Source organism: Symphalangus syndactylus, chromosome 11 (assembly GCF_028878055.3).
Source record: "Symphalangus syndactylus isolate Jambi chromosome 11, NHGRI_mSymSyn1-v2.1_pri, whole genome shotgun sequence".
NCBI classification, from domain to species: Eukaryota; Metazoa; Chordata; class Mammalia; order Primates; family Hylobatidae; genus Symphalangus; species Symphalangus syndactylus.
Window position 1 is genome coordinate 71179140 of NC_072433.2, and position 72089 is coordinate 71251228.

At 36.2% G+C, this 72089-nt stretch overlaps 1 protein-coding gene across 1 annotated transcript; it reads right to left on the reverse strand.

Annotated features, from left to right (window-relative positions):
* Window positions 1-7527: 7527 nt before the first annotated feature.
* On the reverse strand, window positions 7528-43458 carry HAPLN1 (hyaluronan and proteoglycan link protein 1). Its single transcript, XM_055298141.2, has 4 exons — window positions 43154-43458; window positions 21940-22311; window positions 14078-14380; window positions 7528-11494 (listed from the first exon to the last, which is right to left on the reverse strand). The coding sequence occupies exons 1-4, from the start codon at window positions 43251-43253 to the stop codon at window positions 11205-11207; spliced, it is 1065 nt and encodes a 354-aa protein (XP_055154116.1). The 5' UTR covers window positions 43254-43458; the 3' UTR covers window positions 7528-11204.
* Between the last annotated feature and the right edge of the window lie 28631 nt (window positions 43459-72089).

Consider the following 72089-nt stretch of genomic DNA (forward strand, 5'->3'; position numbering starts at 1 on the left):
TTGAAATTTACATTATATTTTGTTTTGCGACTCAATAAATGTTTGTGAACTTTTACCGTGGCTCAAATTTTGACTGTTGAGCAGGAACTATATAAGTTGGTCACCTTATTGAAGAAGAAATACCTTGCTTTGTGCGGAGCGTCATATAGTTATTATAAGCTTCCAGGCTCGGGCAAAATTGCTATGTGATATACTGTGTACAAAATTGCTATCTGATGTACTGTGATTGCAAAGGCAATCACAAATAATGAAGGTGATAATGATGAAGAAGATGATGATAATAATTGATGATTGCTGATGAAAATAACATTATCAAACACTTACTATGTGCCAAGCACTGTTAGAAGCACTGACACACGCTAATGAGTTTAATCAGCAAATAATCTTAACCAATGAGGTAAATGCTGAGATGAGCTAGTTTCTCTCCGAGTCTCCGGCACTGGTAAAAGAATTGCTAATAAATAAGACATTAGGGTTAGCTAAAATACCTAGGCACGTCCTGGAGAAGCTCAACCTTGATGGAGCCCGCAGTGGGTGGCTGGTTTAGGAAGGAGCATGCCCATCTGGCTCTGGTGACATTAAGGCCGGAGCTTTTTTGTGGCCACCTCATGTCGGATGTAATAAAGCTCCACTGGGGTGCATCATAGCTTCTTTAGTCCCCTTCTATTTCATCATTCACTTTATAATAAAAAACTCAGGCAGTTCTCTAGAAAAGTACTATTTCATATCTTGGGGATGTAGGGAAATGTGTGTCCTGTGTTTTGAGTTGTCAGAATGATTGGAATTCGATTATCCCTGGCAATGAGCTACTGGAGGAGTGAGGGATGTTAAAGTGTCTTGAAAGCTAAGATAGCCTCAGATGGTAAAGAATCATTTTATCCAAAATGTCCATGGCTCTCCTTTGAGAAACAGTGTTGATGATTCAGGTCCTCATCAAGTGGTATCTAGGCTGGCTTTTACAGTGGTAGAACTGGAATAGAAAATGATATGGTAGGGAAAGGCCGGGCGCAGTGGCTCACGCCTGTAATCCCAGCACTTTGGAAGGCTGAGGAGGGTGGATCACAAGGTCAGGAGATCGAGACCATCCTGGCTAACACAGTGAAACCCCGTCTCTACTAAAAATATAAAAAGTTAGCCGGGCGTGGTGGCAGGCGCCTGTAGTCCCAGCTACTCGGGAGCCTGAGGCAGGAGAATGGTGTGAACCTGGGAGGCGGAGCTTGCAGTGAGCCGAGATAGCGCCACTGCAGTCCGGCCTGGGCGAAAGAGCGAGACTCTGCCTAAAAAAAAAAAAAAAAGAAAGAAAGAAAGAAAGAAAGAAAGAAAGAAAGAAAGAAAGAAAGAAAGAAAATGATATGGTAGGGAAGAAATTATAGAGTCAAATCTGGAATATTTCCCCCCAAGTTTTTAAAAAATTGTTAGGCTGCAGTGAGAATGTTCTAGTATTGCAGTACATTCATTTGTTAAATAATTGTTGTAGAATACATCTTTGCAGTGGAAAGTTTAGAAGTAGGAGGGAAATATATTTGATGGATATATTGAATGAATTTCCCTCCAGGCATATTATTATTATTATTATTATTTTGAGACAGAGTCTCACTCTATCACCCAGACTGAGGTGCAGTGGTGCAATATCGGCTCACTACAGCCTCCACCTCCTGGGTTCAAGCGTTTCTCATGCCTCAGCCTCCTGAGTAGCTGGGATTATAGGCGCACACCACCACACCTGGCTAATATTTTGTATTTTTGGTAGAGATGGGGTTTTGCCATGTTGCCTAGGCTTGTCTTGAACTCCTGAGCTCAGGCAACCTGTCCACATTGGCCTCCCGAAGTGCTAGAATTACAGGTGTGAGCCACCGTGCCTGGCCTTCAGGCATATTAACTGATTATGCATGGCGGAGATCATACAGACAATGCATATTTTATTTATTTATCTATTTATTTACTTATTTATTATACTTTAAGTTCTGGGATACATGTGCAGAACGTGCAGGTTTGTTACATAGGTATACACATGTCATGGTGGTTTGCTGCACCCATCAACCCATCATCTACATCAGGTATTTCTCCTAATGCTATCCCTCCCCTAGCCCCCCACCCCGCAACAGGCCCCAGTGTGTGATATTCCCCTCCTTGTGTCCATGTGTTCTCACTGTTCAACTCCCACTTATGAGTGAGAACATGGGGTGCTTGGTTTTCTTTTCTTGTGTTAGTTTGCTGAGAATGATGGTTTCCAGCGTCATCCAAGTCCCTGCAAAGGACATGAACTCATCCTTTTTTATGCTTCATAGTATTCCATGGGACAACGCGTATTTTATAATTGCTATTTTGATTATTTGCATTAGAATGGAGTCATTCAGAGCCTCAAATCAATAGTTTAGTGTATATTTATAAATTCTGGACTTCTTTAAGGCTTCCGTATGTAAAGCACCATTAAATATTTACCTCTCTTTAAATATTTAAAGGAATAAGTTTTAATTATATTTCCAGTGTTCTATTTATCTTTGCATTATTCCAAACAAAATGGGAGGGAATTTATTTATACTACATGTCAAAACTGTCTTGTGAAGTAATGCTTTAGCTAATATTACAGAAAATGATAAGCCAAAGTATGACTCTTTGGTATGCTAAGTACTTTGAACTAAAGGAGATTAGAAGGCCTCAGAAACAGCCTCAGAAGCAGTCTCTCTCTGACCTCCTGCCCTCCTGTCTCCTGTCCCTCTTTCTCACTTGAAGTGAGTAATAGAAACTGGAGTTTGTCTTCCTCTTCCCTAAAGCAAACCATAAAACCTCAAAAGGTCACTCTGTGCCTTCTCCCTCAACAGTCTCATCCCAGAGGGGTCCTGCTCCATACCCAGGAGGAAGGAAAGCTGTGAAAGCCAGAAGAAGCTGCACAGACAGGCCTTGTGGGTTTCCAGCCTCGATCTATTACCATTAGATCATACTCTCTGTCCAATCACATTTCTATATGGTTATCCGTTTTTTATCAAACCTAAGCATATGATAAGTTTCCCTTGGGTCTTTGGATCTTTATTTCTGAAAGCTCCCATGTCACATAAAACTTCGATGAAATAAATTTGTTATGCTATTCCCTTGTTAAACTGCCTTTTGTTATAGGAGTGTCAGCCGTGATCCTTATGATGGGTAAGGAAAGCTATTACACCTTTTTGCCCTTACATTAATACGATGTAGGCATTTCCGTAAACCAGCTGTCATAGAGATAGCTTTTCTCCATGGACTTTCTACAGCATTAGGCGGCGGTCTCTAGGCACTGTTAGGCTGCTTACCTGCCCAAGAGTTTTCAAGTTTCCAGAATACATCCTGAACAGTGCTCTCCCACCAAAACGTCAAAACCCTGATGTCTGAAATTTCTTCTCTGACCCTTAGAATGAAGTCAGCTCTCAATGAATTTGTCATACTTCATCAGTTTTCTGTATTTTTTGGTGACAACTAAGTGTTATTATATTTTTAGTGCAACTCTCTAATTAATATTTATCCTTTTTAATTTGGTAAGATACTTGCTTATTACCCTTTTCTTTAGAATTAGTCTTCCCAGTGGAAAAGATACAAAATAGGACTTTCTTTCTTTTGCACAGAAGTATGCTTGTCCGAAGGCTCTGTGTCTTTAGCTACGTGTCTTTTCTTTGTGTACTCTAAAACTAGAGTAGGAAGAAGGCAGGCCCTAGTCCCCTGGCACCAATGCTGGGCCTTAACCTGTGCTCTGTGCTCTCTAGGAGACCCATAGAGTTCAGGAATCTAGATCATGGCTGAAGGAGTTATCAGGCTATCCCTCCTAGTGGGATCATCCAACATTTAAAGAAGTTGAATTTTACAGTTCATATATTTCACCTGTATCAGGGTGAGTTATAGCAGACTCCAATAGCCATACCATATCCACAGGTCAGTTTAATTAAACACTCTCTAAATTCATTCATCAATCTTGGAAAATATGAAATGTATGAAACTATGTCTTTAAGAAAACTATAAGTGATATTCCTAAAACTTTGGGTATGATGATCTAATTTTGATTAAAAACTATGATTTATTCACATAGATAATGGTAAATATGATATTTTAAAACAAAATTTGTGTCATTTTGTCCCCTGAATATTTGGATTATGAATTATAATAAATTTTCATTTTTTTGTGCTTATCTGATTTTTTCAATATTTTTTCTATAAATATATATTCAGTTATAAGAAAACACAAATTTTCAAACTACATTGATAGCACTATGCTAGCCCTTGCAGTGAGATTGAAGGATTATTAAAATAACATTATGTAGTCTATGCTTTTAGAAGCTTATAATTTGGTTTATTGACCAAGGACATGTGCAAACAAAAATTTAAGTAATTATATATTAAAGATTTAAATAGTAAAAAAAAAACCCAACATATTTTGAGGTAGTACGTAATGATAAGTGATAATGAAGTTTCTATCTTTAAATAATCTTATTTAATTATTAGAAAATAAACCTTATAGTGTATTTTGATCCTCTTTGTTAGGGTGAGAAAACTGAGGACTGTTTTTTGATCTGACTTGTAAATCTATATATAGATTATGACATAATAACAGCTAATATTTACAGGGTGCTTATTATGTGCCAGTAACTGTTCCATGGTTTTCCATGAGGTTAAGTGTGGTACAGTGGTTAGGAGGGAAAGTCCTTGAAACTTCTGCTTGACTTAAGTCTTTCCTTTGCTGTTAAGAGAAGCCATGTGAGCTTGGGCAAGTCATTTATCCTGATTGGGCCTTCATTCTTCATTTTGAAAACTAAGGCAATAATATCTGTCTTACAGGGTATTAAGGGGATTAAATAAATGGTATACATAAAATACTTAGCACAAATGTAGTATTGTGTTAGCTATTACCACAATATATTAACTCATTCAAATTTTATAACAGTATCAGGCAAGCATTAAGGATATCATTAATATTAATATGTCTACTCTTAGACGGAGAAATCAAAACCAAGAAATGTTAAATGATTTACCCAGAGACAGTAGGTGGCAGGGCTAGATTTGAACTATGGTACTATCACTCTAGAGTCTGTGCTTGGAACCACTCTATTGAACTGTGTCTTCCAATTATAAACAGTCCAGTATCTTTAACATTATGAATAAGTTGCTGACAAGTAATAAGTAATGCATGTTTTCATGACGCCATAAAATAAATATGCTTTTGGAAAACAATAGTGATTATGTAAGTAACATATAGTATTAGAGTTTTAAGAAGTAAACAGTTGTCTCTGGTATTTGGTAAACTAATTTAATCAAATCATATATCCTTACTGAGGACAAGGGTAGAATTCTCTCTCCTCTCTCCTCCTTCTACCCTCTCTCTCTGTCTTCCTCTCTATTCCACACTCCCACCCTATCTTCCACCTAGCTAGCATTGTGTTGCTTTTGTTTTTTGTCTGAGGGTCAGTGTTGGTAATGGAAACCTCACAGTGAATTCAAGTCTTTTTCTCTGAGATATAATTGAAATCTCAGAAGTCATTGACTTCAATGTGGAGTTCAAATTCTTGTCCCAAAATATTTTACATGATTATTGTCACAGCCTTTACATTTCAGTACTTTAGATGAGAAAGGGTTTGATAATATAAATGGTTTAAAGTAGTTTTTATTGAAGGAGTAATAATAACAGGGTAGGCACATAATTTATTAGATATATATTTGCTAATGTAATCGGAACTATCACTAGAAAAGAAAGCAAATCAAAGCAATTAAATATTTATGCTTGAAGAATATTCTAAGTTCAATAAAATTTAAACCAATTATACAGTTTTTAAATTACTTTAAATTGTGAGTCGTAAATATCAACCTAATTATATATCTGTGGAATAGCTTTGTTTTTTGCCCCTAAAATAGTTAAACCCAGTGGTTCTCACCCCTGGCTGCACGTTAGAATCACGTTAGAATGTGGCATGGGGGTTAAAAATCCTGATGTCCACGTTACACACTTGACTATAATCTGTGGGGGAGGAACTCAGACCTCATTTTTCTGCAGACTCCCAAGTGATTCCAATATGCTGACTACAATTGCTTTAACAGATTACTGAATGTTCATGTACACTGAACTGAAAGTTTGGCTTTTCAAAGGCATTCTATTAGAATAGCAGAATTTGCTTCTCAGCCACTTGAAGTTTGGCTCTCATCACAGGAGCAAGCATCTTCCCATAGAGAAAGGATGTTCAATTTGGCAGAACTCTGAGCACAGGAAGAACCATGAAGGACATTATTTATCTTTTCCCTGAGCTTGCGGCAATCATTACACACGAACATGTTTGTTTATTACGATAATAAATGGTTTTGTTTTTAGATTCACATGCAAGAATCTCAGCATCTTCAAAGAAGGACCTTTCATAGTCTCTAAAATCTCAAACTCACTTGTTTTTTATCTTTCTTTGCTCTCTGCATATATATGAATTTTGGCAGGCAGAATTTTCATTGATTAAAATCAAAGAAACATTTTTTTCAAATAATGTTTTAAAAATCCCAGATATTTCCAACAGATGAAAAGCTGGCAATTGGGCCCCTTGCTTTGAAAGAAAAATATAAGGCTACAATATTCTTAGAAGTCTATTTCTATCCAAGAATCTTACATTTGTTGTTAAAGCCAATAGCTTCATTGTCAGGTAATAGAAAATCAGAGCTTTCTCTCCGCCCTGGGGGTACTCTCCTGAATAAATGGAGCTCAGGCTGCTGTCAGACACCAACTAAATTAAAGAGCCATCTTTTAATAGCTGAGGCATGAAGCTATTATCTTCCTGAATATACCACCTACTGAGAAGCAAAGACTACAGAACCATCTTAAGACATGCCTCTGAATAATCCTAAATGGAGGGCCCAAGAAGTAGAGATAGGAAAGGAAATATCTTCTTCTTACATTTCTAGTGTCAGTTTCTTCTTAGTTCATTTTCTCCCTCATATTCTCCAATAATCTTGGCTTTTATGACTCCTCTTACACATCTACCATCATAGACAGGGTCCATTCTGCACAAGAATAGTCGTATTATAATATTAAGCTCTGTCACTCTGTAGGAAAGTAAGGACATCACATCTTAATAGTTTACTTGTTTTATTTTAACATTATGAAACTCTGTAAGATCCTTCAATATTAGTATCAAGCAAGTTTTGTATATGACCAGGCCACAATATACAAAAATTGCTGGCAAGGTGAAGATATCGTCTATCTGTGTAAGAACTGAAACACTAAAAGTAGATGATTTAATTTCATATTATCCTTGGACTTTTTTCTTCTCCAAGGCAATTAATGTACTGCAAGTAAGTATGGGAAAAATTTTAAGGTACATTTTTATTTGAATATCAATGACAAACTCATTTAGGTGTGTTTCTGTTCAAGTCATTGCACCAGCAATAGATCCTTGCATTCAAGAATTCATTTCTGTATATCAGAAAAATCCAGAAACTATTTTTTATGTTGAAAATCCAGAGTAGGGATGGAAATATTGCAAAATATATTCCTTGTTATTGGGAGTGTAAAGTGCTAAAGAGAAGAACTTAAGTATGAAAAGGAAAATCTTTCTTTTAATTCAGCACTCATGATTAAGTTACAAAGCATTTAAAATGTGTTAATCTAATCAACAACACGATAGATTTCTGGGATTGCTGAACTGGTGGGCAAAATAAATTATGCTTTGAGTCATATACAAAGAGAAAAAAGTCAATATATTTTGGGATAATACTATAGTTGATTTGGCGACACCATATATATGCTCTTTTTCTTTGACTTTGCAAGAGTACCAGGAAATGAAAATTGTATGTATTTACAATTTGAAGTCAAATGTATCAGAACAAGAATGAATTAAATGCTTCTCTTGGAAATAATGTATTGACAGAGTTTGACACAAAGAAAAATAGCTAAGATTCTACAACTCAGAAGAATTAAAAGATACTGCAGTAACACAAAATTGACTTTTAATGTACCAGTTCATTGTATCTTACAGAAAATGAAAACATATTTTTTTGGTAATACAGTTTGATTCTTCTCCTCAAAGTTATACTTGATATCTATTAAATGCCTTTAAATATTGGTTTTCTTTTAATCAGGTGGCTTAATGACTTTTGTATTTTTCATCTCTTTTGTTGTACATCCATTGCCGCTCTGGCAGTAGTGAGCTATGATACAGTTAACTTCTTAACAAAACGATGTCAGTTATCCATTGATATTTCTTAACGCATCCTATGCTAAAAACTGATAAGTGATTCCCTTTTAATCCTCCCCTCCTTAGTGGTCAGCTACTCCATGAGACCACCATATTCTTTGGAGTACTAGAATCAAGAAACCCAGAATGGCTGCCAGCAACCAAATTGGAATCTCCTTTGAGTCTACTTCTAATTGCCAAAATAAAAAGTGACTATATTATTGCATAAAATAACACTTTGACAGGTACCGGCCCCCTTTCCATGAGAGAAAGTTTAAATTTACAAATGCCAGATTTGGCTAAAAATTACTGTGACACAATATGACAGCACTCATTTAAAGATGGCTTCCAGTGTTAATGTGACCAACTTATTTTCGTTCTTATATTGTCTTTTTATTTGAATTGCTTCTTTTTGTTTGGGCTTTCCAATGTGGATGTCTCAGTGAAATGTGCAGATATACTTTGTTCCTTATATGGTCACCAGTGTTAATTATGGACAAATACATTAAAACAAGGGTTCCTAGCCCAGCCTCCCATCTAATCTCTTTGATACTCTTGGAATCTACGTCTGAGGAGCGATTTCTGAATTAGCCAGTGTTGTACCAACTTTCTGTTAGGAATTGTATTAGAATAACCTTTCTTTTTCAGACCTGCTCAGTGAGACATCTTGGGGAATGAAGTAGGAAAATAGACATTTGGTGGAAAAACAGCAAAATGAGAACATTAAAAAGACTCATTCAAGTAGGAGTATAAAGGGCATGGACATTCTGATCCTTTGAGCAAAATGAGAAGACAAAAATTCTGCTCAGCAGTATTCACTGTGTTAAGATTTTTTGTTTTTTACACGAATGGAAAAATGATGTGTAAGTGGTATAGATTTTACTCAGCTAACAGTCACTCCAGAGATTTTGATCAGCACCAATTCCTATACTAGTAAGTATTTAAAAGTTAAGAAATACTACTACATTTAACATTATAAAGGTAGAGTTCTGGACATAACTGAAAATTAGATGCTTGCTTCAATAGAAATTTGTTCCCACTTGTATTTCCAACAAAATTATTGGAACATACATAATAATAGTTCAAGTATGGACTTCTTCCAATGAGCTAGCCCCCATATTTGAGGTGTTAAAGTTGTTATTTGGGAGATAGTCCCCTCTTCAAATAATATGTCATATCATCCTAGACCATTTAGGTATCTTCCTTAATTTAGAAGTGCAACTTCTATTTATACCACCAGTGTTTGAGTTTAAACTTTACAAACTCTTTGGATTTATAGTTTTGTACAGTTTGCATATCCAACCTAACTTAAAAATGTGCAGGCATAACATTGTCATCTTTTAATATTAAAGCATCTGAACATTTTCAGATATGTTTTTGATGAAAGAAAGGACCTACTTTTATTACAATATTTTGTCTGAATAATATATGATTATAGTTATGGTTTCATGGACTTCCAATTGTTCTATACCTTCCACACACATAACTCTATAGAGTAAATTTATTAGAATTATTACAGAGCTTTAAATCCAACCACAGTCCATTCAGGAAACAGATTTATTTACTCATGTTCATGGGAGGAAAATCTACATAAAAACATTCATGAAAGCATACCAGCTATGTCATACTTGGATTATTATAGTAAATCCCATTTATTAGAACTCATTGTGAAACAATGGGAAACCATGAAATGTAATTTGAATACAAATATTGGTCCCTGTGGGATCTCAGCAGTCATAAAAATATAGGAAAACAGAGCTTCATTTAAGATTGGAGCTGCTAATGTGGAAAATTGTGTTTTGAAGCTGGACTTAACCTTTTATTTAAAGCCCTGAAGATTTTAGTGTAAACTCTTTGATGACAGCTTCAGCATTTAATTTAAGCCTAATGATGACCAGCAAGGAAAGTGACATCATTAACCACATTTTCTATTTGGGATAAGGTTTAGAACTACACTGTTGACTCTTCCCCCCAAACACAGGCACTAGTTGGGTTCTCTAGTGTATATACAAATAGGAATAATAAGAATTGTGAAAGTTGCATCTTTGTTTCTGCATTAGGGATTCCTTTTATAATGTAATTGATTTTCATATAATGTAAATATGAAATATTAAATAAGTTTAAAGTTATTTTTATAGGACAATAACATTTCATAGGCTAACAGAAAATCAAGCTGCTAAATTTTACAATTTTTCTGTCCAGCAGTTTATCTATATAACTGCCCTGAGTAGATGCTAAATGCTGCTTAGCAAATGGCCCTTAGAATTTAAATACAACTCGGTAAAGCTACTCAAAAGATAAAACAATTCCTCTTAGACATGTGTAATTTTAATTATAAGAAGGTAGAAGTCTTTCATTGGTTAAATATTATCTGCTTATTTATGTGTCATACTTCATATAAATGGGATTATTAAGGAGTTTTAACTGTGCTTGTTACTATGGATTGGAGTCCATATGATTTTTTTTTTTTTTTGGTCAAAAAGGCAGGATTTTAAAGAGTAAAATATTCTGTCTATTGAGGACTTGAAATATTAACTTTTAGAAAGGTATAGATTGTACCCTTGTGAAACTGAGTTTTGTATAACCTCTCAGTTTATGTAAAGAAGCCTGTATTTCAAATGTGTTGCTCTAATTTGTTTATTGTAGTGCATTTCAAAATTGTACAAATGTGTAAAGTTTGTGCTTGTGGAACCTGCTGTTCTGAGTAGCTTTACTTTCCTTAATTTAATCCTAGCAATTCTCAAGCTATTGCATGCCCCGTTCATGAAAGGATACTTTGTTGGGATGATACAGCTTAAACAGTTTGGCTCTAAGTCTCCTTACGTAGAGCTTCCCTTAAATTTATATTAATTTATAATATATACTGAATGATAGCTTTACAAAAAACAAATCAATGAATTGGACTTTATGAAAATGACTCTTTACAGTAAGTAAAAAAGGGTTATCACAGTTTTGGTAACTTGCATGAGTTCATATTGGAAAAAAAAAACCTTTCACATGTTCTTAATGACTTTAAAACTGATGCGCTCTAAGGGCACATTCAGTTGTATGCTCTGAAGCAGTAGACACCATACAGCTTATGCTTTTTATCTGGAAAACCCACGAAGCGCACTGCAGCCTCAGTAGGACTGCAGCGCCTTCTTGGCCTAGAGATAGGGTAGCGGACACTGCCATCCGCCAACCAGCCCGCATCACAGCGGTCATATCCGAGAATTTTCCAGGCAGCAAATATCTGGCCCACTTTTGCAATCTGAGCACCATCATTGAGACAAGCTTGCACCGCTTCATCATAGGTCAGTTTGGTGGGGTGGATCAGATAGTAAAAACGGCCTGTAGAGAAAAGGAGACAGAGTCAATGGGCTGGTCTTCAACTGAGCCACACAGAGATAGAAGGAGCCAAAAATAGAAGTGTTTCTCAATGAAGGGGGATATAGAGCAATGTTTGTAAAATTTGGGGAACGTAGAAATGTCAATTAAATGTAGTGTCCCTAGGTCACTTCCATTAAATTAGTTTTTTCCCTTGCCCCTTAATATGTGTCCAGACATGCCCCTTTTATAGCTTTAAAAAGAAAAGGGAAATGGCAGATGCAGTTTCTGTTAGCTAATTAGTGACTAAAAGAGCCCTTCTGTGGCACTAGAGAAGACAGAATTCCATGTTAAAAGCAAGGGCTATTTAAATTCTAGCTGTAGCAAGACTGAACCCCAGCACAAGTTTCTGGAGAGGCAGAATTTGAATGTGAAAGGATCAAAACACATTCCTGACATAAAAGTCCATTTAAAAAAAAATCAAAAGCGCTCAAGTCCTTTTCATTACAGGTGTCAATTAGACATTATTCTCATTCAAAGACTACATATGAAAATGCGTAAAATACAGGAAGTCACTTGCCACAGATAATACGTACTCAGAATGTAAACCTAGTCTGTGTTGGTTCACTAGCAAAGAAGACAAATTTGTTTATTTTTTTCAACTTCCATTTGTTGAAACCCTGATACTTATTTCTCAATTTCACTAGAAAGACAAATTAGTCTCGATCACTTATTGAATGGTGTTAATTACTGAGATTCCTTCAATATGTATTAAATATGTGTAAAATGTATAAAATATGACTTCAACTGACTGAAAGTGATAAATACACACAGACTGAAGATTTTCTTATGCGTCTTAGTTTTAGGTCGAATCTAATCAGACTCTCTTACCTGATTAGACATTGTAATATGATGTTCCCCTGCCCCTCATTAGATATAGGTTACTGAAGTATAAATTAATGCTTGCCATTTCTTTCTAGACTGAGATGATGTGATTTGGAGAAAGGGTAGTGGCCACCGGAATATTAACTAGAGGTTAAGTACAATCATCTACACCAGAGTTCAGCAAACTATAGCTCATGGGTCAAAATTGGCCTCTTATCTGTTTTTGTAAATGAAGTTTTATTGGAATGCTGCCATCTCCATCTGGGTTTAGTATTTTGATGGCTGTTTTTGTGCTACAACATACACATTTACAATGAGCCATTGTAGCAGACACCATATGGCCAGTAAAGCCAAAAATATTTACTATATGGCCCTTTACAGAAAAAGATTGTCGGCCAGGCACAGCGGCTCACGTCTGTAATCCCAGCACTTTAGGAGGCTGAGGCAGGCTGATCATGTGAGGTCAGGAGTTGGAGACCAGCCTGGCCAACATAGTGAAACCCCATGTCTACATTGAACAACAAAAAAAGAAAACACAAAACCAAAAAACGAAAATTAAGTAGGCGTGGTGGCGCGCACCGTGGTCCCAGCTACTCAGGAGGCTGAGGAGGGAGAGTCACTTGGGAACCAGGGAGGTTGAAGTTGCAGTGAGCCCAGGTCGTGCTACTGTACTCCAGCCTGGGTGACAGACAGGGTGATATCCTGTCTTAAAAAAAAAAAAAAAAAAAAAAAAAAGATTATTGACCCCTGACCCATAATCTCTTTCTATTTTTCCCAAAGCATATCACTAGGGACCTAAAATATAAATAATGGGGCCAGGGCTTGCTTCATGGGTGTGTGACCTGTGCCACCACACAGGGCCCCACATGGAGAAGGGCTCTGCATTTAGTTTAATGCTCTGCTGTCACCATCTTAAAATTTTTAACAGTTTTGAACAAGGAGCTCCACATTTTCTTTTCTTTCCTTTTTTTTTTTTCTTTTTATTTATTTATTTTTTCTTTTAGAGATGGGGTCTCACTATGATGCCATGTCTGGTCTCCAACTCCTGGGCCTAAGCAGTCCCCTACCTAGGCCTCCCAAAGTGCTGGGATTATAGGCGTGAGCCACAGCACCTAGGTCACATTTTCATTTTACACTGGGCCGCACAAATTATGTGGCTGGTTCCGAAGACAGCAAGAGAAGGGCTGAGAGGTGTATGAATAAAATGAATCAGTCATCAACACTGCTGCAACCTTTCCTTCTGCTTTCACCTTGAGAGTTAGTTCTACTTTCTTTTTCTTGCTTACTCCCCACTTTGTCCTGAGCTCTGTTGATCACCTATGAATAAGTGTTTATGTGATTGAGAGAGGGAGAACATGGGTAATAATGAAGGCACGCTTACTTTGATTGAGAGAACCATATCCTACGGAGGGCACACACTGGCAGCATCATCTTTGACAATAGGTAACAGACCTCAAGCCACATAACAGTTTCAATTGTTTCATATAAAATGGGATGAAATAAAATGTAGGAGTACTGGGAATATGTACTTTTGCTTGACTTGTGTGGATATTTAAAAATTATGATACTCAAGAACTTTTTATATCTTTTTAAACTAGAGCAAAACTTCAAAGCTTGTTTTTGTTTGTTTTTCTAAGAAGATAAGATTAAAAGCCAAGTGTAGTGTTACAGTATGGAATAGTCTCTGAGATAGGAAAGAAGGCAGTACAGTTATTATCTTACCATTGAAATTGGACGTAAAACAGAAAACATCATATCTGCTTTTATCTTTATCCCAAAATCCGTAGTTCCTGACTCCAGGCACTGTGTTCTGGCCCCCACAGGGCTCTCTGGGCTTTGTGATGGGATATTGCACAGAGCCATCACTGAGCCAGCCGGCATTGCACCAGTCCAGCCCACCCCGCCAGGCATCGTACAGCTGGTCGAAGGAGGCGATCACAGCATCCTGGTCCAGACACGCCTGCTGCGCCTCGTGAAAATTGAGATTGTAGCGCCCCAGTCGTGGAAAGTAAGGGAATACCACACCTGTCCAAAGGAGAAAGCAAGGAGTCATTAGAAGCCCCAAAACTAACAACCCCACCTAGTTGGTGAAAAACATAACAGACCCTCCATCAGATGAGACAGTAGTTTTTCGTCAACTAGCAACTGTTTCTCATGATCCTTTTCCCCTTAAAGCAGCCTCTCAGTTCTGAGCATCTCATGATCAGCTTTTTTATTTTATAACTTCAATGATTTGCTGCTTTAGCTAAGGGTTCAACTCAAGTCTTAAAATTCTCCTTTCTGAAGAGATCTGTCCACAGATTACAGTTTCTAAATAGCCCTCCCTGAGAACTTACCGTTTGCTGCCAGTTACTAACCATATAATGGGTTACTACTGAGCTCTGTCACCTAGGGAAAAAGTCAGTATTGAATACTAAGAGTTGGTGGCAGATATAGAAATAGTCATTGCTGAATACTAAGAGCGGAGGGGATGTAGTGCTCCAAGAGAAGGTATTTATCAAAATTCACAATGCTTTTCTTGGTAATTTTTCCTATATAATTAGTAATTAGTTTTATGTAGTCTTTTAAGTGTATAAAGAAGCATATTAACAAATGATTCAAATGTAGATATATAACTTTTTACATGTTCGTCTAATAACTTGCAGATAAGTAACCTTCACTTAGGGGAGATACTTGTTTGGAGAAACGTGAAAACAAGCTTGTCCAACCCATGGCCCGTGAGCCACATGTGGTCCAGAACAGCTGTAAATGCAGCCCAACAAAAATGTGTAAACTCTCTTAAAACATTGTGAGTTTTTTTGTGATTTTCTTTTTTCTTTTTCTTTTTTTTTTTTTTTTAGCTCATCTGCTATCATTAATGTTAGTATATTTTATGTGTGGCCCAAGACAGTTTTTCTTCTTCCATTGTGGCTGAGGAAAGCCAAAATATTGGATACCCCTGCTAAAGTGGACTCCTTTGCATATCTAACAAGAAAATAATTAAACAACCTTATTTCAGATTAATAAGACAGATCTGTACAGTGAGGCATGCCTCCATAGAAGGCATCATGGTACTCTTGTATGTTTACTTTTAATGTAGCCCTTAATCTTATTTTTTTTCCTGCCCTTAAATAGCACGACTAAAACAAGGGCTTTCATTTAAAAGTATTTCCATTACTATTTTTCAACTTCCACATGTATATATTGCAAACTGAAAGTAAGGGGTTTGAAACATTTTTATTATAAACAGGAAAAAAAAAGCTCTCCTAAGCTTGTCCTATAAAAGGTAGGTACAGAATAGACATCCATTGATTGACTAATGCCAAATAATTAAGTTAAATATTTTGAGGACAATAGTTCCTTAGCAAATGTAAACAGTGTGACTTTGCATTTGATTTTGCCTAGGAAGATGTATGGCTTTCCAAAACATTTCTTTTGGTCAAATAATTATGGGAGGTGACCGAGCTGTCTCACAACACTCTCTCCAGTTTCTTTAAAGGCTAAGGATTACCAAATAAGAACGCAAAGTTGCATCACTTGCTGGACTTTGAAAAGGACCACTGTGTCAAAGTATTTCTCCCATGGTTATTAAAAGATAAGTAATTTTGAATCATTATTCAAGGGCTTGCCTTGAATTTTTGAATATAATTAGAAATAATTAGTATTTTGGCATGTGGAATGCAAACATTTGTCCCACTGACACAGTAATTTGGTGAGTTATAGCACATGTGCTATTTTATGAGACTGCAGACGCTATTCAAGATGATGTACAAACTCACTAATAGCATAACCAGTACACAGGAAATATTTCTTTAATAAATTGTCCTAGAAGACTCTACAAGAAGAAATTTCAATGGCCTTAAATCAAGTCACATCCACTGAAGGCCTCTGTAGGACACATTCGTCTCTCTAGGGCAATCCAGCTGGCACCATCCATGAAAGGCAGAGATCCAAGAAGGCTTCCTGATCTCATTCTGCCTTCGCAGGTTCTTGGCTGAAGGATCTATAAGCTGAATCAGAGCCAAAAGGAAGGAGTAAAAGCCTCTCTTGGTTGCCACTAACTCCTGTGGTGAGGGGGGAGGGAAGGCCTGGAGATGGTTCTATCTAAGGAGGGCTCTGCCCAGGCACTGAGCTGGGAACCCAGTGAGTGCTGGGAAATAACTATTATGGTGCCCTGGTCCCTCATATCTTTTATCTTCTTTCCTCAGCAACCCTGGGAGTGCTGATGAAAAGGAAAATATTCAATTTATTCAGTAGAGATTCCTTTTAGCTAGATCTTAAATGACAGAAAATCTCAAAGTATCTCAACCTGAAGAGAGAAAGAAACCAGGGGGGTTGACTTCCACTTCCAAAATGGCTGAAGATGGTAACACTGGAGAATGCAGTATATTTTAATTTATACTAATTTTAAAGACCTGGAAAATCTTTCAGGTTTAAATTCACTGTAGTGTATTTTGGTGGACTCTCATAAACATCGGGACAAGTTTTTCTCTAGTAATTTGTCCTTGATTAACCACTGAACATTACTTAACTATGATTTAGTTCCACATCCAGTGCTATATATTTTTATTTGTTTTCAAATTTAACATAATTTCATACAACCATTTTTTAGAGTCAAAGTGAAACTTATGTTAAAATTCTTGTATTTTTCAATTGTAAGAATTGTCAATTAAGTGTTGTATCAGCTCAAAAGATTTACTTAACAAATTTGAATTACTGTTTGATATGCTGGAAAGAACATATTCCAAGTAAATCAAGGTAAAGCTCTATGCTTTACTCAAAGTTTTAAAACTTTCCTTGTATTCTACAAATTTCACATACACATTTCAACAGTAAGATGTATCTTACAAGCAGGGCCATTTTCGGAACTTCATGATTGTTAGTATTTTATTTGTTTACTTATTATACTTCTGGCTAGTTAAGATTTTAACATCCAATTTCGGAAACCTTGGCTCTGTAGAAAAAATGTGCAATTCTTACAGCTGAATTCTGGAGCAAATGGTTGCTTTTATCCAATGTTGCAAAAATAAGAAAAGTTAAACTTTTATGGATGGGAAAGAAGGTGGTATGATTATCCAAGGAATATCTGACTAATTTATCCTTCATACTTATATGTCAAAATATAATCAAAAGGGACACATAAAAGTTAAAGTAAGCTTTAATAATTACATAAAGTAAATATTTTTAGTCGTAAAAAGGCAGAGAACATCTAGCATAAATAATATCACCTTCCTTAGTGCCTGTCGTAGTGCTTATCAGTGCTATGCACGTATCTGAAATTGTGTTTCTATTTCTGATAATTCTCACACTATAATTTTGTATATTTAGCCCCATTTTCACCAGTGGAAGACAAATACAATGGAAGTTTGGAAGCATAAATGTCATGTTTTTCATATCATTATTTGTGTATTTATTGATTGCTGCACTCAACTGAATTGCTGATTCTGTAGTCCACGCTTCTTCCTAAATTCCTAGTGACACTCTTTTGTTACATCTGTATTAAGCTTGTTGCTTGTTGCCTGCTATTTCTAGGTAGGTAATTGGTGGCAGTCAGAGGGCTCTGCCGTATCCAAGATTCTGTATGAAAATACTGTGTTTCCATATCTAATTCCAACACACATGGAGGTCAGTCTTTGTTAAGGATTTACAATTTTTATTTATTTGTTTATTTTTGTCAGTGTGATTATAAGGACAGTTCTTAAACAACAACTAACAGCAAGGCACTGTGCTTGGTACTCTAGGATATAGGTACAGATGTGGCCTCTTCCTGTATTTGACAGGAGATATATATATATATATATATATATATATATATATATATATATATGGTTTGAATCCAAGACAGAATAAATATATGTAGTTTGGATATATATATGGTTTGAATCCAAGGCAGAATAAAAGCTTGTAATACAAATAGGAGCTATATAATTTAGGCTACATGAAGAATTTTTTTTTCTAATTGGTAAAATTCTTTAGTGTAAATAGCATTTAAGCTGGTATTAAAGGACCAACACAATTAAAGATAATGTGCAATTACAGTTGGAAAAGCAGCTCAATCAAGGCATTTAAAATGAGATGCTTCCCTGGACCTTTGGTGCATGTTAGAAGACTGACAGGGAGCTTGAGTACCATTGCCTGATTGGTAGATAGTCACATGTAAGAATGTAACTGATAATGAAAAAGGTTAAAAATGAGAACAAGAGCTAATAAATGATAACCAGAAGGTATGTCTTTTGCCATGTGTGGTTCAGCACAGATTTCAAACTCTTATGCATATAAATCTGCTGCATCTTGAGTTTCTATCCCAGAATACATGGAGAGTGTCCTTAGCTTATGTCAAGTTTTCTCAAATTTTATTTTTATGGCTTTTATTTTATTCTTGTGGCTATCTTAATTTGTTGTAATTTTACTTTGAAATATCAATCCTCATCTTACTCTGAAGTATATTTAGATAAAATAATATCCCATCTGAGTTTTTCTTGAAAATTATTCAGTGGTAGTGGGAGTAAGAAAGCAAAATAAAATAAGATTGGCTATATCATGATACTTTTTGAAGCTGGATGATGATATACGGATTCATTACACTATTCCTTTTACTTTTCCAAAAGTTTGAAATTAGCGACAATGAAAAGTTAAACATTTTTATCCCACCGTGTCACCAATGTGAGACTTAATGCAGGCAAGCTGGAATGCTGTCGGTGGTATCTGTTATTCACATTTTTGCTTTCAGTAATTTCTCTTTCTTATCTATGATGCCCTTTCTCCTCCTTTTTCATGCTCATTACCTTTTGAAAGGCTTACATTCGTAGTCCAAATCAAGTATCTCTTTTTTTTTGAGACTGAGTCTCGCTCTGTCACCCAGGCTGGAGTGCAATGGCGCGATCTCGGCTCACTGCAACCTCCGCCTCCTGGATTCAAGCGATTCTCCTGCCTCAGCCTCTAGACTAGCTGGGATTACAGGCATGCACCACCATGCCAGGCTAATTTTTGTATTTTTAGTAGAGATGGAGTTTCACCATGTTGACCAGGCTGGTCGCAAACTCCTGACTCCAGGTGATCAACCCGCCTTGGCTTCCCAAAGTGCTGGGATTACAGGCGTGAGCCGCCGTGCCCGGCCAAGTGTCTCTTTCTTAAGAATGGTTTCCATGACTCCCACATTGCATGCACACTTTTTTGTATTTGAAAGTTTAAACACTTTGTATCAAACATTCTTTTACTTGTAAACTATTTACTGAGCATGAATTCTGTTCTTGGCACTTGAATGTCCTCAAGTAGATCATGTTTAACAGACAAAGAAGTTTACAAATGTTTACAAAACAAAACGTGATTAGAGCTATAATGGAAGTCTGCATAAGGTGCTATGAGAACATCATGGAGGAGGGAGATTTAACAGCTACCACGAGCACAGGACAGGTCCTAGCTTATCGCTCCAATAACTTTGGGCCTTTCAGAATTTTCTAAAGCCTGAAGCTGCTGAATGCTGCTGTTTTTTTAAAGCCTCTCCTTTACCAACAGAAAATTTCTCCTTCTTGCAAACCCTCAAATCACAGTGGAGTAGAGCATAGGCTTCATGCAATATATTTGGTATCAAATTCCAGCTCTAGCTCTTACTAGAGCTAGTCATGTAATCTTAGAAAAGGTGTTTGTCTTAAGCTTCATCTATAAAGAAGATTGACTGAACATGAACAAAATAAATAGAACATATGATTATAGAAATTTGTTTGTGCCTACTTATTTTACTGACTTCTGCCTTATTTCATTAAATTATTTGAGAATCTTTAATGGACTATAAGATTGTTGAATGAAAAGAGCAAAGATTGGAATTCTTTCCATCTCATGGCACCAAAACAGCACCTGTAAAAATATATATCAATTAAATTGGTTTCTTGGACCACATTTACTTAGCTCATATGCATATATGCTATATGACAAGGAATGTTCCCTAAGCATGGAAAATCTGGAGATTTGCAATGGTGCAGAGCCTAGGAGAAAAAAAATTATTCTCTTAGTCCCGTTTCGGCATCTCTAATTGTGCCTTGGAGGAGCCTTGATTTGACCCCATAATGCATTATAGTGTAACATAGGCTGAAGCTCCTTTTAAACAGTGACCTTATTATATTGTATTTATTTTTATTATTTCCTTCTACTTCTGGTAAGTTATACTGGTTTCTTTTTATTTAGAGTTCAATTTTGTAAAATAAACATAGTAAATATTGCATGTGAATTACTTAAGTTTAGGAAATATTTTGCTATATAAACGTAGGGTTTTAGAAGAAAAAGTAACAACAGATAATAGAATTCAAACTCGTTTAAGGATAAGTGACCTGCCCCGTTACAAAACTGATACTGACAGAGTTGAGGTGAACCTAAGCCTCTTAATGCTACTAGCTCAAGGCTCTCTCCAACCTTCAATGCCCCTTTGATAAATAGTTTCAATTAATATTTGATGACATACTGTCTTCTCTAAGTCAACTCCTTCCATCCTGAATAATGCCAATGTTCATGGATATTAATGTGAATCAATAAAAACTTGAAGCACAAAATGGCATGTACTCAGGGGCCAAGAACTACCTATGAGAGACAACGAAAGGTCACAAAAATGTACTTTACGACGTTGTGCAATTTATTAGATGTATAAAGCAAATAAATCTCCATACATGTGATAGGATTGTATGGGATACAAAAGGTCAAATAGTCAGTGATATGCTAGTGGACCAAACAGACATTTTTCCCAAAGCTACAAATCTGTCCTCAGGGATAAAAGGAGCTTCTAGCAAGCATACACTTAGAGTTTTATGTAGATAAGGAAGGAAAGCATTCTCTCAATGCTGCCAAAATCCACCCTTCAGTGTAAAATAATGCTGAAATTTATGGAAAATAAGATGTCCTGTGATCCATGAGAAACTAAGGAGAGGAGGGTCTCTAGAGAGGGTAGAAATTGGGCAGAGGGGAGGCAAGGATGGCAAGGACACTTTTTATTGTACAGGTTTGTACACATGTTGGTTATTGAACCTATTGAACGGCCTACATATTTAAGAAATAGAATTCTCCCACAAAATGCCTCGACCGAATGGCTAAGAGACTCTGAACCATTACAAAATCACTTCTTTAGAAGAATATTTGAAGAAAGCTAGAGATTACTTTTTTGTTGAATTAAGGTTTTGCAGTCATTTTACAGAATACAATTACATATATTTTAGTTAGCAGATGTCCTTTACAAAACATGCCATTATTTTGAAACTGAGATAATTTTAGAAACATAATAAAAAAGTACACAGTCTGAATTTCTCAATAACCATATAATGGAATTGAGATGATTTTGAATAGCATAAGGCAGTATCTGAAAACTGTTAATTCAGTTCCACTGCACGTTTCTCCTAGTTACAAATAGCTTCAATTTTGCACATAAGCATTGTGTATGCATTTCAAACATGAAAGCTGGAATCATAGGCAGACTGTAGAATACAAAAGAATAGAAAAAGATTCTAGGCAAGGACTTTGGTTTTTAACTTTATTACTGTGTTAACCACTAGACATTACTCCTCATAAAAAAAAGCAACTATTAATGACCATTTGTATGTTGAACATGACTTATAGATACCTACCTTGTAAGTCCAGTGCTACCACAGCAGTATCATCTTCTAATCCTTCAATCACCTCACACTTGTATCTCCCATAATCTTCCAGAGTGAGGTCTGTGATGACCAGAGAAGCATCATTATCACTGCCTCCCTTCAGAAACACTCTACCCTGGTAGCCTCCATAGGTTTTTTTGTGGTATCCCATGGAAACAAAAACATCCACTTCCTTGAGGTAATCCAAAGTTAGCTTGGTCCACTTAATTCGGATTTTATGGATTCCTGAGCCAAATGCTGTAGGGTCTCGATAAAATTTACATGGCAGTGTAACATTGCCACCTCTGTGTGAGAACACCTTGGCTTGCTCTGCTTCCACAAGTAGACGGGGGCCATTTTCTGCTATAATTAAAAAGGAAAAAAAAAAGAAAATAACTATTAATATACTTTCAGACATTTTGGTAAAATGAAATATATCACATATATAGGATATCTGAAAAAGGATAGCTTTGAGTGGTTAGTTTCTCTACGTAATCTCTTTTGAACCATATAGAAAGGGATCTCTAATAACAAGAAGGTATCTCTAAAGTAGTCATGTATTTTAAACCAAAGGGGAAGAAGTTACATTACCGTCAGTAAGAAATATTCGATATAAGACTCCATAGTCATCTGAAGGTCAATGACTTCATAATAAATTCTATTTATTATTGTTTCAATTTTTTCTTCTACATTTAAATATCAAAAATATAGAAATAAGACCAAGAGAAGTGAGAGAGTTGCATGACGGGTTCGTCAATATAAACCCAAACATTTCAAGGGAAGGTAAACCCAGCTGGGCTTTCTAATACAATAAGTTTATATTGTACTTACAGGCAAAATATGAAGCAACATGATTCACTTTCATTGTACTGTTCTGGCCAAAGAACTCAGAATATCCTCACATTTATGGCTTCTAGTCAAATATACACCTGTGTTAGGCTCTTCTGAAATATTTCAGGAAATATATATTTTGTTTTCACAGGAAGGTTAGACAAAGGTAATTTTAATAAATGCTTTTGACAAATTCCAGAAGATTTTGAAATGTATTCCTCAAAATTTGAATGTTAAAAGCGTATCCAAAGTTATACTTCTTTTCTGATTAACCAAATAATTATTTGCTTCTTTACTCCCTTAAATATCCTTCTATTCTCTCTCTTTGCTTTCTGCTATGTCTTGTTTTGAAGTTGTCTTATTACTTCCACCTTTCCTTTCCTTGTCCTTTTGTTTTCCTCCAAGTCCTTCCTCCAAGAACTCTATTGCCTTCCAAAGAACACAATATCCTGAGTCTGCCAAGTTAGCAGGTCTGCCGTTTTCTACATACCAGCTGTTATTTTCAGATTTTGGCTTTCTCTGGGGTTTCCCCCTGGCTAGTACATTGTGCTTTTGACCTTGACAGTGTCTCTTGAGGATGTGCAAGATTTGAAAATGAGAAAGCGATATAAGAGCTCCTGGATATGGATATCTTTGTGTTTATACAGAGCATTCAACAGCTACCAAAGCTGCCCTTCACACAACTCTGCAGACCTCCTGCCTTGGGCAGATAGGTGTTGAACAATCTTTTGCCATGAATCATTTAAGATGTCCAAATCACTGGGAAGAGTAGCCATGTTGAGACACACAGTTATTGAATGGCAAATATAGGATTCGGATTTTAAAATAGAAAGTATCCAAAAAATAGACATAACATCTCTATTTTTATAATATAGCAATCAGAATTAATATTTTTAATGAGCATATAATTTCATTTATAAGTGAGTCCCAAGCCTCAAAAAGCTGAAAAGTTTAGCAAAGCCATCAATGCCCCTCACTTTGAATAGATAATGAAATGCGAGGATAATGGCTTCATTTATTATTTAGTTAAGAGGAATCACAAATCCAGCTCATTAAGCATTTCCTTTATATTCCATTCTTGATCTCATTATTTAGGACCATAGAATCTCAAGATATAAAAGATAAATCTATGTAATTCTACCCTACATATAATTTTTTCCTTACAATATCCACAATGCCTGCATCCAAGTTCTACCGAAACATCTCTAGTGTCTTCTTTCTAGGAGGAGGAAAAAGTGCTGTTGACTAAGTTTTCTCAGTAATGCCTGCGGGTCATAGGGAACATTTCCTCACCAGTATCTTGTGGGGGGCAAGGGTGGTCTGTGGGAACACTGCAGGAGCTGGGACTTCCCATACTGAAACGTAGTTTAGATATGACACATAGCTACAATAGGTCTCAGTTTCATTATTCTTCCACTTGTTTAGTTCAAAATCAAAAATAATGCCCAAATGCACTGGCATAGAGGATATCATAGCAGTTGTGAACAAGGGCTCTAATATGACATAGACCTTGGTCTAACCTCTCTTCCTCAATTTACTAGCTCTGTAGCCTTGGGCAAGTTGTGCAAACTCTAAGCCCTAATTTCCTTATATGTGAATTACAGATACTATTACCTACAATATACAATTAACCTAATACACATAAAGCACTTAGGACAATGGCTGACCAATATGAGGGGTACACTAACTACTAAACTGTTCCTACTGCATAGATTTTACACAGTATTTTCCAACTAAGATACTGCCCAATATAGAGCATAATTTTGTCATATATTAGTCTTCCATAATTTCACTTATTTATAAAGTTTTGAATCATGCGGAGTAAAAAGTAAATACATAAAATGCCACCTGTGAGACTTGGAAATGGGAGAGTTGGAAATTTGGGAGCTTTAGTGTAATCATAAACTGTTCCAGAATGAACACAAGGTCTAAATGTTTTATAAATTAAAGGGTTAAGGCAAAGATCAAAACTCTTGTATAAGGGACTCAGACTTCTAATTTTTTTCTGTGGTTAGCTATAAACCATCTTGCAGTATTTTAGAAGTGTAGGCTTCTGATTTTGTTTTTGTTTTACTTCTACTCCAGCGTTGTGAATGGAGGATGACTTGTGTGGTACAATGTTGAAAATTAAGCAGACACCAAACATCCACTGACCCTCACCCAAAATAGTTTTTTAACAAACCTATCAAAATGTATAAAATTCTGCCATTCTCATTTGTTTTGGGGTGTGTGTGTGTGTGTGTGTGTGTGTGTGTGTTGAAGTAATAGATGCCAGAAGTCTCTGGCTGAAATTCAAAGAACCCTAGCAAAGGTATGTAACATATTTAGTGATCAAGGTCATTAAGGTTCCTTAGGCTAAACATCCAACATGGCCTTGAGAATAATGTTTTCGTTTGTTTGTTTGCTTTTAGAAGATCTACACTGCAGATTATACAGCACTGAGCCTTGTTGGAGAAGTGGTCTGTTGTAGGTTCTCCCATGCCTTAGCTGTTGGAATCTGATAAGTCTACCTCATGAGAATCTTGAGCTTGCAGTTCTTATCAGGTGCTACGTCACAGGTTGTCACCACAGAGACCAGCCAGGAAACACACTGAATTAGACAGGGAAACGAAAGAGGTGAAGACAGAGGAAAGGGAACCACAGGCGTTGATTACAAACTTTGCACACTCTTGCCTAGAGAAAGTCTTGAATCTGATAATTGGATTTAAACTCCTGGATCAGTTTGAAATTAATTTGAAACTGTTTGATTGGGGCTGGGTGCAGTGGCTCACACCTATAATCCCAGCACTTTGGGAGGCTGAGGTGGGCAGATCACTTGAGGTCAGGAGTTCGAGATCAGCCTGGTCAACATGGTGAAACCCCGTCTCAACTAAAAGCACAAAAATTAGATAGGCATGGTGGTGCGTGCCTGTAGTCCCAGCTACTCAGGAGGCTGAAGCAGGAAAATGGCCCGAACCTGGGAGGCGGAGGTGGCAGTGAGCTGAGATTGCGTCGCTGTACCCTAGCCTGGGCAACACAGAAAGACTACGCCTCAAAAAAAAAAAAAAGAACTGATTAGCAGGCTGTTGCATAGCAATTGAAATGCAAAAGATAAAAATAAACCTTGATCATTAGAATGAGTATTGCTTGTTTTTATTTAAAAATAAACAACATGGGAAAATAAATAAAACTAGCATACAAGTGTCCATTTCCCCTTTTCCTTTCAGCGTGAAAAGGTGCACAAAAACACTTGCATAGTGTTGAAGAGCTTAATTTTGTCCATAAATGAGGCTGTAAGTTGAAATTGGGGAAATTGAAGATGTCCAGTGGGGGACTGAAATTTTTTAAAGTGCAATTTACAAGTAAATAAATTCCCCATTTCCATTAGTGACAATGACTTGAAAGATCTGATGCCCTTCAAAGCTCAGAGTTGTCTCCAGGGCAAACAGTAGGGCGTGGTGAGAACACTAATGGGGACTCACTGAACCGCTGGGGCCTCGTTATTATCTTACAAATTCTGCTGTGAAATCCAGAGGACATGATTTAGTTTCACCAAATAATAAAAGCAATGGCGTGAGCAAACAACTGATCTTTATACTTGCTATGAAATTTAGATGAAGACTTTTAAACAATAGGACAAGCACAACTGGAGAAAAACAATTTAAAACTATGACATTGGACCACTGCCTATTGTTCTTAGTCCTATTAAAGGCATAAAAATTTATTTGGCAGTTTATACCCACAGAAATCTAGGTGATAGAAAAAAGGAAAGGATGCTATGGATCAAAGTTTGTGTGTGTTTTTGGTTTTGTTTTTTTTTTTAAGACAGAGTTTCACTCTTGTTGCCCAGGCTGGAGTGCAATGGCGCCATCTTGGGTCACTGCAACCTCTGCCTCCCGGGTTCAAGACATTCTCCTGCCTCGGCCTCCCGAGTAGCTGGGATTACAGGTGCGCACCACCACGCCCTGCTAATTTTTTGTATTTTTAGGGTTTCACCATGTTAGCCAGGCTGGTCTAGAACTCCTGACCTCAGGTGATCCACCTGCCTCGGCCTCCCAAAGTGCTGGGATTACAGGCATGAGCCACAAAGTTTATGTTTTTAATCCATACAAAGTCACACCTTAAACTTAGGTCATTTGTAGTTATAAATTTTGTGAATCATCATGGGAAACAATGACATTACATGAAATTGGGAGCCCTCCTGGAGAAAGACAGGGATGATAGGTTGTCAGGGGCTTCCTCGCTCCTCTCTAGAAAGCCTTTCCCACTAGAAAGACTTTTTCATCCCTCCATTCTCATGGTCCTTACACCACTCATTTTGAAAGTGAAGCCCTTGGGAACCACCCTGATACAAACCAAAATTTCAATGCTAAAAAACAAGTTTGTCTTGGTGCAAGCTAGCCAGTCTTGATGTTGGTTACTTTCTCCACCGGTGTATGGATGAAGTAGATTTGAGATTTTTGGATTTCCTAGATCAATAATAATTAAAAAAAAAAACCCAACTAGGGAATGTATTTAAGATGGCTAAATAAGAACATTAAAAATAATCTCTCCAAGAAAATGCTCTACCACCATCATTTAATTTTGTCCATTGTGGTAAAATATATATTTAAAAAATTGCATTTTAACTATGTTTACGTGTATAATTCAGTGCCATTAATTACTTTCACCTTGTTGTGCAACCATCACCATTACCCCTTTCCAAAACTTTTTCATCATCCCAAACAGAAACTTAATTTCTTTCTGACATTCCAAACTGATAGACATAGACTCAATTGTCAGCTCCATAATGAGTTATTTGAAAAAAAAAATGCACAAGGTTTTAAAAATAGTTCTTCATTTTGTGACATTTGTTAACACTTTGGTAGATTTCGATGTGTAATACTAACACTTTGGAAGCTGTTATTTTCCTTAGGGGAGCCAAAGCCTGCAGGAGAATGAGCAGCCAGGATGGATTTGTGTCCATCACTGTGCTTACCATGGTCTATTGCAAACAATCACTCTGCCTTGTTTATGTTGTTTCTCCAGCATCAACATAGTGCCTGATGCAATAAATGTCTGTGACTGAAATATACTAGTGCTGCATACAGCTTGGGCCTAGCTATGGCAGTAAACATGGATATCTGAGCTTGCTTCACACCATACTACCTCTCTAAAATGAAAACACTTTATAAAAACAATTATGCACATTAAAGACACCATATTTAAGTAGAATACGTAATTTAAACATTTGTCTCTCATTGTACTTTACACATTACATTTGAGTAGGACACAAAATTTAGAAAACAAAGAGTGCTTTACTTATTAACCTTTAACTTTATCATTATTTTGTTTCCTTCAGACTGGAAGAAATCTAATTTTTCCTGAAACTGCTCGTCTGGAGTCAGAGGAACCTATCTTTTGGTCATGATTCTCATGTGTCTAATCAGATCGCATCAGAAACCTTTCCAGATGCCCACTCCCATCCGTGCTGACCCTTTCCCTTCGCATCCAGCCTTTACTGTTCTTTCAAAGAGTTCATTACTTTTATCAGAGACCAAGTTTTAGCTGGCTTCCCCAGCTATTCTTGAATGCAGAGGATCTTGAGTCTCTAGAAGGGAAGACAGTAAGGAAGGTAGTAGAAAAGTGATCTCATTCTTGCCTTGTGTCCTCACCTACTTGATTTGAATTTGAAACCTGGAGCTGGGTGCAGTGGCTCACGCCTGTAATCCCGGCACTTTGGGAGGCAGAGGTAGGTGGATCACCTGAGGTCAGGTGTTTGAGACCAGCCTGGCCAACACGGTGAAACCCCGTCTCTACTAAAAATACAAAAATTAGCCAGGCACGGTGGTGTGCACCTGTGATCCCAGCTACTTGGGAGGCCGAGGCAGGAGAATCGCTTGAATCTGGGAGGTGGAGGTTGTAGTGAGCCAAGATTGCACCACTGCACTCCAGCCTGGGTGACAGAGCAAGACTTCGTCTTAAAAAAAAAAAAAAAAAAATCTGGAATTTTTCTCTGTCACATCTTTGCTTTCACCTGCAAGTTTAAACGTTGACCTGAAGATACAAAGGAGTATGTGTGCTTTTTACCATTTGTGAGAATTCAAAAGTTTGTGTAGTGTAGTTTGACATAAAGTATATCTGAAAGGATTCACAAAAAACTAACAGCCTTGGTAGACTATGAGAAGCTGTGGGGAAAAGTGAGTAGAGGAAGGCTTGGGAGATTTTCGCATGTACACTTCCATATTTAAAAAATTTTAAACCATGTGAATGTACCACCCATGCATAAACTAAATAAAAATCTTATAAAAATAAATGTAGAAGTTGAGAGAATTTAACAAATAGACAAAAACCCTTTATCTAGAGTCTCTCTACACAAGAAGCTGGTAGCCGTAATTATACTATATTATTATTATTGAAGGATTATGTTTTCTCAGTATATCTATTGCTGTGTTACTAAACATGTTATCTTTAAACGTGTATTTAAAACATGAAATACATGGTATCACATTTCCGTATTTTTTAAAGATACTATTGCCAAAGATAGTAATTGTTGTCTAGTTTTGAACCATAAAGGAAAAAAACCTAATGCTGAAAATAGGATAAGTGGAGATCGCTCTTTGATATAAAGTGATTGGTGCTGTTTTTCATCCTCTGTGACCTGCCTTTTGGTCTCACAGGCTATGAGATCATACTCCTCCCATCCAGCCCACTTCCCAAACCTGCCAGGGGCTACCTTCTCTGCACCCACTGTATAGTCTTCATGCTCTGCTCTTCCCTATCAATCTACAGCTAAATTGTGTTTTTATAATTTCTCAAACGGCATGTTTTGCCTTCCTGTTGAGATCTGCATTATCACATGTGATATGCTATGAAGCATTCTTGTAGGTATTGACCAAATCCATCATTTTCTCTTTCCTTAGAGCTAAATGGATTATGTGATGGGAAACTGCTCAATACCAAAATATAGTATTGTTTTGAGTGATGCTGATCATGAATGGGTACTATGTTATGATCATATCCATGCTTCATAGTAAAAAATGAAGATAAATTCTATCACTATTTTGGAGCCTGGAGGTTTATCTATGGCAATGTTTAAAAAAAGTTTTTCAAGAACAGTTAATTCCTTGCCCCCGCAAAGGATATCTAAGACAAACCTTTTCCATGTAATCTTATAAATGTGAGCCTCTCTGCTTGAGATGGGCATCACGAGGCCCCAAGGAGCTCTAGGAAGTCAACTGAACATAGTTTAAAAATCACTGTTCTGAGATGTACACCAGAAACTCTGATAATATCCTGATAAATATTCTGTCTCCTCTTAATTCTCTTTTCTTAATCTTTTTTTTCTAGCAGGAAGAAGTAAAGTGTGAGGAGGAAGTTTAGCTCTGTTCTGTTGATAAAGTTCTTTGTGGCTTCTGCCTTTCCACATTCATTATTTCTTTTCTTTTCTCAGCAGTTATAGAGTATTAGTTAAGCATATGGACTATATCTCTTACATTGCATCACTTAACCTTTCTGTACCTCAGTTTCCTCATCAGTGAATGGAAGTAAGTCATCTTCATCCCTGGGCTCTTGTGAGGGTTAAAGGAAGTAATTCACATTGAGAACTTAGCTTGGTGCCTGGCCTACAGTGAGTGCCCAGCTCATGCTGACTCTTACTAGCAAATATTTACATGTCCAAAGTGTGCCTGGTGTAGAAAACAGCTTCTATCTTCTACACTGTCTTCTTTACTGTGCTCTTCCAGAAGGCAGTTCCTAGAAAGTATTGGTTCCTGAGAAATTCACATCTCATCAACTCTTGAGGATGCCTAATCTAGTGGTTCTTAGCAAGACAAGAGTGTATTTCAGGACTACTATTTTAGAAGACTTTCTAAACAAACTTATCACTATCTTTCCACCTATGCCTATGTCTTTGTCATCTATATCTATATCATCTATATCTATACCTGTGCCTATATCTATCCATCTATATCTACATTTGTATCTACCTATATCTATAGCATTCAATTCCTGTCTGCCCCTTCCTTTATTTCCTTGGTAGTTTCAGACAGTTTGTATTTGGAGTGGATGTGGAATGTGTATATTTTCAGTTGCCATCCATTCCTTGCTCCTCTTACCCCTGTTAAGAATCACAATGGTGGCCTGTGAGAAAAGCTATTTTTTTTTTTTTTTTTTTGAGACGGAGTCCTGCTCTGTTGCGCAGGCTGGAGTGCAGTGGCGTGATCTCTGCTCACTGCAAGCTCTGCCTCCCGGGTTTATGCCATTGTCCTGACTCAGCCTCCCAAGTAGCTGGGACTACAGGCGTCTGCCACCCCGCCCGGCTAATTTTTTTGTATTTTTAGTAGAGACAGGGTTTCACCGTGTTAACCAGGATGGTCTCGATCCCTGACCTCGTGATCCGCCCACCTCGGCCTCCCAAAGTGTTGGGATTACAGGCGTGAGCCACCGCTCCTGGCCCAGAAAAGCTTCTCTAACGCCCAAGACCAAACTTTATTTTTCTTAGTGATTTTATTTCTTCTAAAATGTAGTTATATAAATTGAATGGAATAAAATGGGGACCATTTTTACCTATTGTGTCATGCAAAAGATGCCATGAAAAGGCTTTGATGTTGCTGTGTGTTCATGTATGGGTTTGGAGCACAAGAGCCAACCTGCCTGAGTTTAATCTCATCCTAACCACCTAACAACCATGTGACCTGGGACAAGCTATGTAACCTCTCTCAATTTCGGAAGTTAACCATCTTTTAGCTGGGATTATAGGCACCCGCCACCACGTCTGGTTAATGTTTGTATTTTTAGTAGAGATGGGGTTCCACCATGTTGGCCAGGCCGGTCTTGAACTCCTGGCCTCAGGTGATCTGCCCCCCTCAGCCTCCCAAAGTGCTGGGATTGCAGGCGTGAACCACCATGCCCAGCTGGTTAACCATCTTTATACCATCATATGTTGAGTGCTTAATGAGATGACCCAGGTAACGAACTTTTTATGATAAATACACATAGTAAGTGATTTTAAATGTTAATATTAATTTATTACTATTATTATCAATCTTAATTCTGATGTAACTTGTTATAGATGTAAAAATAATCTTAATATCTTTGTCAACTTAGAGTTGTCTGCTCTGGTTAATAATTTTCAGAATTTAAATTTATCTGTGTTATCAAAGATTTATGGATAAATAACTAGCATTTAATTCTTATGTTTTAGACCTAGAAAACACAAACCAGGTTATCATAATTATAGAGTGATTAAAGAACACAAGAAAATGAAATAAAATTAGAATATTTTACTAATATGTTGAGTGACATTCTTAATATAAACATACTCTCTAGGATTTTAACTATATTAGAGGTTTGTTTCAAAGGATATGGGGAAACAAAAACATTAGCATGAGTCATTCATCTTCATTAGGCTGTAATTATCTACCACTCCTTAATTATTGGAAATGTGCCTTGATGTGGTAAAGGCATAGAGCTCAACTCTACTTGTCTCCGCTCAGACCACTTCCACTTTGTGGTGAAGTGTGAGGTTAAGTAATTTGTAATCTGTAGAATGACACTGTTGGTTGTATATACTGATAAGGCTAATGTCTTCACTTAGTAAAGAAGACATCAAAATAATCCCATCACAGGAGTCAATCCTAGAGGCAATAGAGGATAAAAAGGAACTTTGATTTTTGACTTTTTTACCTAGTAAACATGAATCAATAGCCTACAATGGGTCAGGTAATAAGTTTAGTGCTGAAACAAAACAAAAGGTAAGTCAAACACAAATGCCCATGTGGGCAAGGCTGAGGGGAGTGAAGAGAGTACCTGGACATGATGAGGATGATAAAGAGGGAAAAGACTGTACGTATTGTGGGGAGCACAGGCCCCGTTCTAAACAGGCAGCAGATAAAGGTTCCCAGTGATGCTATCTTATGAGGATGAAGGCTGAAAAATAGCAGGCCTTTGGATTTTTCAACAGAGGCTAGAAATGCATTTTTAATGCAAAAATCTCCTATATCCAAATGCTTGCAACTAAATTAAATTTTTAAGAAATCATATGAGAAAAGTAATTCCACACATCAGTGATCAAGGTTCAGACTCTGGGAAGTGAATATGTGCCCTCTGCATTTTCCTTTATCCCACCTGCCGGTATTGAGGGTCTTCAAAACTCATACCAGGTCCATCTCCTTCCCTTTATCTGCATATCTCCCCTCCCCAGGTGATCTCATCTGGTCCCATAGTTATAAATACCACTTATGCGCTGATGATTCTAAAACATTCTTGCATTATACTTCTTCCTGAGCATGAAACTAGTAAACCCATCTTCCTGTTGGTCCTGTATTGAATGACAAATAACTAACTTGAGTCCCTCCTCCCTCGCCCAAATCTGTTCTCCCAGTCTTTCTCAATTTAGTTTATGCCTCCATCATCCATCCTTTGGTTCATGCCAAACTCTAGCAGTTGAGCTTGATGTGTCTGTTTCCCTTAATTCCTACATCCAATCTATCAGTAACTGCTGCCATTTCTTCCTTCACTTTTTTTTTTTTTTTTTCCAAATTGGTTCATCTCCATCCTTTTCTACTGCTACCATCCTGGTCCCTGCCACCATGATTTCTCACCTGAACTTTCAAGATCCTCTTAAAAGGTAGCCTCACCTTTACTCTTGGCCCACCGTAACCCATTATTCACATGGTCTTTTATAAATGTAAATCATATTATGTCACCCCTTGCTCAAACAAACCTTTTAAACATTTTCAAATGATTTTGGAATAAAGTCTGAACTCTGTACTCCGGACCACTTATAAAGTACTGTGGTCTGCCTCCTGCCTACTCTCTGAAAGCACAACCTCCCCTCTGACAGGCTGCAGTCTCTTGGGCTTCTTTCGGTTTGAAACCATTAAGCCTATACTAATCTCAGAGAATTTGCATTTTCTACTTTTTCTCCCTGGAATGCTCTGCCTCTGGTTTTCTATGTGACTGTCTCCCACTCATTATTCAGATCTCAGCTTGATGTCCTTGCTTAGAGGGCACCTCCCATACTCGTCCTCAATGGCGAACGAATGCCATTGAGCCCACTGCCCCCTCAATGCTCTCTCACAACCTTTTTTCCCTTAAAAACTTTTTTTTCTTTTTGAGCCCTAGTCTCACTCTATCACCTAGGCTGGAGTGCAGTGACGCAATATCGGCTCACTGCAATCTCCTCCTCCTGGGTTCAAGCGATTTTCCTGCTTCAGCCTTCCAAGCAGCTGGGACTACAGACATGAGACACCAGGTCTGGCTAATTTTTGTATTTTTAGTAGAGACAGGGTTTCACCATGTTGGCCAGGCTGGTCTTAAACTCCTGACCTCAAATGATCTGCTCCCCTTGGCCTCCCAAAGTGCTGGGCTTATAGATGTGAGCCACCGTGTCTTCCAAAAAAAACTTTTATATTTATTATTTATATGTATATTTGCTTTCATTTATTTATTCAATTATGTACATAAGCCAAATAATGAGTTATAAGAAAAAAGGCCGAAGTTCAAGAAGCTTTATTTTGGAACACACTTTGATTTTAATATATTGTGGGAGGTCTATAAAATGCTGTTACTATATGCATCTTTTAGAATAAGGTATTCTGTTTATACGGAAACATTTAAATGAAGCATTAACTATCTAATCAGCTTTTCAGTACTTTGGTACTTTAAGCTCTTAATTAAGACCCTTTGTTAATGACTGTGATAAAAGACAAAGCAAAATGAGGATATAAAAATAATCATATGCAGATTTTTGGAGTTTTAAAGCCTGACAGCATAATTGACAACACTTTTCAAGAGAAAGTAAGAATTGTTTATAACCCGTATGATACTGGAGAAGAAAATTTGAAAATTTAAAACTTTATAATTTACCTTTCTGTGCTGAAAAAACCAAAAAGAAAAAAAAAAACATAGAGAATAAAAAGCCTTGTATAAAAGTGTTCATTATTTTTTGCTAGCAATATTATTAGTCATAGATAATCGTGAAATCATTCTGAACAAATATAGTCATCTAGAAAGAAAATATATTTGTGTCATGTGTCTTGTAACGTATAAGGCTACATTATACATATCTTTGACTTACATGTCTTTCCTTTCACCTGCTCTTTCTCTACCCTTCAGTAACTCTGAGCCAAAAAGACAAATATAATTTCCAATGCTTTCCAGGAACAAGCTAAAGCAGGGAGGGAAGCAGCATTTCAAATAGAATCAGCTAGAAGTGGAAATCTCCTCCCTTCAAGGGTATGTTTTCAAAGGCGATTTTATTTTAAACTTTCAATCCCTCTTTAGAAATAAGATAGGACTCTCCTTTGTTCCTACTTTTTTACCTAATCTCCATACTTGACTGTAGTAAAATGCTTCTTGTTCTAACATACTTCATTCGTTTTATACATGATGGATTATGGCCTTTCTGGATTTTCTAAATCCAAAATGTCTGTTTTTCTTTTGAGTCGACAGTGTTTGGAAAAGGTAGAGAGAATTCTTATTTAATTTATTTTGTTCAGTATACTCCACAGCACAATCCCTGAGCATGTAAATATCACTCCACACACCTTAGACATGGTGACTAATCACTGACTAACAGTGAAGTCAGGTAACCAACATGTTGAATTAAACCAAGATTAAAATGATACCATTTGTACTGACTACTTGATAATCATTCTTGAAGGCAGACAAGTCTAGGGCTAGTGTATTGTGGCAACACAAAATACACAAAATATTTTTGAAGTAATTTTATTTCAAATAATTTCCTATGTTTTTAATGTTTTCATTTTGAAATAAGAATATTGCTTTAAAAAATATTTCATTTCCTCCCTAGATACTATTAGTTTGATAACCTCATGATTGAATATTTTAATTTCTTAGCATTTTGGTGTTTGTATTCCAAAAGACTCTTCTAAAATGGTAATTTTCCACTTTCCACTTAAAGAGCATAATCAGTAAAGAAATCTAAAGCTATTATTTCTTTATATTTGGTAAAATCAGAGAATCATCATGTTGAAATCACTGTAACACTAAGCCATTAAGCGATAGTTAGTGCTTTAGCTGAGTCAAGGTTCTTGTAGAGCTGCAACCAAAAAGAAAGGAGTCACTATTTAATAGGGTTTTCTTGGTATTTGGGAGAGTTTCCAGACAATCACTGGCTTCACACATACTATGCTGATTTCAGCACAAAGGATAAAACAGAGAAAGCAAGGTCTGTTTAATATGGATTTGTTACTACCTGCAAAGTTTATTCAGTATAAGCTTTTGTACCTGGAAATATTATAGAACTGTATTGTTTTAATAGTTCACAGAATAGCATAGAATTCAGCATTCTAGATTTTTCAATATCAAGTTTAGAAATATTCTTAAGATGTATTTTATGAGTTCAGCTCTATTAAGTTATTAAAAATTTAATGGATATGGTTCAAAGTTCTAAATAGTAAGCTCTTTTAGTTTGGTAACTACTTACTCTTTTCTCTACATTTCCACCTTGATTTAACACTTATTTTATTTTTTCTTGCTTGCTTGTTGCCTTGATAATATTGTCAGTAAGCACACTGAGGAGATGGTTTATATTTCCACGGAGAATAACCCAGTGTTTTGCGTGGAGGTGGCCAATGTTCAGCAAATGGCTGAATTCTGTTTTCTCAAAAGGACACACAAATACAAAGAAGACTAGGACATGGGCTAGCAATTATGCCTACTGACAGAAGCAAAGTTGGTAAGAAAATATATATTTCTGTTACCATGATTAATAGCTCTTTATTCTTAGTAATGACTGTCTCTCTCAGTAGACTATAAGCTGTTGAATGCAGAGACTGTATGTTTTGTCATCATATCCCTAATGCCTCTACATAAGCACTTAACACATTTGTTGAATAAATAAGTTGTCTATAGGTGTATATGCATGGGTGCAATATATGAGTATTTTTACATATGTATGTATATTCCTACATATAAACTTTTGTTCTTTACTTTTGAGCTCATTTATTATATTAATATGGTGATATTCTAAGTTTGATCAAATGGCAAGCCTATGTTTAATGCTGTATGTTCTTATTATCATTTTTGGTTTCATGCCCTCTGGTAAATTGATAAGAAATTTAAGATTTAAGGCCGGGCGCGGTGGCTCACGCTTGTAATCCCAGCACTTTGGGAGGCCGAGGCGGGCGGATCACGAGGTCAGGAGATCGAGACCACGGTGAAACCCCGTCTCTAATAAAAATACAAAAACATTAGCCAGGCATGGTGGCGGGTGCCTGTAGTCCCAGCTACTCGGAGAGGCTGAGGCAGGAGAATGGCGTGAACCCGGGAGGCGGAGCTTGCAGTGAGCCGAGACTGCGCCACTGCACTCCAGCCTGGGCGACAGAGCAAGACTCCGTCTCAAAAAAAAAAAAAAAAAAAAAAAAAAAAAAAAGAAATTTAAGATTTAGTCATCTAATATGGATGATGTGCTAATTTTTATAATTCCATGATGGAATTCTCTGATATTTTATAGCTATTAGTTTTTAGATGGAATTATTAACTATATATATAAGTATATTTCCAGCTGTGATTTATAAAATATTTGTAGATATTTTTCCTGGTATTTGTAGATTTTGCATTGGTGGCTGCAAATAAGATATTCTGCCTCAAAAAGACAAAAATGAATTGATTTAACTTTTCCAAACAGACTCAGATAGTTTAAATAAGTTTTAGGTGGGAGAGAGAAAATTAAGACAGAGTAACATGTATCCAGTTCTCCCATTAAACTTTGGCTCTGTAGATGGTTTGTGATCATACATTATTAAATTCACCCACTCCTTGTGATACATTCTGTACCACCAAATCCCAACTCTGCAGTTATTACATAAGGAACAGGATAACATTGCAGTGACCAAATGTAAATCCAATACTCTTCAAAGCTGCATACATGCATGAGGAAGATTGCTGCAACCTGTCTTTGGCGGACTCTCATGGAGTATCAGATGCTGCATGTTATGACAAAATTTGCAACCCAAATTCATAATTCTCTTGTTCATCTGCTGCTTCTCATTCCATGAATTGAAAATATTTCCCTGGGATTTGGAAAGGCTGAACCAAAACTTGATTAGAAAAAATAACTGGATTTTGGTCCTGGATTTATTTAGCAAACATGTATTGATCACCTATTATGTGCCAGTTGTTGGGTTTATGTGACTGGGATGCATCACACAAAGATTCCTGCCTTCGTGAAGCTGTTCAATATTCTTGTGGTAGAGACAGATGACAAACAATTACATAAAAATAAGTAGAGTATACAGCCAGTGCTACAGAGAGAAAGAAAAGAAAGGTGAGAGAGATTAGGATACCGGGGGGGACAGACTGCAGTAGTCAGGATGACTTCATTAAAAAGGTGAGAAATGAGCCCAGATTTGAAGAAAAGGAAGGGGTTAACCAGATAAACGGACTTTTATCTGCCGGGTAGCCTGGGACAAGCAATGCAAAGCTCTGAGTCTTGATTTCTTCATTCGTGGATTGGAAGACTGGTCTAGACAATCGCTACCAAAGTCCTTTTAAGTTCTTAAATTGTGTGAACTATGGTTTAACTGATGCCAACATTACGGAGTGAAAGCAGTCACCTAGCTAATGTTCATTAAGTGCACACAATGTGTCACGTGCTGCTAAATGCCAGCGATGTCACAGCATTTAACAAATGCTCATTATGGTAGTGACAATTTAGAAGTATCTCATTACATTCATCATTCATTTGTTCACTCACGTACTCAACAAACATATATTAAGCACCTACTATGTGCCTGGCACTGTTCTATAGTTGGAGTCAGTTACAAAGCTGAGAGACAATCTGATGAGGGAGGGAGGCATGTTAGCAGGAAGTCCATGTGAGGACTGAACCAGATTTGAAGAAGGGAAGGCAGGTTCAGGACACACAGCAGAAAGAGGAACAGTGAAGCTGAGAGAGGAGTGTGTACTTCTGCCAGCGGTTCTGGATAGACTTTATTTTTTTCTACTTACAGACGTAAACTTCTGGCAATTCCTTATTAAGCAAATCTACCTGTTTTATTTGTTGACAAAAGTGACGATTACTTCTACTTATTAAATAGGACACAGTTTTCATTTCTGGGATTTCCTCTTGTTCTGCCTTACAAAAATTTAAAGTAGTGGATCTGTGCTCACATAGTAAATACATTAAGGGAAAATATTACTTATGTTTGGAAAACTTGAGTTTCTACCAGGGAAGTAAAAATGGTCAGATAATATTTAATGTGACTGGGGAGGCTGGGCGTGGTGGCTCACACCTGTAATTCTAACACTTTGGGAGGCTGATGTGGGCTGATCACCTGAGGTCAGGAATTACCAGCCTGGCCAACATTGCAAAACCCCGTTGCTACTAAAAATACAAAAAGTAGCAGGGCACGGTAGCAGGCACCTGTAATCCCAGCTACTTAGGAGGCTGAGGTAGGAGAATCGCTTGAACCTGGGAGGCGGAGCTTGAAGTGAGCCAAGATTGAGCCATTGTCCTCCAGCCTGGGCGAGAGAGAAAGACTCCATCTCAAAAAAAAAAAAAAATTAAAATTAAAATAATAATATGAATGGGGACATTTTAAATTGTGAAATGAAAGAAGGCAAAGAAAAGAACTTATAAAATGTTTACTTTATTAGAACTAAGGTGATGATATGTTCTGTTAACAAATGTGCTTTGAAAAGCATGAATTTTTTTGACCAGTATTTGTGGTCTGTTTTCTATTTAAAAATCAATTTTCCATAACAGGGAGGAAGCAATAAACAAAATGACAACAACCACCTGGATAAGTGTCAGCTCTTGGGAACCAGGCACTGTACTAAGCACTTTCCACATATTATCTCATTTAATTCTCACAAAGCTCTATGGAATAAGCAGGCATTAGGCCCGATTTTACAGATGGGGTAACTGGGATTGGGAGAGATTAAGTAAATTTTCCAAGGTCTAAGCCAGTTAGTGGCATTACAGGAAAGACTGAAACTTGTCATCAGAAGACCTTTGCTTGAACACCAAATGCAGGAAGCACTGACTCTGACCTTGATAAGGTCAAGCAGTTACGTCTTCATCTATTTTGCTTTGTATATTGGTTAATAGGCAAATAATCATAAAATTTCTCTGTCATCTGTAAATGTCTTCTAAAAAGTTGTATTTTAAAGAGTGTATTCATCATCTTTAAAATTCTACTGGTAGTTGAAAGGCTACACAAAAGTTTTTGGACCTGATACAAATATTATAAATATTATTCTTTCCGTGTGATTTGATACTCCATATAAAACTCTTCCTACTGGTCTCAAGTTTCAAAGGATTTAGAAGTAAAGTAAAGTAGCCACATTGTGACACGAGGAACAAAATCCATTAGTTTAGTGTATAGAGAGGATATTAACAGTGGCCCCTCTTCCTGTAGAAGTATTTGAGAAAATAACTATTGCCTACCTTGAGGACAGTAAGTTATATACAAGCTAATATCTTGATTGCATATTTTAGTAGATTTTGTGGACAAATGAAGTTTGCTTTCCTGTATGATCAAATTATTTCAATGAAAAATTAAAGGAAATGGATTAGTACATGTGAAATTTTTATCTAAAGCTAAGTCTTTTTCCATGGAAGCTGGGAGAGGTTTCTTTTTCATTACTGGAGAAATGTTTTTCACTGGAAACACCTTGCAAAGGGGTCTACACTTGCTGTTTTCTTTCCTGGCCATCTGCCTTTTTATCCTTTTTTTTTTTTGTGATGGAGTCTCGCTCTGTTGCCCAGGCTAGAGTGCAGTGGCAAGAACTCGGCTCTCTGCAACCTCTGCTTCCCGGATTCAGGCAATTCTCCTGCCTCAGCCTCCTGAGTAGCTGGGATTACAGGCGCCCGCCACCACGCCCAGCTAATTTTTATATTTTTAGTAGAGGCGGGGTTTCACCATGTTGGTCAGGCTGGTCTCAAACCCCTGACCTCGTGATCCACCCACCTCGGCCTCCCAAAGTGCTGGGATTACAGGTGTGAGCCACTGTGCCCGGTTTTCTTTTTTTTTAATATCCAGATTAAACTTTTTTGTGTGAGTCTATATCTCTATAAAACCTCCCACAACAAAACTATGAGGAGGCCTTCAGAAAAACAATTAGCTAACCCATAAACATGGAACTCAAAAATGTATCATTAAAATGTTGAGCATCTGCATCAAGGCAGCCAACAAAAATTTGAGGCTGATCTGCACAATTTTCCCAATATTGTTCAGACCTTGGGAACTTGGAGTACAAAAATAGAAATTTAATAAAAAATGGGAGGGAGTAATGACGTTTTTACAGCAACGTGAATTTTCAACTATTTTCTGTCACTAACAGAAGCTCATACTACTTATCAGTACCATTCAAGAATCTGAGATTGAGATAGCCAATTTAATCATCTGACTAAATTCTTCAAAAAATTTGTAAGGATTTCAGCTCCCTAAAATTCCTTCTGGGCTATGTTTGATAAATAAAGGTTTTAAATTTAAGAAAATATGCAGTATTTCAAGTAAGTAACGAAGCAAGTAAGTAATCTGCTTTGTTGATTCTTGTGCTATCTGATTTATTTTTGCATTGTAAAAAACAACTGGAATTATGGAAGGTCACTTGGAAGCAGTTTCTCTGAAGGACTATGGGATTTGAAAATTCAATCTGAATGCTATCACAAAAAAAATTGTTAGGAAAAAAGTAATGAGAACAGGTATTTGGTTTATGGGCATAACATCATAATCCTATGACCCAAATTACATTACAGCATTAAATTTCCGCAAGCCAAATATAGTTCTATTACTTGAAAGCTCTTTAGCAACTCTTCGAGGCAAGCCTGCACTTTCTAAGAATATGAATTTACAATTAAAATGAAGTGGACTATCAAGCCTTTTTAAAAATGTGGACAGTGTATGCAAATAATCTGGATAATCCTGATACTCTGGATCAGAAATCCCCTTGCACTAAGTTTCAGCAGAGCAGATGGGAATGGAAAGGCTGAAGTAACAGAAGTTTTCCTTCCTGAGATAACTTGAGTCTGACTTATAGGAGTAATTTTTCAAATGCTAGTACATTTTTAAAATACTACTCTCATACTCTGAGTGCAACTTTCATTAAATGGTTTGTACACAATTCATAATACAAATTTGGTATCTGTCATCTAATCACTTGAAACCGTAGCTTAAGTTTCTATTGCATTGGATATAAAACTGGTATTATTAATAACAACTAGGTGTTACTATTTTGGCTGAATTGAATTCTGTCACTAGAATTCTGTCACTAGAAGGTAAAAGGGTATTATTCCTCATTAGAAATCTCTATGTGTAAATATCATATGGTCTTTGGGAAACAGCTCTGATTCTACTATATATTACAGAAACAGCTGAGTCAGCAGCTTGCAGAGTAAAATGCATGATTACAATTTCTTTTCTCAGTTCAACAGAGAAAAAAATAAAGCTGTTGGAAGCAAACAAAACTAAAGGAGATGTGTCTAAAATAGCTAGACATAGACAAATTCAGAATTCTATTTTGGTAGTCATAATACGTACAGGAAAATATTTCTAGACAGATTTACACTATCATTTGACCTTCACAAGTCATACTTTTCACAGTGAATGCAGTTTACTGAGGCTACGCTTTTGACCTTGAAGATGTAACTTAGAGTTTTATGTCTCTTAGCAAACTTATCATGCCTCTGGTACCCCAATGGAGTTTATCTAAAATTACCATCATCTGCTGAAACTGTTATTTCTATAATTCCTTTTTTAATTATTCAGCATCCAAGGGCAAGGAGAGAACTGTTCCTCTTATTGCATAAGTCTCAGCTTTCTTAATGCAGGATGTCCCTCATCTGAAGCTGGGACTGAGGAAATAGCTGCATTGTACTGCAGCCTCAAATCTTGCTACAGCTCTCAGGCTTACGATTCAGCTGAGCTGAACAGAAATGTGCAGGGGCAATGTATTGGTCTATAGCAGCTAAAGTTTAACTGAAGCAGATTATAATAGGGTAAACTACTTTTTCCTGGACAATAGCTTGTCTAATTTTCATTTTATTTATATTGTTTCTCTTCATGATTAAACAGTTACTCTAACAGAATGACCTCATATCCTAAGTTTTACTTCCTATTTTCTCTCTCTGACTTGCATTTAAATGAACTTTATGCCCTCCATTTTACTTGAAGATAGCAACTGCACTTAACAGCCTTGAACGATTACACCAACTCATTGCAGCTGGACATTCTTAAGCTACTCAACTTTAATTGTCCCCAATTCTTAACTCTACTGTAATGCAATAGTGTTCAAAAGCCAGAGAACACATTCACCAATTAGCAGAAAGGGAAAGAAAAAGTCAATGCAGCAGAACTAAAATTAAGAAACATTAGCCCAGCACCTCAACTCTAAGTAACTTAAAATTAATTAGGCTTTGATAAAAGAAGCTGTGTTTCCTTACCTTGGATGTGAATAACTCTGTCATGATCCAGAGTATAGTTGTCTGAAAGATGATCAGCCCAGCAGATTGAAATCAGCACCAGAAGAAGTAGACTCTTCATCTTTATAGCCCAAAGAATCTTCTTCACTGCGAGAGCATCACATACAAAGAGGCTTGTGAGATTTGGAACCCTTTGGAGTGTTGCACTGCACAACTTATTACCGCCTTATCATCATAGAATGGGTCTGTAAAAATATTTAACCCAATCTGTTCAGAAAGTTACTGTAGCTGCCTTTAAGAGCTGAAGACGGCAGCTTTGAACAATTCCTGCTACCATCGTGTAGCCAGAGTCCAAATAGTGTTTAACTCTATCTTTGCAGAATTGTAAACCTAGAAATTTAAAACACTGTAGTTTTGATACAGAGAATTACAGCAAGTAACAAAGAGATGTGGCAAAAACATAAACGCTAAATGTAAGCCTCTGAATTTGCGACATAAGTTAATAAAACAGCAATGTGTTATGTCTCTACATGAATATTTATCACTTGGTCTAATTAGAAACTGAATCTAAAGCCAGGGCAAATAATATTTGCATGAAACGTGACATCATCATTCATTTTACATGTGGCTTCCTAAGAAGGTTAGACTTGCTTGTTCCAAATAGAAAAGAGGACAAAAAAAAAGTGCCCGATTAAGCAGAAGCAGCATATTTGTTACAGATTCACTTACCATCTTAAATACTGCTTGGGTCTACTGTGAATAGTTGAAAATTATGAACAAACTAGGTTAAAGTTGTACACGCTACCACTGCAGTCATCCTGATTGATTTTTCATTCATTTCAACCTAAAATGCTGACGCACCAACTAAGAGTGCCAGGTAGGGTCTCTGCAGTCAGCGGAGCCACGGCTGCAGGGAACGTCCCTGCCAGCCTCCCAGGGCAATTAGGCAAATGAAAAGCTGAAACAGACAGGAAGGCACAGATCTGGTCCTAAGTGAAAAAGGCAGAGCCATCACTTGCCTGTCCTTTATTGAAAGACCGATGTGATAAAAGGGGACATAACCTCTTCCCTCCCAAAAGTTTATCATTGGAAGAACCAAAAGTGATTCTAAGTGATATGAACCTTACAACTTTTGCAGTATTTGCCAGGCAAGGATTTCAGTGGAGCTTCTCGGTTTTAATGTGGAAGCTGACACGAGAATTAACAAGGACCTTCTTTTTCTCTCATGCACACAGCAGCCTTGACAATACTGGCTATTTTTAAAACTGAAATTGCACAGCACTGGCTTCTCACACTAATTTGTTTTTTCCAAGAAAGCCTGACTCCCTGGGATACTTATTAAAGAGCTCTGAGCCCGTTCCTGGAGGTCCTTGTAGGAGAGCCTCTACTCCAGAACCTAATTCACTTATTCACAGAAGGTCCCCAAGTCTCTTCTGAGACTGAAACACGTCTCTGCATTTTCCCCTGTGAAGATTTGCACTACTGTGATGCTGATGGCTTTAATCTTTCACGTTTGCTTTAGATCTTTTCTTTTTCTTCATTATATCACATAAAGAAGATGGTAGATAAGCAAACAAATTGCGAAATTTATTTGTCAAGGAAACCAAGAATGTTAGCTTCAAAATTCTACCTGATTTACTAGTCTTATTTTCAGAAGTTCACTTCCTTGTTCCTCTAAGAACTTTTTTGAAATGTTGTTGTTGTTGTTGGTTGTTTGTAGTCACTAACTTTTGTCCACAAAATTACAGTTAAAAATATTACCTATTTTCAGATTGTGCTTTGGGTGAACAAATATAAAGGTGGCCTTTTGGAATTTGGAATATAATTGAAATAACTGTAAACACAAATATGAAACAACAGGCAAACAGTACCAGAGTTGTGATGTGCTCTCTGCTTGTTTACAGGAATCAGAGAAGGGGTGCTGTGGAGGAGAGAGTATAAAGAAGGTGTATAATTTAACAATCAAACACAGGAGACATTCTAGATGAGGAGTCAAGATGAGCAAAAGTGGAGAGTTTGCTAAATTAATGTTCACATTAGTGTGGTCATGTATAGTGTAATTATAGGGAGCTGTATATGATACACACACTAGGTTAGAGTTGTGCATCCTACCACTGCAGCCATCTTGAATTTCATTCATATTAAAAATATATGACACATCTATCTATATATCTCCTTTAATTCCATACCATAGTATTTAAAATTATACTGCTAAGGTTCATTCCAGTGTGTTAAAGGACTGACTATCCAACAACCTAATTTAAAATTGCAAACATCTTGAGTGCTTGTGAGGGAGTATGCGGAATAAACAACGATAAACACCTTTCATGGAATGTCTACTGTTTGCCAGCACTATAAGCAGCATTTTGTCAGCAATGGCTCATGGATTCCTTAGAATAACAATGTGAGACCAATATTTCCATTTCTTGGGATACAGACAGTAATCTTGCTGGAAGGTACACATCTAGTAAGTGGCAAAGTCTGTATTTGCCTTCAAGCAAATTTAATTTGTTATTTCTTTTGTTGCCTTTTAAAATTCAAGCTCTTTAACTTACAACTACTATGATCTTAAAACTTTGACTTGTGTTATATATGAATATAATCATTTTTCCCAAGACTTACATATTGAGAAGGCAGTCAGGTGGTATTTTTCTTAACATGATTTGCCCTGCCTCATTAATTATATCACTCTGGTACCATGAACAAAGTCTTGGTGGTTCACATGTGTGCACACATACACAGAGATACGCACACACAGAAAGATAGATACATACCATCTTTGAAAAATTCAAGTATATTGGACATCTGCAGTAATTTGTGATTAGAGGCATCTATCAGTGAATATTTTGGAGTACCCTGTGCTGGATTCAATGCAATCCAGGGAGGTGAGAATGGAAATTATATTTGTTACTCTGGTAAGCACAACAACCGTCTCACCAGTAGACATGAAACTAGAAAAGTACACTTTAGGGTCACAGTCTTCAGGTGTCTGAGCAATAAGCTGTATAAAACAAGGTGCTGCACACCAGACTGAGGTCATTGAGGTCCAGGGCTGTGCCACGGGTCTAAGCGCTGGTCCCAGTAGAAAAGGACACCTCAGACATAGTAGGTGGTCACGTGAGTAAATAAATCTGAGTCCTGCTTATTTGCATTTTGTAATCATGCCTCCTCTCAATGTCTAGGTATGTTAGGTAAAAATTTGCAGTTTTTGATATGAGCTAAAATTTAGACAATCAGGGAGACTTTTCCACAACCAGCTATTATCAACTCCTGAATTAGTGCTCTCAGTTCACCTGCAATTCACACATTGAAGGTCTCTTTTCACAGCCTTACAAATATTAATGCTCGAGCAGCCAGCTTCAAGATGAATCCAAACTGAAATGTCTATGTTCATAGTCGAAGACAGGTGATAGGAATGTAGTTTTACAGTCCTGCTTTGTTGATAATTGAACCACGATTTGGAAGCAATATAGCTTATCCAATGTGAACGAGTAACAGTTTGATAGAAATGCAGATATACTAATATCAACAGTCTAATACCAAGATGGTCAACTGCTATTTCTTAAGTGTCTACCATATTATCATTATCATTATCATATTAGGTAATGGGGAGATCAAACCAAGTGAAAGGCATGTGTGCTACTTCATGTGCCTTGAGAGCTAACACTACATATTTCCTGAACTGCTATTTCTCAGAACAACTCAGTTGAGGTAAGTATGTTGTTAGACACATTTTACAGCTCTAGAAGTGGAGTCTTAGGGTGGTGAGGTACCCAGCATGTACAACAAGGAGCTGGTAGTCTGGGCAGTGTGACCCCAGAGATGCATTCCCAACTACCATTATCATTGTCCTGGGTCCCCTGACGAGTGCTGTCGCTCTCTCCTAGCCAGTCTTGCAACTCCTTTAATGCTTCATGCAAGCTGGAATTTTCCTTGTCATATTGCATAGTTCTGTGAAAGTTCAAGCTACCAAGTCAGCTAAAAAGCTTTTCTGATGCCATGGACTGGATGTCCAGCCAAGACGTTTTCACTGTGGTGAGCTTTCAGTCTGGACATGGGCAGCCTATTGTTCCCTTAGCCTGGGTCTGATCCTTTGGCAACCTGATAAACTAGGAAAAATCATAGACCAGAAGGAAGAAAAATGAGCTCTATTCCAGGTCTCACAACCAGTACATCAGGTCTCAATTTCTTCACCTACAAAATAGAAATAATGACAATGTCTCCCTGGTTTGAAAGTATTCTTGAACAAGTATACAATTCACAAACACTAAGGTATTGTTATTAAATTGGGAAGGACTGTCTCAAACTTGATTGATCGTTATGGACAAATGTAAGAAAAATAGTGAATCAAGGACATCTCCATCTCAGAGACAGAGGAAATCTTCCCATAAATCTGCTATTTGGAATGAGTTCAGAAGTCACTTCCCAGTAGCAGCAGCACTTGGAAACTGTTAGAGAATGGAAATTCTTGGGACCGTGATACACTGAATCAGAAACTCTGGAGAATGGGGCCCAGCCATCAGTATTTAGCAGTCTCCTTCCTCCTCAGTGATCCTGATGCATGCTCAAATTTGAGACCCACTGGGCTAAGTTTTTAAGATTACTGGGCGTTCTTCTTCTGGGTGTGGGTTTGAACTTCTGAGACTTCCCAATTCTTGAAAATAACACCATGCTTATGTTCATTTTTCCTCTCTCTACTTTTCCTCATTTTCCTTTTTATCTACAGTGTGTGTGTGTGTGTGTGTGTGTGTGTGTTTTAATTAAAAATGTTACTTTAAAACACTGGAAATGAATGCACATAACATTAGTTATTTTCTAAACATAATAGGCAGATGGGTATTTTCCTTTTATTTTACAAACTCTTTATATTGTTGCTACATTTATAAGAATTAAGGTGAAAAATGTATAATCAGAAAGATTCTCATCCACAAATGGTTAACAATTTAAATAATATATTTGTCATTATAAAAGATTAGGATGGTTGTCATTTTACTGACGGTCTTGGAAATATCTAACACTGGCTGTGGACTTCGGATGATTTCAGCAGGACTGGCAGTGCAGGTCCCTCAAAGCATCACTCTGGGCCCCCTGCTCTTCTCTGAAGCCAATACGACTGCCCTTATGGGCTCAATTATCGAAGGGTGGAAAGTGGGTAGAAATGCAGTAGAAAACAGGAAGAAGATATAAGGGGATTGTAAGAGAGGTGAAATAAAGAGGAAGAAAAGGCCATTCAAAAATAAGAGGAAGGGCAATAAAAAAGTAGCAAATGAATAATAAATGGTGAATATTTGGCACACTGCCTCTAAGTTTGAAGAGATAAAATGTCACAACAAAATGAATACTGAACTACAATTCTCAGATCCAAGAATTTCTTAACATGGCTTCTCTAGGAACAATATTTGTTATGGAGTTTAATATCAAGTTTTTCTTGCAAAGATTTGGCAGGATATGGAGAAAAAGATTCAGTGGCAGAAACAGAAATGAGCAAGTCAGCTATAGACTTCTCAGTTTTTTTATGAGAGCAATATATACCACCATATTTGAGTGATATAAGGACATATATTTCAGTTTAGTATTTATTAGGCTTGCCAATGCCTGCAGTTACTGCTAAAGGACTCTCTAAGAATACCTTAGCCACTCACATACAAACTGCTTAGATTTAGAGCAAATCATTTAAAATGACTGCTTTTTGGAGTATCACTTAGCTGTAGATGTTTCCACAATTTACTTGTGGTTTCTTTTCTAATTATAGATCTCAGAAATCTCAATCATGAATTTGTACCATGCGTATAAAACATGGGAGGCTGAACCTAGGATCCTCATGACTCAGAAACCTGCATTCTTAAATTTACGAATAATTTATATTCCTTTTTCTCGTCGATGTTTTGAAATCAGCCTATTTCTATCCTGTTTTCCCCTAACTTTCTATTCTCTTTCTAACCTTTCTCTGTTTTACTTTCTTGCTTTTATTTATCCGTTCATCACCTCCAAATCTTTCTCACCCACTCTTACATAATTTATTCTTTTCTCTTTTCCCTGTATTTCATATTTATTACATTATTTGATATTTGACATGGTCATAGGATTATTTATCGTCAAACCAGGCACAGAGTAAGCAGGATAACTACTTACAACTATACTAGGAGAACAGTACCATGTAAATTGGAGCTATCCTGGATAGATGGGGAAATATGGCAATGGGTACAATGGAAGAAAGGTAGAATTTAGTTTCATTTCTTTATCTACCACTTTTTAGCTGTGTGACCCTTGAAGAAGTGATTCAACTGCTTTAGGGTCAAGTATTTTTTATCTATCAATTAAAAGAGTTGACGTCAAATGTTCAAGCTCCATGTTAGTTGTTATTATCATGATTTAATTTTTTCTTACTGGAGATATCAGATCGTCTATTCTACTTATGTTGCATTTTAGGACTGTCCTCATCAGCAAAGAAATTCATGGATTTTTAAACGGATAGTACCAATAATGCTTGTTTAAGTAGCAATTCAATTTACTTACTGTTTTTGGCTGTTGCTGTTTGCTAGCTCTCTCTCAGACAATATTGACAGGGTTTGAGACAAACTCAGCAACCTTTCACCTCATCGAAGTGCATTTGCTCAGGCTGCTCACTGGCCCCTTAGAACCTGCTTTAGATAATGCTTGAGATGGGGGTTAGACTTCTCCAAAACCAGCTTTTTAAGTGGATTCTGCAGTAGTTTTGTTTATTTATTGATTTTCTAAAACAAATATAAAAAGCCTATCTGAGCAAAAGCACATGTCATATTTTGTGTTTATAATGTTCACGTCCACAGCCTTTAATCGAATATTTAGGGTATATGGGGAAAGCAGTACATATATGTACTAATAAATGCAGGGACCACATATTTCTTGCCTCTGAGTAACTAAAAGTCTGGAATACCTATAGATAGTATTTAGCATGTTTCAGTAGGTATTCTCACTATCTACTAAAAATTTTTTCAGTTACGTGAGATTTCATATAGGTTTTTATGGGCATGTGTTCCATAATTAATAGTCTGTTTCCAGACCAGATAGTAGAGGAAGTCAATAAAAAAAATTAAGCAATACATTTTGATGATGATGGTGACATTAAAAGGAAATAAACCTCATCTTCCCCTGTGTTTATCTCTGGAAAACTGATCCTATTTTTTGTGCCCTAAAATCATAATTTTACCATAGAACACTAAAAACTAGACAACCAATATGAATATTATGTTGTGATGCTATTAAAAATGCATCCTTTATAGGCTGCAGAAGAAAACATCTATATTCCATCATTATACATAAAGATCATCAAAAATAAAATCACCTCATGAACAATTATTAAAAGACAATTAAATCTGTCAGAATATAAACGAGTAGTACTTCCACATCTTAGGCTAACTCATAATTTATTTGTGGTTTAATATGCTAAATGCTGCCATGGTATATTGGCTTTATAAGAAATACTCTTTAATGGCTATGCTTGTTAGACATACTCATATAGGAAAGACATTTTATAGATTCACTCATTCTTGATTCTATGATCAAAAATCTGAGTAACATCAATAACAAAGCATTGTATTAAATAATATAAAATTAGACCTTTAAAATATTTTCTTAATGTATAAAATAGAATGACATTATTATGATCAGTAATAGTAAATGAATTTTGAATATTGACGAGGAATTTGGCACTAAATTAAGAACTCCACAAAGGTATAAGGTATACATGACTTATTCCCTAGTGAATTGGAATTTAAATAGAAGGAACCTAAACGGAGGCATTTTAAAGCGATCAGAAGACCCCTTGTAACCAATTATGTATAATTTTGTCTGAAACAGTCTAAAGGAATGTTCTGGGAATTATCAACAGCTTAGATTGCTATCTCATTGTTTTTTATCAAGCACAAATAAAAAATGGACAAAACCAAAACAACTCTCATTTAAAATTACTTTTTTACATAATTTTATTTTAATTAATTAATTATTTTTTGAGGCAAGGTCTGTCTGTCACCAAGGCTGGAGTGCAGTGGTGAGATCACGTCTCATTGCAACCTCGACCTCCCGGGCTCAAGTGATTCTTCCACCTCAGCTGGCCAAGTAGCTGGGACCACAGGCACATGCCACCACACCAGGATAATTTTTTGACTTTTTGTAGAGAGGAGGTCTTCCTCTTTGCCCAGGCTATACATCATTTGAAATATATAGAATAACTCTCTTCTTCATATTATAATGTACAAATAAAATTAAGAATTTTTAGTAAATTCAGAATTGGTCGGTGCGGTGGAGGAAATTTAGAATTTAGAATTTAGAATTTTTAGGACTGCTTTTAAATGTAGATTATATAAAAATGAGTTTAGACTCTTGTGCTCATATGCACACAACTAAATGAATACAAACCTCCTAGTTACAGGTTTTATAATTTGAAACGAGATTTAAAATAAGATTTCTAGCACTAGGGTTTATATAGGTAGGAAATTGGTCATTACATCAATTTCAACTAAATGCATTTGAAAGTGTTTCTAATTGAGCCAGCAAAACAATATTTTAAGATTCCATTTCATTAAAATTTTTAATCTTTAAAAGTTCAAAATTTCAACAGCTGTCAGTTAAACATTTCATTCACATCGGATCTAAAAATACAACTGCAAAACATCTATATGACAGCTTTGGTGCCATCACAAATATGTAAAAAGTTTTCTACATATTGCAAAAACACTAAGCTCACCACTGCACCCCATGTGTCATTCTAAAGTAGTTAATGAACAACAAGAATCAGGCAACTGACAGATATTTTAAAAAGTCACCAGACTCTGAGAAGGCATAGAAAGATTTTTAAATATGTGTCAATTCTGATTTTGTACTACATACAATGAGAAGTTTTATGATCATTGATTTACTGTGGTACCTAGTTATACTAAGTCATAATAAAAATAAAAATAATATATTAATGGTTTTTAGCAGCAGAAACTTCTGTTCTCTCCAATGCACTTCATGCAGTCAGTCCTCATCTCTGTTGGCTGACTCTTTTCAGGTATCTTCCAAGATCCTTAAGAAAGTTTACTATTTGTCCCCATCCTGCGTCAAAACATGACCTCATCAGAATTCAGTTCATTGGTATATAAGTAACAAAGTGTGTTCCAGCCAAAAGGGCTGTGTCTACGCAGCTCAAAAAAGGGAAAATACAATATCTTCCAATTAATTTAGCAAATATTGACAGCTAAGGTCATTAAATTGAGTTTCCAAATAGGTTTTGTGATGCAAGATGTAGCTCAATAATTCATCCTAATAGGTTTTTAAATTATAATGATCTTTGAAGGTGTTTCTTAAGCTTTTGAAACTAAATAATTCTCATTTACAACTTCTTTGGCTCAGGAATTTGTTCATCCTGAAAACATAAAATCATTTAATCAACTTTCTTTATAGGCATGGAATCAGCTAGAAACTACTGCTCTAGACTTCAAAAATATCTACATAATTTGTAGCTTTCTTTTATGAAGAACAAAGGCATTTAAAACTTTTATGTAAGTATAAAAGCTTGCCATTGACTCAGAACTAAATAAACATACATGAGTAAAATACATAACAATATGGGCACTACTGTCTTAAGAATGAGGGAAGCTGGGTATAAAAAGTCTCAGGTTTTACATTATTCTAAATACTACAAAATTACCAGCTCCACATCTCTCTCACAGATCCTCCCTTTCAACCTGGGCTCCAAATTCCCATCATTACAGTTACCAGTACAAAGTTTCCCAAGGTTGTTTCCATTTCAAACGTGATCATGTTTTTGTGAAGTATTATGGTAGTGAGGGCAGTGTAGAGGTGGCAGAGTTCCTGAGTGAGTACTAACAAAGTTAAAAGGAAATGAGCAGCTACCAAGAACTAAGCTTCTCTCTTCCATAATTTTCACAGAAAGCAATGGTAGTGCCATGAGCAATTACATAAAAGACTCGAAGTCTCATCAGTGTTGGGCAAATGACAGTTGAGGATAATGTGCCTACAGTTGAAGATAATGTGACCTGTGAATAATCTCTTATACCTCGTTAACTTTAGCAGGTACACAGATACATTTAGATCTGGATGATGAAGTGTAATCCTAAAAATACAGAACCTGGAAAGCAAGGGAAGTGGTGACATTGTGCACTTCTTCAAAAAGGAACTGCTATCTAAAAATTGTAGAAAAACTTCACATACACAGCTGCCAGTCATCACTCTCAGGGGTTAGTAATAACTGCACACCTCAAAGTAAGTCTTAGTGAGCACAGTACTGCAAATACTGAGAGAATACTGACCATATAAATGTCATGGGAAATATAATGTAGATCTGAGATGGACTTCTAAAAGTGTGCATTCTCAGTAGGCAATTGTTTAAAAAACAGGGCCCCTACTGCTGAGAAGCAAACAGAAAAGAACAAGAGCAAAACAAAGAGGGAGAAGCAGACTGCGGGGAGGAGGAGGGGGCAGAAGGAGGAGGAAGACAGCAACTGAAAAGAGACCAAGGAATAGTGTTCTTTAGTGGTAATGAACATCTGCGAAGAGACCAGCAGCATGGCCCCTGAGAATGGGAGCAATGACTTGAAGGACAGGCATTACAATAGGGAAAAAACACCAGATAGGCTAAGTGAACAATCTGAGCATATCCAAAGAGAGAAATTCCAGCCTTACATATCTGAGGAGCACCTAAATTATGTACTGTGCCAAATGAAGCTGTCATTCAAACAATTATCCATTGAGAATCCACCTTATTTATACCAGGCAAGTAGAAATAAAGCTCAGCTTCAGATCCCAAAGCAGGTACCCTCAAGAGAGGCTGGGAAGCAATACAAAAGAACAGGGTGGCAAGTGCATATAGGCATACTCAGGATACTAGTGGAAAAAGAAGAGGGGCTCTCCAGCATGCAGTCAGAATGGTGCCCACTAAAACTGTGTGGAGTGGCAGCCTTGGCAGGCACCTAACCCAGCCTGGCTGGCAGGATATAGAAATAGTTTCAGAAAGGTGATCGTTCAGCTGGGCTGAAAGACAAAGAGGAGATAGAGAAGAGGGGAAAGGATATTGCTGCTTAATCATATGAACTGTGAGGGAGCGTGGCCTGCTTGTGTGACTGCATGGAGCTTGTGTAATTGGAGAGTGGGGTGATCATAGTAGAGTGGCTGGAGGTGAGATTGGACAGGGAGTCAGGGGCAAGACAAAAAGGCCCTGAACATACAACTAATGAGAACTTTCCCTAGTGCAATCAGGCATTCTACCCAGTGCCACACCACTGCAGGTTATTTACTTTATCTTTACATACCTCCTAAGAAGATATAACTGTGTACAAAGTACACAGTACAAAGAGGGATCTTCTCAATCTGACACGCATACTCTGTTTACTAGGGAAGATGCATGTAGAACACACTTTTAAAGACTTCCAATTTTTGATAGAAATAAAATATAAAGATTTCAAAATACAATGGGGTAGGCTTTAGCTATTGGATTCTCACTCATTCTTTAGTAAGGGCAGATTAACATAGCTATTGTTATAAATTCAATGATCAGTGTAATAATTTATACATTTAATATTAATACATTTTCATAATTGGTTATATCAAAAGATTGTCAAGCCACATACTTTAAAATGGTGCTGGAAAAATGGTATGGGATTTGATAGCAGAATCCAGCTCATTGTCTGCATGTGTAACTACTAGAATGCAAGCTCCAGGAGGTTAGAAACTATGTTTACCATTATGTCCTCTGACACACAGTAGAAGCTCAGGGATGCTATGTATGCCTCTGTAGCTTTGCACTGCACACTGCAGGATAAATGGGAGCCCCCAGAATTGTACAGTATACAACCTGCACAACCATATGCTGCAGACTTCTAGATATTGTTCAGTACACAACCTGTAAAACGATATGCTGCAGACTTCTAGATATTAGACATCACACGCACACACACAACTTATTGAATAAATCATCACATTTCATACAACTGTAAAAAAACATTTGATTCTCAAACTATTAATGAAGCATCTAAAACACTTTGACCCCGTGCTAATGTTACAAAAGTGTAAACTTCCTGAGGACAAGGACCATATTTTATTAGTCTTTCTACTCCTGGATTTATTGGTCCTTCTAATCTTGAGTTTTCGTGAGTGTTCAATGAATGAATAAGGAGATCGGCATTTCTGTAGTTCTAAACATAGCTGTATATGAGGGTGAACTAGAGGCAACTGGAGTTGTCTGAAGTAGTTACTAAGGGAACTCAGTTACTCCATTATTGGAGTTGATTGGTATGACCTTTTCTCTCTTGTCGGTGCCTCAATCTGAACTTGTCAAGGGCAAATCTTCCAAATATGTGCTGCTTATTTGAAGAGAATAATGTACTCTAATAGAAAAGGACCATTTTTGGCCAAGAGCATATGACTATCTATAATTTCTTGCAAGTATTTCCACACAAGTTCTTGAAGTCCATTTGTAGGAGAACATAAAGCATATGCACTTTTGATTTTCACCATCATTTCCTACTCCATTTCTCTACCCTGGCACACTGGAGATTATTTGAAATTGTGCTATCACCAATGACAGAGCCAAAACAACAATTAGAGATATAAAATGTAGCCAAAAAAAAAAAAAAAAAAGGAAAGGAAAAGTCAAGACTTGAGGTCAAATTACCAATCCAATTTCTTCCTACTTGCTAATTTAAAATTTGCCTAAGAATTGTGCCCTTTGATCCACTCCTGGCATAATTAACCTACCTGTCTTAAAAAGAGAAAATTATGACAGGTAAAACAACAAAACAGCTGTTGCTAGAGGTGAAAAGGTAGAAGAGGGAATAAGACCAGCCTGTCAAATAGAATCAGTTCTACTGAGGCTTTCTGAATTCTGCTTGTCCTTTCTTGCCAGGCTTAAGGAAACTTCCTTTGGTTTGGCTGACAGACAAAGATAGTGAAATCCACATATGTTCATTCTTATCTTAGTTGGCAATAGTGATAGCAACAATAAAGTAAGAAGGATCAATGTCATTAGACTTCAGATAGTATGTTCTAGTGATGAATTAATTCAGGGACAGCCATGCCACCTCTTCATTCTGCTAATGCTGACTAAAATTGTAATACATCAAATTCAACACAAACACACACACATATCTCATCCCCTTCACTGTATAGCCCCCAGCACCTGCCACCCAATTTTGGAGGCAGCAAGTGACTTTAGAAAAGTTCTCTAAATCTGCACTGCTGGGCCAATGGGTGGGAGTAGACAGTACAGCAGGTGGGGTGCAAAGTGACAGAAAACAAAAGAAGGTCACTTAAATTTCAGGGAGTTCAAGAGCAGGATAAGGTTTATTTCCTCTACAACTGGAAGGGTGTGTTGTTTTTTCATTCCTGAATTTCAAGGAAAGAATTTCTATTCTGTAAAAATGCCATTGCTAAAAATAAACAACAATAACAGAAGTTAATAGGTGGAACTGGCCATTTGAAAGTGAAGGTGACAGGTATTTTGGAATATAAAACAAAAGGAAATGCACTCAAAAATTACGAAACATGTAAAACAAAACTGATATAAGGAAGAGCAAGTGGTATTTATAAAGCAAACCTCTCCCCAAAATCCACAGGAAATAAGGAAAAGAAAATGATTCATTTAATTTCAATGCTGGTGTAGTCAAAATCAATTTTTAAAAACTGCAGAAAATGGCAAATTTTCTTTCAGTATATAGTGAATGGCCTAAGGACACATCTGCCATTCCTCTCATGGAGGAGAATAAAGTAGTCTTCAGTTACGAACCTCTTGACCACAATTTGCATTTTCTAGTGATAGTTTAGGAAGGTCTTTTCAAAATAAACCTCTCAGCAAGAGCATAAATTTCTGTTCAGGCATATGCATAAACAATATAAATAGCTACTTGCTGGCATCATATTCAAAACATTCATTCAACAATGTTTTAGGAGCAAGTACATAAAATGCAATCTGTGTCCCCGAATATCTCTCACCACTATAGCATCTAAACAAGGAATGACCTCTTTAAATCTGAATCTCAGCATTTGGTGTCACACTAATGTGATGAGATACTCAACTTTGCTAATTAAAATGCAACTGACTTGACGAGAGCAATGTCCACATTGTATTATTAATCCTTGTATCTCCAGTACATATGCTGAAAAAATTTCTTCATAACTATTTTGCAAGTTATATCTGTTAATTGTAATATTTTAACATATCCTATTCCTTCATTTACATTTCGGGGAGAAAATGAGAGTATCAGAAGGATGGAATATCCCTTTGATTTTTGCTCTTTGGTGTTAGAATATTTAAATTCTGGAAATGCATTTATATAGAACATTCTGAGTTATTGTTCTTGTACTGAAACATCAAAAGGCTGTTTTTACTCTCTTGGTTTTCTTAAGATACAAGCATTGGACAGACAAGAATTTCTATGACACAAAATAGGCCGAGTGGGACGAGGTAAATTTGCTTTCATATCTGCCCATTCCTTCGTTTGTCTCAAACTTTTTGTCTCTTCTCTTTTTAGAACACTCTGGTATCCAGGACATCCTAGCTACTTATGCATCTACACTTCCAGGATTTCTTGTCAGACCCAAGTGTTAGCTCCTTCCTGACCCTTTCCCATTGAAACCATCATTTTCTTTGCCTTTAGTCTTCTGATACTCTCTTGCTTCTCCACTAATGCCTTAGACTTAAAGGTTTATTTTCTATAGTGTACATTTTAGGCATGGGAGAACTATTTTGTCCAAGGAGTCATCCCAGTGATCACTGACACACCATCCACTTTGGCTGCCTCTCATGAGGCACCAGGCTCCACATATCCCGATGTAGCAGCAGAGCTCCTGCCATTCTCTATTTAGTTCTCTTCACATGTTAAACTTTTCAATACCCACAATAGATCTGGCATGAGCTGACTGGCACAGTCCCCACTTTAAGAAGTCCTCATTCTCAATCGTAAAATGAAGTTGCTTCAAAACACTAGCGTAATTGCCAAATCAAATTCTTTCCAATAATTAAATGCACATGAAAAGCAAATGGATGTTGACCTCTTTTGTGGGCATTCACGATTTTGGAAAATTTCCTGTGCTAGTATTTGCCAAATGCAGCTTTTGATTCTATTTTTTTTTTTTACTTTGGAGAATGAGTATTTGAGGAAAGCTTATTTAAATGGAAGACATTAATACAGACTGAAGAGAGAAGAGACAATAACTCTAGAAAATGATGCATTCAGGGCAATGGTGGACAGAAAATGAACTCTTCTATCACCCTCTGCTATGTACAGTGAGAAAGAGCTACTAAAAATTCCTCTAATAAAGCCATAAACAAAGAAAACTAAACTGAAGACCATGTCAATATGCATTTGTCAACAATGCCCATTTGGTCCATATTTGATGAGGCTGAGCAGAACCATGGGAACTTAAATTCAATGCTCCGTGTTGAGGCTTAAGTACAATTCTTAGTACATGCATTGTATTTGCACAGGCAAAATTCCATTTAGAATGAACTTGCCTGAAGGATTTGCAAAGCCTACAATAGGTGCATAGTCTACTTTATTTAAATTTACTCAGTCCATTGACCAATCAATCCCAAGTATTAGGCTCCTGTTTGTAGGAAATTTCCATTTTTCATGATAAAATTATTTTGACTATTCTTCCTATTTGGAAGAGTGGGGTGAGGAGGGTTAGGGATCGGTGGATTTAGCTAAGACCAAAATTGAATATGCTGAGCACCTAAATAATGACTGTTCTCTTTGCCAAACTGCTACATACACATACTCATATTACTGGCTTGTCCTATGTTTCCCTGGAAATATAGGTAGCTACCTAAATGAACATTTTCATTAATAAAAGGCCTTATAACTGAACTACAATTTTTTTTCACTCCCCAGACAAGAAGAATACAAGGGAAAAAGGAGTCTCTGGAAGGGAATTAGAGTGCCCACAAAACCAACTTCAACAACTTTACTATTTTGCCTAGGGCAGGCTGCAGTGGAATGATAATATCAAGGGCACATATGGGGTGACTTTAGACTTGAAAGTGAAATCAAATGTGCAGAATAGGCTAAATAATGGCCAATTTTCTCAGAAAGGGAGAGATTTTTTTATTTACTACACACCCCCAGATATTTAAAATTTATTATACAGTGATTTTACTATAGAAGGTTGTGTGTGTGTGCATGCACCTATAAAAGTAAACAAATCAGATAGTTTACACACACATGTCCCAAGTTAATGGCTAATTATAAACCCAAATATATAAACTTAAAATTTTTTCATTGGATTTATATAGAATTTTTCCTTCTGAAAGATCAGAGATAGGAAATTTTGTATGAACAAACAAAATATCTAATTGCTATTCATTCTTTCTTAGCTTCAAAGCTAAAGAACTAATGTTATTTTACATTTACAGTATTATTAGTGCGCTGCTTTCTTCAAAGAGCTATTTTCTAGAAGACCACCCAGAAGTTTCGACTAATTGAGGAAGCAATCTTCAGTTTACTTAAATAGGAAGGCTACGTGGGACACATTCCTGGCATCAGTACTCCTCTGTCATATCTGTTTGTGCTGGATGTAATGCAAAGGATAATGATAAATTCTGAAAATACCCTAGACTGTTTTCCCCCATCAAACAACCAAAGCAAAAAATAGTTAATTTCTGATACCTTTTTCAGAAAGATTGTTTTATAATCTGGGCTTTGAAAATTCCAGGCAAAACGAGCCACCCAAGGCGATCACAAAAGCCAAAGTTACAGATGTAGAAACAGGTTTTTTAGTAGTGTGATGAATTTCTGAGATTGGGGAAAGTGTAAGATGTTATTTGAAGTGGCGCAGAATTAGCTGTTTGGTCATGGGAGAAACATCTGTAAATGGGAACTAAAAGGTTTTATGAACAATTCTTTGAGAAATATGTTGGAATCTAGAATACGTAAGATTTGGGGTAATTTATATGTAGAGATATGTTAATTCTATTTTCACAGATTTCATTGTAACATGCTGTGGTTTATTAAATGGGTTTTATGTATTTAAAGAGTCACATTTTTTTTTTTCAAATAAGGCCTTTCCATTTTTATCTGCTAATTTATGAATTTGTGCACCCCTGATTTTCTCTTCCTTAGGGAAAAAAATATCTGCAATACTTTCAACATTGTTAAAGACATTAAAAACTATTTATATAACTATTACATATTCAGGCATATTATTATGATCAATCACCAAATCTAGTCCTTTAATACTACCCTGAGTATTTTATTAAAATAAGTTGCATATTTTTATTAAGTTTTATATGCATGCATGTATTATTTTAGAGAAACTAGAAAAATGAAGAAAAGCAAATCTATGAAAATAAAACCACCTACGACTTCTGCTTCTGATCAAGATGAAGTAAGAGGAGCAGTATTTACCCTTCTGTCTCAAACAACTAAAAAGATAATGGACAAAATACAGAAAAAAACAGACACTCAAGATATTGGACATCAGGCAAAGAACAGTAACTTCTGATTAATAGAAAACAAATGAGGTGAGTCATATAATTGTCCCAGTTTACTGCCGAAAGAAAGTTTTCATACAGTACAGGAAGAAGGAACCTACCTAGAGCCTGTTCAAAAACTTGAGCTGAGGTGATGAGAGCCAAGAGTTCTGAAAATTGACGTTTCCTAGAGGTTGCAAGGCAGAATAATAGAAATGAGAGGAAAGGAGAGAGTGACACAGAGTTAACTTAGGATGTTTAGAGTTTTCTCCTAGAATATTCAGTTGAGGACTGACCAGTGCATATGTGTGAGAAATCCAAGTCTAAGGAAAAAATGATCCTAAAGGATTAGTCTTCACCCAGCACTGGCAATAGCACCTGTTTCCAACCGGCAGTCTAAAAAGCCTCATAATTCTTGGAGAAAGTTTAAAATCTTCAGAAGAATCTTTACTCACTAGTGGAGGGAAAAGTAATACTAAACTTAAGACAGCTCTAGGACCACGTAACAAAATTTAAGAGTGTGACCTGAAAGAATCAAACTGTTTCTAAGTACCACAACCATATCTCTGAACAATGTATAGTAAGTAATATTTATAGGAATAAGTAGTATCCAGCCTTAATTAAACAAGGTAAAATTTAAAACATGCAGAATCCAACAGAAAGCTACTGGGCTTGCAAAGAAGCAGGGCATACCAATAATAATAATAATAATAATAATAAGAAGAAGAAGAAGAAGAAGAAGAAGAAAACTTAGTCAATGGGCAGACCCAGAAATTATAAAAATGATAGTAGATACAGATGATAGGAACAGTAGATAAGAACATTAAAATGCTATTATATCTATATTTCAAATGTTCAAGAAGCTAGAAGAATTATTGAATATGTTACAAAGAGGCATGAAAAAGACATTTACAACCAGCCTATATAAAACATTTAGAGATGAAAATGACATTGTCTAAGATAAAAAAAAAATTGAATGGGATTAATGGCAGGTTAAACAATTCAGAATAAAAGATGAGTGAAGTTGAAGATGTTGCAATAATCAAAACTGTCCAAAATGAAGCACGGAGAGGAAAAATGACTGAAAACTAAAAAGGAAAAGAGCATCACTAAACTGTGGGACAACTTAAGTGGCCAAAACATATGTAATTGGAGTCTCAAAAAGAGAGAAGGGGCAGAAAAAAATCTGAAGAACTAATGACTGAAAAATTTCAAATTTGATAAAAATTACAAACTTACAGACCCAAGAATTTCAGCAAATATTCTAGCACAAGAAACATGCAGAAAATTCAACCAAAACCCTCAGTAATGAAACTGCTTAAAACCAGTGGTAAAGAGAAAATCTGAAAAAAAGGAAGAAAAAGACCCATTATTCACAGAGGAATAAAGGTAAAGATGAAGGCTGATTTCTTGTCTGAGACAAAGCAAGGAAGAAGACTGTGGAATGAGATCTTTAAAGTACTGAAAGAAAACTGTCCACCTAGAATTCTTTACTCTGCAAAAATATGTCTCATAAACAAAGGCAAATAAAGACTTTGTTAGACATATAAAGCTAAAATTATTCATCAATAGCCTACACAGCAATAAATATTTCAGAAACTTCTCCATGCAGAAGAAAAATGATAACAGTTGGTAAACTGGATTTATGCAAAGAGTGAAGAGCACTGACTATACTAACTATAAGTAAGCACATTTTTCTCATCATGTAAATGTTTTTCAAAGATAATTGAAACCTTAAGGTAAAAATGATATGAATGTATGGTGGGGTTTTATATTTAGAAGCAAAATGCATGACACCTGCGTGACAACATTTGTACAAAGACCATGTCTAGGGGTAATAGAAATATGTCATTGTAAGGTTCTTATATTAATACTTTACTTGAAGTATAGTAGTCCCCCTTATCTTCAAGGGATACATTCTAAGACACCCAGTGGATGTTTGAAACTGTGGATAGTACCAAATCTTACATATACTGTGTTTTTTCCTCTACACACATACCTATGATAAAATTTAATTTATAAATTAGGCACAGTAAGAAATTAGCAATAATAAAATGGGGCAATTATAACAATATACCATCATAAAAGTTATATGAGTATGGCCTCTCTCTCTCTCAAAATATTTTGTTTTACTATACTCACCTCTTTTCTGACTGTCATTGACTGCTGGTAACTGAAGCTAAAGAAAATAAAATTGCAGATATGAGCAGGACTACTGTAATAAAATATCACCTGAAAGTAGACTGTGAAAAGTTAAGGTATATACTATAAAACCTAAAGCAGCCAGTAAAAACGTAAACAAAGACTCATAGCTAGTAAACCGACAAAGGAGACAGAATGGAATTTTTGGAAAATATTCAAATTATTTCAAAAGAAGATAGAAAAAGAAGAGGGAAGAGAATGAACAGAAGAGGCAAAAAGAAAAATTAGCAAGATAGTGGATTCAGAGCCAAGCATATCAATATTTTAATTAAGGGTAAATCATCTATAAACCTCCATTGAAAGGCAGAGATTGTCAGATTGGATTTAAAAGAAACACTATATGTTTTTTAAGATACTCAATCTAAATAAGAAAGACAAGAATATGTGACAAGTAAAAGGATGGCAAAATACATAATATGCTAACACTAACCAAAAGGGAGCTAGAGACACTATATTAAAATCAGACAAAATAGATTTCAGAATAAAAAATATCAGCAGGGGAAATGAGAGCAATTTCATAATGATAAAGTGTCCAATTATCAGGAGAACATTACAACATTAAAAATGTATGCTTCTAATAACAGAGGTTCAAAATACCTGAAGCAAAATGAGATAGAATTGTAAAAGATTAGAGCATCCCTTTATCAACAATTGATGGAACAAGTAGGCAGAAAAATCAGAAAATATATAGAAGACTTGAATACTGTAAACCAACCTCACCTAATTGATATTTATAGAATGTTCTACTCAACAAGAGCAAATATACATTCTTTTCAAATGCATACCAACCACTTACCAAGATAAACTATATTCCCGATCATAAGACAATTTTCAATAAATGTAAAAGGATCTACGTGAGGCAAAATATATTCCCTAAGTATAGAATTAAGGTAGAAATCAATAACAAAAAGATATGTGGAATACTTCTATCTGTTTGGAAACTAAAGCACAAAATTTTAAATAACCCAAGGGTCAGTGAAAAAATCAAAAGGGCTATTAAAATTATTTTAAACTGAATAAAAATTAAAACATAGCATATCAAAATCTCCGGGATGCAGTGAAGCAGTACTTAGTTTTAAAAGTATTCCCCTAAACACATTAGAGAAGAAAAGTTTCAAATCAATGACTTCAGATTCCACATTAAGAAACTAGAAAAAGAAGAGCATATGAAACCCAATGTAAGCAGAAGAAAACAATAATAATATCAGAGTAAAATAAGTAAAAACAAAAGACGGTTCTTTGAAAAGATCAGTGTAATTCATAAATCTCTATACAAGCTCGTCCAATAAAATATAAAAGACATGAATTATCAATATAATGAATGAAAGAGATAATATCTCTATCAATTCTATAGAAATAAATAAGAAAATATTATGAAACTGTTTTAATAAATTGTTAATTAAATGAAATGGTGAAATTTTTTGAAAGATAAAAATTGCCAATACTCACACAAGAAACAAATAGACCGAATGCCCTATATCTATTTTTAAAAAATCAAATTTTTAGTTTAAAAATTCCCATGAATAACAACAAAAATGAACAAACAAATAAACAAAACCAATTCCAGGCCTGGGTGACTTCAACAGGGAATTTTGCCAAACATTTAAAGAAGAAATAATATCAACTTCATACAAACTCTTAGATTAAATTGAAGAGGAGAGAATATTTTCCAATTTATTCTGAGGCTAGCATTATTTCAATACCAAAATCAGACAAAAACATTTCAAGAAAAGTAGATTACAAATCAATTACCCTTCACAAACATAAACGTAAAAAATTTTAACAAAATTTTAGCAAATCTAATCCAAATGATATAAAATGGATTAATACAAAATGGGGGTTACCCCAGAAATTTAAGGTTTTCTTTACATTAGAAAATCAATGTAATTCATTATATATATATTTTTGAGATGGAGTCTCACTCTTGTCACCCAGGCTGGAGTGCAATGGTGCGATCTCGGCTCACTGCAACTTCTGCATCCCGGGTTCAAGTGATTCTCCTGCCTCAGCCTCCCGAGTAGCTGGGATTACAGGTGCATGCCACCATGCCCGGCTAATTTTTGTATTTTGTAGTAGAGATGGGGTTTCACCATGTTACCCAGGCTGGTTTAGAACTCCTGACTTCTGGTGATCCACCTGCCTCGGCCTCCCAAAGTGCTGGGATTACAGGTGTGAGCCACCACACCCAGCCGTAATTCATTACATTAAGAGATAGAAAGATAGATACATCAATCAATTGATTGCTACACAGATAAAACAGATCACTAAATAGATTTATATATATATATATTTAGTGTATCTATTTTCTTGTATCTATTGAGATGTTTATATAAATATATAGAGAGATAAATATATATCTATATAGATATCTATAGATATATATCTAGATAAATATATTTATATATATTTATATAAACATCTCAATAGATACAGGAAAAGTATTTCACATAATCCAACATCCATTCCAACTAAAAACTCTTAACAAAGAAGGAATAAAAAGGAACTTCCTCAATCTGATAGAGGGCATCTATGTTCAACCCACAGCTAACATCATACTTAATGGTAAAAGACTAAATTATTTATTCCTAAAACCAGAAAAAAGGCAAGCATTTACGTTTTACCATTTACTTTAAACATCCTACTGGAGGTTCCCAGAGAGTGGAATTAAGGCAAGAAAAAGAAATAGAAGTCAAACAGATTGGAAAGGAAGAATTAAAACTTTTTATTTACAGATAACATGACTGTCTACACAGAAAAATCATAAAAAGTCTACAAAAAAGCTACTGTGACATATAAACTAAGTTTGAAAGTTGCTGGATATATGATCCATGTGCAAACATCATTATATTTTTATACACTGGCAATGAATAATCAAAAATTGAAATTTAAAGAATACCATATACCAAAGCATAAAAATATTTAGGGAAAAATAGCCAACAAATATGCAAATTGTACTCTGAAAGTTACAAAACATGTTCAGATAAATTAAATGAGACACAAATAAATGGCAAGATATGGTATTTTCATAAAACAGGCTCAATATCATTAAGAGATTCAGTCTTCCCAAGCTGACCCATAAATTCAATGCATTCAAATCAAAATTTCAGCCCACATTTGGTACAAGGTAATTTTAACATTCATATGTAAATGTAAATTCCCTGAAATAGCCTAAATGTTTTAGAAAAGGAATTTACAAAAGAAAGAACAAAGTTGAAAGCACAAAGAGTTGTGCTACCTGACTTTAAGATTTATAATAAAGTTATAGTAATTAAGAGAGTATGGTATTTGCAATGTGGTATACAAAAAGATCAGATATAAAATTTTAAAAAGAATTTCATTCATATGGCCAAACCGCTCTTCAGAAAGGTTCTCAATTTTTATTTCTACCAATAGATTGAATAAAGAAAATACTCTTGCCTGTGTATAATTTTAAATATATACATTTGATAGGCAAAAATTTGGTAGGCTTATGTTTGTATTAATTTGCTTTGCTCTAATTACAAATGACATAAAAAAATTTTGTCCATGCTCATCAGTCACTTACATTTCTCCTTTTGTGAATTGCCATATTTTAACTGTTGCCTATTAGTTGCTATTGAGTTTTGAAACATTAAAAAACTAATGTAATTGGTATGTCATAAAATGCACTCTTTAAGCATACAACGCAGTGGTTTTTTGTACATTCCTCAAGTTGTGCAACCATTACCACTACCTGTTTCCAGAACATTTCCATCACCCCTAAAAGAAACTGTGTACCTATGAGCTGTTACTCCCTATTCCCTCCCCCACCAGGACTCCTGGCAACCACTAATCTACTTTCTGTCTCTATGGATGCTATGCTAAACGATTCAATGAATTCAATGATTTCAATGAATTTAATGATTCAATGAATATTCAATGAATATTCTAGATGATTCAATGAACCTATTCTAGATGATTCGACAAATCATCTAGAATAGGCAAATTCATAGAGACAGATGTATTGACTGATGTAAATTGAATCATATAATTTGTGGTCCTTTTATGTCTGGCTTCTTTCACTTAGCATAATGTTTTCAAAGTTCATTCTGTAGCAAGTATCAGTACTTCATTCTTTTTATGTGTGAATACTATTCCATTGCATCTATATAGGTACCACCTTTCATTTATCTGTTCATCAGTTGATGGACAATTGAGTTATTTCCACTTTGAGGCTTTAATGAATAATGCTGCTATTAACATCCATGCACAAGTTTTTGTATGAACATATTTTTTGAATTCTGGGCGTTATCTACCTAGCAATGGAATATGGTAACTATATGTTGAACTCTTTGAGAAACTGCCAAACTGTTTTCCAAAGTACTGCACTGTTTTATGTTCATGCAACCATGCATGAGGGTTCCAATTTTTCCACTCTGCACATCCTCACTGACACTTATTATTGTATGCCTTTTTCATTATAGCCATCCTAGTGGGTATGAAGTGGTATCTCATTAGGGGTATGACTCGTATTTCCCTAATGACTAATGATGTTGACTGTCTCTTGATGTGCTAATTGGCCATTTGTACATCTCTTTGGGAGAAATGTCTATTCCGATCTTACGTCCATTTTTTAATTGGGCTGTTTATTTTTTAATTGTTGAATTAGAATTTTTATATATTCTGGATATATACTAGCATAAGATTTGCAAATATTTTTCTCCCAATCTTTTGGGATGTCTTTTTATTTTCTTGATATTGTCCTTTGAAGTACTAATGAGGTCTCTTTTATTAATATCACTTTGGTTGCATGGCTTTTGGTATCATAGCTAGGAAACCACTGCTTAATCAAAGGTCATTAATATTTACACCTATGTTGTCTTCAAAAGTTTTATAGTTTTAGTTCTTATATTTAGTCTTCAATCTATTTTGAATGAATTTTTGTTTATGATGTGAGGTAGGGTCCAACTTCATTCTATGTCTGTGGCTGTCTACTTCTCCCCGCATCTCAGGTTTCCACTGAGAAGTCTGCTGCCGGACATACTGGAGCTCCATTGTATGTTATTTGTTTCTTTTCTTTTCCTGCTTTGTAAGGAGTATAATTTCTTCATTGAATTTTCTTGGTACTCTTGTCAAAAATCTGCTATCAATTTTTAAAAACTCTTTGTATATTAAAGATACTGCTTCTTTTTCTGTAGTATATGTTAAAAAATTTCCCTGTATTTTGATTTATAGTATTTATGTCTAGAATTAATGAGCATTTATGGAATTAAATCTATCAGTGTTTTCTTTAATGAATTCTTCTGCCATTATTATTATAAGAAATCCACCTATATTTCCCCTACTAGTAGTTCAAAATAATATAAATAGCTACCAATTGTTCATTACTTTCTATGGTGCTTTACATATTTTATCTTGGTAGTATCTTGACTACAAACACTATGAGGCAAATATTATCAAAAATTCTATTTTATAATGGATAATGAAACTCAGGGCTTAAGTAATCTGCACAAGGTGCAGAACTGATACACAGTAAAAATCTTAACTGGAATTTAAATTCAGGTCTACTTGACCCCATAGTACAATCTCTAAAATAAGTGAAATGAATTTCAACTTCATCAGCACGGATATAGAAGGTTTCTCCAAAATTTTTCTAATACGGTATCTTATACATGATACTCAATTCTATTTAAAGAGTAGCATCTCTTGATTAAGTAGAAATATAATATTTTTAGCAGAGAATATGCTATTTTAAATTTTTAAAAAACTTGTTAAATATGTTTTTAATTCCCATTTAGTATATAAGATATTTAACATCAAATTCACTGCTGTGTATAAATTATTAACCACTGGTGAAAAAAAGGTGCTAAGGCAGTAAAATGTGAGCTTTGTCATTCAAAGAGTACATAAAAGGAAGAGGCTTTGAAAATGTAAATAGCCGAAAATATTAAAAGCAGTGTACTTTACCATCAAACAACTATTTTTTTTTTTTTTTTTTTTTTTTTTTTTTTTTTTTTTTGTGGAGACGGAGTCTCGCTCTGTCACCCAGGCTGGAGTGCAGTGGCGCAGTCTCGGCTCACTGCAAGCTCCGCCTCCCGGGTTCACGCCATTCTCCTGTCTCAGCCTCTCCGAGTAGCTGGGACTACAGGCGCCCGCCACCACGCCCGGCTAATTTTTTTGTATTTTTAGTAGAGACGGGGTTTCACCGTGGTCTCGATCTCCTGACCTTGTGATCCGCCCGCCTCGGCCTCCCAAAGTGCTGGGATTACAAGCGTGAGCCACCGCGCCCAGCCTACCATCAAACAACTATTGAAGGAGATTATTTTTCTCAAATGTGTCCAAAATGTTTGTTAAAACTATACAGTGACTCCACTTTGTTAGGGCAATGTACACAGTGGCTGCTCACTCTGAATGACATCTTCCAGCAAAGGTGTCCTTAAGAAGGAAATGTACCAGTTCAGATTGTAAATCACCATGGCCTAGGATGCTACTGTTTTACTTCTAGCAGAAATCTTGCGGGCTAGTTAGAAAGCTACTCTGCTACTGAGAGATCTTTAATCAAAAGGTATAAATGTTCCCCAGAGCGTGAATATAATTATGTTAAGATCTAAACTCCACAGTCAATATACTATAAGGCATTGTATGTATGCTTACATGTTTTTCCAATTGTGTATCAGAGCCCAGATGATAAAAAAAGTTTTACCACCCATTCAGATCTAATTTTCCTGTCCTGTTCACCAATATGCCAAAAATTCAGATTTGTGATTCATGGGAACGTTCTGCTACATAAATGAAATGTGTAAACAAATAAATACCTGATTTCTGATATATTGAATATTAAATCAATCATGTTCCATAGTTTCTGATAATAAGCTTAACAACCAATTATACTATTGATAACAATAGGAGCATGAAGCACACTGCACTTCTACTTTAACACTAAAAGCAGAGTACCAAAATGCTTCCTGCTGGTAAACTGAAACAATTGTTTTATTTAAAAACTACACCTTCACACCTGTAATCTCAGCACTGTGGGAGGCCAAGGCAAGTGGATCATGAGGTCAAGAGATGGAGACCATCCTGGCCAACATGGTGAAAACCTGTCTCTACCAAAAATACAAAAATTAGCTGGGCGTGGTGGCTCACGCCTGTAGTCCCAGTTACTAGGGAGGCTGAGGCAGGAGAATCGCTTTAACACGGGAGGCAGAGGTTGCAGTGAGCTGAGATTGTGCCACTGCACTCCAGCCTGGGTGACAGAGTGAGACTCCGTCTCAAAAAAAAAAAGACAACCACCACCACCACAACAACAAAAATTACATGTATCTACTCTGATACTGCATACAAATAAAGATTCTTTTTTTTAAAGAGAAAAGCATGGATTTCCAATTATTGCCAATGTGTCATGCCTGAAGGACCCTTTTCCCACCCATCAGTTTGAGGTGACAGTTACTGGCTTATAGCAATATCCATCACCATTCAAAATTTAGACTATTATTATGCAGAAGTCGCATACTGTTCACCTCTCGTCCTCACCATGGACACTGTCATCCTGGTGCAGGCAAGGAGGAATAGAGAAAGGAGAAAATTTCGCAAAAGAGGAAAAAAATTTGCCAAGAATATATAGTAATATAAATTAAGGTCACATTTTGCTTTATACCAATTACAGTAAATTGGTATTTTCCTTTAAATGTTTATGTCTCAAACTCTCCTTTCAAACTATTTTTTTTTTTTTTTTTTTTTTTTTTACTTTTGGGCAGCTAATGCACTACCATTCATAATGACTATTAGACTAAGGTTTCAATTTTTGCTTTGATCTATAAGTTTAAGGATGCAGATAGTCAACGATGGCGCAGAGCTCCTCTCATTCTGCTCTCTGAAAATTAATTTGAAAGAGTAACCATATGTAATGAAATAAGGACATAATAAAAGAGTGCAGATGATTAATGCCTTCTATTTTCAAAATAAAGTCTTTCAACTCTGCATTAACATTTATTTTCCATATCTCTGGTGAACTAGCTATTAGTTTAATAAAAGGAGACCTTTCCAGTGACAAGGACATTATCTTATTAATTTCTGTAATTCTGTTACACTATCAGTCAAGAGGTTTACTTTCAAGTGATGTTAATATAAACGAGAGTTTTCCTTTTAGTCTTATAGTTTCAAGGCTCAAAGCCTGTGTATGGGTTGTAAAGCTAATACTAGACTAATTGCAATGTGACTTGAGAGCTAGAATAGAACCATCTGCAAAATTTGGAACGATGTGACCAAAATAACAAAATTTTACAGGAAAAAACATAATGCTTTGCATTTAGAAATAAACGGCCCAAATATGGAAAAGCTATTAAACTTATTTCATGTAGCTTTACGAGGCAAAACTGGACCAAGTGGGTGGAAGTTAAGAAATCAAATTTTGCACACTGTCAGGAAGAATTTCCTAATAAGTCATCTAAAAGTGAAATGAATTGCCCTGTGAAATACACAGTGCTTTCTGCCACCGCAGGTGTTTAGGCAGATCAACAAACATCTGTCTATTGTATTACACAGGGGATTTGAGAGTAGGTGGGTGTTTGGAACACATTTGGTCCTTTGATCTCTACAGTTTCAAATCTGACCTTTCAGCTCAGAATTTTGAAGGATGTAAAGATGGATAAAACAACCCATTAACAAAGACACTATAAATAAAAGACATTTCAACAACTGATTATATTCAACACATAAAAAAGTATATGAAGCGGGCCACGGTGGCTCACGCCAGTAATCCCATCACTTTGGGAGGCCGAGGCAGGTGGATCACCTGAGGTCAGGAGATCAAGATCAGCCTGGCCAACACGGTGAAACCCCATCTCTACTAAAAATACAAACAATTAGCCAGACGCAGTGGTCCCAGCTGCTTGGGAGGCTGAGGCAGGAGAATTGCTTGAACCCGGGAGACGGAGGTTGCAGTGAGCCGAGATCACTCCACTCCTCTCCACCTTGGGCGACAGAACGAGACTTCGACAAAAAAACAAAACAAAACAAAACAAACACCTATATGAAATAATCGAGGTACAAATAAAATATTAAGAGAGAAATGAGAAAGAAGTGACTAATTCCAGCTAGTGGCACAATGCAAGGTTACCGGGAGGAAGTGTTAAATGAATGATGCGAGCATGAACCGTGTTTCAGGTGGGAAGTATAAAATGATAAGGGATTCCTGCTTGAGAGAAGTGTGTGAGCTCAGAATTAGAGGAGTAGAACTGCATAAATGTTTGGGAAGAGAAGTTAGATATCCTGAGAGATTTTAATGATTGGAATCTTTGTGATAAATTTGGAATTTACTTTGGCCTGCCTTTCATGGCTTAAAAAAAATAG

Coding starts and splice junctions, on each gene's coding strand:
- HAPLN1 (XM_055298141.2), bottom strand. CDS start 43,253: ATGAAGAGTCTACTTCTTCTGGTGCTGATTTCAATCTGCTGGGCTGAT. Junction 22,312..43,153: donor CAGAGTTATTCACATCCAAG/GTAAGGAAACAC, acceptor TTTTAATTATAG/CAGAAAATGGCCCCCGTCTA. Junction 11,495..14,077: donor TTTTACGTCCAATTTCAATG/GTAAGATAATAA, acceptor TTTTCTCTACAG/GCCGTTTTTACTATCTGATC.